General features: G+C 39.9%; 1 protein-coding gene across 4 annotated transcripts; it reads left to right on the top strand.

Annotated features, from left to right (window-relative positions):
- The first annotated feature begins 17,551 nt into the window (after window positions 1-17,551).
- On the top strand, window positions 17,552-49,347 carry LOC140739601 (histamine H2 receptor-like). Of its 4 annotated transcripts, none has more exons than XM_073068007.1 (4): window positions 17,552-17,936; window positions 29,316-29,628; window positions 46,965-47,123; window positions 48,847-49,347. In XM_073068007.1, the coding sequence occupies exons 1-3, from the start codon at window positions 17,570-17,572 to the stop codon at window positions 47,029-47,031; spliced, it is 747 nt and encodes a 248-aa protein (XP_072924108.1). In that variant the 5' UTR covers window positions 17,552-17,569; the 3' UTR covers window positions 47,032-47,123; window positions 48,847-49,347. The 4 variants fall into 4 exon arrangements, with proteins under 4 accessions (XP_072924108.1, XP_072924106.1, XP_072924107.1 ...); XM_073068005.1 differs by having other exon boundaries at window positions 28,273-29,628; XM_073068006.1 differs by lacking the exon at window positions 17,552-17,936 and adding an exon at window positions 17,948-18,223 and having other exon boundaries at window positions 28,273-29,628; window positions 47,060-47,123.
- The last annotated feature ends 22,742 nt before the right edge of the window (window positions 49,348-72,089 follow it).

Raw genomic sequence — 72,089 nt, 5'->3', positions numbered from 1 at the left:
GGTTGCTAGGTGGTGCAGGTCAAAGGGCCTGGAAAATCAACTATTTGCCAATTTATTACAACTTACACCTTCAGTATAACGTTTTTATTCCAAAAGATTTGTACAGTACTGTTGTAAAGATCTGTTGAAAAAAATGGAACTTGATGTGATTATACATTGTAACTAGTTTTCTAGATGGATTTGAATACTATTAGAGGTTACCATCAGTGAATCAATTGAACGTTAATTTTTTTATCTTTCAAAATACAAAATAGAAAAAAATAATCAAATTTGGGACCTATAGGAGCGTATCCGATATCGGAGAAATTAGTAGCAAGCTCCTTTGATGCGTTGCAGTTCTTCTGGTGAAGGTACTCTCACAGGACATGGGGTTTCCTGTAACTGATCAACTTAGACCACTGATGATACGAACAGTGGAACTCAGTGTAGTTTTCTGCTGCTGTAGCCTATCCACTTCAAGGTTTGACGTGTTGTGTGTTCAGAGGCACTTCTGCACAGTTGTAATACATGGTTATTTGAGCCACTGTCTCCTTCCTGTCGGCTTGAACTAATCTGGCCATTCTCCTCTGACCTCTCACATTAACAAGGCATTTTTGCCCACAGAACTGCCACTCACTAGATTTATTTTTGATAGCATAGTGGAAGGAGCTGTTCCTAAACCATTGAGTGTAACTTCTCCCTGATAATAGTAATGAGAAGAGGCCATGTCCCAGATGGTGTTGGTCCTTACTGATGGATTCTTGAGGATTGTATCTGTCATGGAGCTGGCTGAATCTAGAACCTCCTGAATCCTTTTGCAATCCTAAGCTTTGGAGCCTCCATACAAAGCTGTGATGCAACCAGTCAGAATGCTTTCTACTGTACATCTATAGAAATTGTAAGAGTCTTTGGTGACATACCGACGTTCCTCAATCTTCAAATGAAGTAGACCTACTGGCATGTCTCCTTCATGACTGCATCAGCATGCTGGGCCCAGAGCAGGATCACCGAGATATTGCCATCTAGGAATTTGAAGCTGCTCTCCCTTTCTACCGCTGATCCCATGATGAGGATTGGTATATTTTAGACCATAAGACCATAAAACACAGGAGCAGAATTAGGCCTATAGAATTATCTCCATCACTTGATCATAGCCAATTTATTTCCCCTCTCAACGCCATTTTTCTGCCTTTTCTCCATAGCCTTTGACTAATTAAGCAACTTTCAACATCTGGTTTAAATATACCCGATGACTTTGCTTCTATGGCCAACTGTGGCAATGAATTCCAGACACTCACCACACCTGGCTACAGAAATTCTTCCTCATCTCTGTTCTAATAAGACCATAAGACATAAGAGCAGTGTTAAGCCATTTGGCCTATCAAGTCTACTCCACCACTATAGGATGTCCTTGTATTCTAAGTCTGTGCCCTCTGGTCCTAAACTTTATAAATTCCTATTTCTAAAGCCCACAATCAATTCATTAGTCTTGCAACACCACTCAACCAACTGACACGTCTCACAAATGGATGTCTCTTCGTTGCCATATGCAACAGTGGTGTCACTGGCGAATTTACAGATGGTATTTGAGCTGTGCTTAGTCGCACAGACTTCCTAGACTAAAAAGCTTCCCTCTATATTATGAAAAATAAGAAAATAGCCTAGACCGTGTGTGGCTTGGAGGAAAACTTCAGGTGGTGGAGTTTCCATACACTTGCTTTCCTTGTTAATCTCAGTGGTAGAGATCATTTGTTTGGTAGGTGTTATTGGCATCACCTGAGTGAGGAACTGTAGGTCTGTTTGTAGCTGCTACATACCGCAGCCACTGTACGCTAGTGGTGGAGAGAAGGAACTTTAAGGGTGGTTGAAGTACCAGTCAAATGCGTTAATTTGTCTTGGACTGTATTGGGCTTCTTGAGAAGATAAAGATTAAGATTGGCTTTATTTGTTACATGCACATTAAAATATCAAACATATAGTGAAATGAGCCATTAGCATCAAATCAAATCAGTAAGGATTGTGCTGGGCAGTGCACAAATGTCGCCACACTTCTGGTGTCAACATGGCGTGCCCACAACTCATTAATCCTAACAGTTCATCTTTGGGATGTGGGAGAAAACCACAGCACCTGGAGGAAACCCGCATGGTCACAGCAAGAATATGTGGACTCCTTTTAGACAGCAGTGGAATTGAATCTGGGTCAGTGATGCTGTAATAGCAGGACACTTACCATTATGCTATTGTACTGCTATTACAGCGCCAGCATACCTACATGTAGAACTCAACCAGGAAAGCGGTGTATATAATCCCTGCAGTTTGATCGGGGCACGACTGTGCAAGTGGGTGGAGGTCGGCCAGTGACAACAGCGGGATGATTTTAAAAAGAAGACAGATTTACAGAGGAGCGAGCGTCAGAGTAGTGGGAACAGAGTAGGAAGGCTTTGGCTCAACGGGGCTTTGGCGATAAAGGGTCGAGACCAGGAAGGTTATCTGTTTAAAATACAGACAGAAAGCATGTGTGTCAGGCTGGTTTTCTGTGCTCGGTGTCAGATGTGGGAGGTCCCGGCCTCCTGTACGACCACATCTGAACCAGGTGCATCGTGCTGCGGCTCCTTAGAGACCACGTTAGGGAACAGGAGCTACAGCTCGATGACCTTCATCTGGTCAGGGAGAGTGAGGAGGTGATAGAGAGGAGCTATAGGCTGGTAGTCACCCCGGGACTACAGGAGACAGAGAAGTGGGTAACAGTCAGGAGAGGGAAGGGCAAGAAGCAGGTGCTAGGGAGTACCCCAGTGGCTGTCCCCCTTAACAATAAATATTCCTGCTTGAGTACTGTTGGGGGGAAGTGGCCTACCTGGGGGAAGCAACAGTGGTCGTGCCTCTGGCACAGAGTTTGGCCCTGTGGCTCAGAAGTGTACAGAATGGAAGAAGGCAGTAGTAATAGGGGAGTCTATAGTTAGGGGGTCAGACAGGGGATTCTGTGGATGTAGGAAAGAAACTTGGATGGTAGTTTGCCTCCCAGGTACCAGGGTACGGGATGTTCCTGATTGCGTCCACAATATCAAGAAGTGGGAAGGAGAACAGCCAGAGGTCATGATACATATTGGTACCAATGACATAGGTAGGAAAAGGGAGGAGGTCCTGCAAACAGACTACAGGGAGTTAGGAAAAAAGTTGAGAAGCAGGACCTCAAAGGTAATAATCTCGGGATTACTGCCTGTGCCACGTGACAGTGAGTATAGGAATAGAATGAGGTGGAGGATAAATGCTTGGCTGAGGGATTGGAGCAGGTGGCAGGGATTCAGATTTCTGCATCATTGGGACCTCTTTAGGGGCAGGTGTGACCTGTACAAAAAGGACGGGTTGCACTTGAATCCAAGGGGTATCAATATCCTGGTGGGAAGGTTTGCCAAGGCTATTGGGGGGAGTTTAAACTAGAATTGCTGGGGGGTATGAACTGAACTGAAGTGATGGAGGAAAGGGAGGTAGGGTCACAAATAGAGAAAGCTTGGAGACTGTGCAAAAGGGAGGATAGGCAGGTGATAGAGAAGGGATGCAGTCAGTCCAGTGGTTTGAGATATGTCTATTTTAATGTGAGGAGTATCATGAATAAAGCGGATGAGCTTAGAGCGTGGATCAGCACTTGGAGCTATGATGTTGTGGCCATTACAGAGACTTGGATGGTGCAGGGGCAGGAATGGCTACTTCAGTTACCAGGATTTAGATGTTTCAGAAAGGATAGGGAAGGAGGCAAAAGAGGTGGGGGTGTGGCACTGTTGATCAGAGATAGTGTCATGGCTGCAGAAAAGGAGGAAGTCATGGAGGGATTGTCTATGCAGTATCTGTGGGTGAAGTTAGGAATAGGAAGGGGTTAATAACCCTACTGGGTGTTTTTTTATAGACCACCCAATAGTATCAGGAACATTGAGGAGCAGATAGGGAGGCAGATTCTGGAAAGGAGTAATAATAACAGGGATGTTGTGGTGAGAGATTTTAATTTCCCAAATATTGATTGGCATCTCCCTAGAGTGAGGGGTTTAGATGGGGTAGAGTTTGTTAGATGTGTTCAGGAAGGTTTCTTGACACAATATAAGCCTACAAGAGGAGAGGCTGTACTTGATCTGGTATTGGGAAATGTACCTGGTCAGATGTCAGGTCTCTCAGTGGGAGAGCATTTTGGAGATAGTGATGGCAATTCTATCTCCTTTACCGTAGCATTGGAGAAGGATAGGAACAGACAAGTTAGGGAAATGTTTAAATGGAGTAAGGGGAAATATGAGGCTATCAGGCAGGGACTTGAAAGCATAAATTTGAAACAGATGTTCTCAGGGAAACATATGGAAGAAATGTGGCAAATATTCAGGGGATATTTGAGTGGGGTTCTGAGTAGGTACATTCCAATAAGACATGGAAAGGATGGTAGGGTACAAGATCCGTGGTGTACAAAGACTGTTGTAAATCTAGTCCAGAAGAAAATAATAGCTTATGAAAGGTTCAAAAAACTAGGTAATGATATGAATCTAGAAGATTATAAGGCTAGCAGGAATGAGTTTAAGAATGAAATTAGGAGAGCCAGAAGGGGCCATGAGAAGGCCTTGGCGGACAGGATTAAGGAAAACCCCAAGTCATTCTACAAGTATGTGAAGAGCAAGAGGATAAGATGTGAGAGAATAGGACCTATCAAGTGTGACAGTGGGAAAGTGTGTATAGCAGAGGTGCTTAATGAATACTTTGCTTCAGTATTCACTATGGAATAGGATCTTGGTGATTGTAGGGATGACTTGCAGTGGACTGAAATGCTTGAGAATGAACCAGAAAGGGAAGAAATAAAATAAGGGCGGAAAGAGTTAAAACATTCCTGAGAGGTAATTTCTTTGCACAGTCAGAGGTGAGTATGTGGAGAGAGCTGTCAGAGGAAGTAGTCAAGGTGGGCACAAATGCAACATTTTAGAGGCACTGGGATAGGTACACGGAGGGGAGAAGTTTGGAAGGTTATGGGCTGGATGTAGGCAACTGGGACTTGCAGGGAGGATGCTATCTTTGACATTGAAAGGCCTATTTTTGTGCTGTATTAATCTGACTCTAAGTCAAAAACAGTGCAATATCATCTCCAACAAGAGTGAATCTAGCCATCCATGTTTAAGAGTCATTGAATGCCCATTATTAACATCCCGGCCATACCACCGGCCAAAAACTTAAGCGGATCTGTCACATGAAACACATCTGAGGCTAGCTGTCCACCAGTGAGTGATGCACCTCTTGATAGCCAAGAACTTTTTATCACCTCCTAGGCACAAGGCAGGAGTTAGATGATTATAGAAACATAGAAAACATACAGCACAATACAGGCCCTTCGGCCCACAAAGCTGTGCCGAACATGTCCCTACCTAGGCTTTACTCATAGCCCTCTATTTTTCTAAGCTCCATGTGGCCATCCAGGAGTCCCCTAAAAGACCCTATCGTTTCCGACTCCACTGCTGCTGCTGGCAGCCCACTCCTCGCACTCACCACTCTCTGCGTTAAAAACTTACTCCTGACATCTCCTCTGTACTGACTTCCAAGCATTACCCTGGTGCTCCCAGTGCGGCCTCCTCTACAACGGCGAGACGGGATGCAGATTGGGGGACCGCTTCGTCGAGCACCTATGCTCCGTCCGCCACAACAGACAGGATCTCCCAGCTGACACTCACTTCAACTTTCCTTCACATTCCCATTCGGATATGTCCATACACGGCCTCCTCTACTGCCATGATGAAGCCAAACTTCGGTTGGAGGAACAACATCTCATATACCGTCTGGGTAGTCTCCAGCCCCTTGGTATGAATGTTGAATTCTCCAACTTCTGGTAATTCCCTCCCTCTCACTTCCCCATCCCACCTCTACTCTGTCTCCTCTAGCTGCCTATCACCTCTCATGATTCTGCCTTCTTCTACTACCCATAGTGCTTTCCCCTTAGATTCCTTCTGCACTTCTCCTGCCTATTCCCTCCCTGCTTCCCTTCCCCCACCCCTTGATCTTTCCTCTGATTGGTTTTCCACCCTCTCCCCACCTTCTTTATAGGGCCCCTGCCCCCTCCTTCTTTAGTCCTGACGAAGGGTTTCGACCCGAAACATTGACTGCTTCTTTCAACGGATGCTGCCCGACCTGCTGAGTTCATCCAGCTTTTTTGTACATCTTGACTATATTAAAATGTGTTGTTTAGTAGAATAATATAGTTGGCAGGTTGCTACAGTGACATTTTGTGAACAGCAATCTTTGGGGCAAGTTCTCTTGACGGATGAATGTTAGGTTCGAATAGTCACACTATTTTTTTTAAAAAACATCATCAGAAGAAAGTATTCAATAATACTCACTTATGATAGCCAAAAGATCAATGTATAAAACATTTTGACTCGAGGCAACAGTATTACCACTGAATCAAGCTGACACTTAAGTAATTATCGCAATTAATGACCCTTCAGTCAGTACAGGAATGTAGGAGGAATTGTAAAAACAACATGATTTACATATACACTTCACACCAATCAAATATAGACTGATGTTGAAGAGCTGCAGGCAAAATAATTAAGCAGAATTGGTTTTAAATGCAAGAAGAACAACTGTGGATGTTGGAAATCAGCAGGATAGGCAACATCAGAGCGAGAAAGAGATTCAATGTTTTAGGATGAAGGAAAGGCCCTCAACTTGTTAATTTTGTTTTTTCTCTTGCCACAGTTGTTGCATAATTATTAATCATTTTTCATATCTTCTGCTTTTGGTTTTAAATATATTGAATGAATATTTTCTAACAAAGGTAACAAGCCTGACTTGCCAAGTACGCTATTGTGCCTAAAACATGTTGTAGTCTTGTGTAGTTCTAGACCCTTTCTGTTGTGAAAAGTGTGATGAGGTGTAGCCTGAAGAAGCCTATTAAGCTTGGGGCTATCCTGAGAAACTCTTACAGTCTTGATATTCAAACTCCACAACTTCCTTTGTATGAGGTATGACCACCCCACCTCCCCCACCCACACCAGCATCATCTTAATTCCAAGTGACTTTCGTTTTATCGGGTTGCCTTGATGCTAAATTAGGCCAAGTATTAGCTAAAATAAAAATCTCAGCACAACTTTGAAATTCAGATTTTTAAATCATATTTTGAGGCAAGTGGCCCTAGTATCAGTGACCATGTTATCAGTGCTACACATGCAAAATGCTAGAGGAACTCAGCAAGCCAGCCAGCATCTACAGAAAAGAGTATAGTCGACGTTTCAGGCTGAGTCCCTTCTTCAGGAATGGACAAAAAGATGAGGTCAGAGTAAGAAGGTGGGGGGAGGAGAGGAAGAAGTAGAAGGTGGTAGGTGATAGGTGAAGCTGGAAGAGGTGGAGGGGTGAAGTAAAGAGCTGGGAAGTTCATCAGTGAAAGAGATAAAGGACTGGAAAAGGGGGAATCTGATAGGAGAGGGTAGAAGACCATGGAAAAATGGGAAGGGGGAGGAGCACCAGAGAGAGGTGGTGGGCAGGTATGGAGATGAGGTGAGAGAGGGAAATGGGAATGGAGAATGGTGAAGGGGGGGGGGCATTAGCAGAAGTTTGAGAAACCAAAGGTATCTGTGCTGCCTGTTGGAGTGGCGATGGCACTTTATATCAGCACTTTATGCTGATGACTGCAAATAGATTGACTAAATAGTGTCAAACCAAATTGTATTAAATCTTTTATTCTCTGTGGACAGAAAATACCTAGGAACTTTTGCATCTTGCCTGATAAGCAAAGGTAACCTTGACAGGACTCATACATGATCTCCCTCACAAAAGACAGCAGCGGAAGAGCCCAAATGGAGCCCAAGTCCTTCTCTTGTTCATAGAATCATTACCATCTGGTTGACCATCTACATTTTTTCTTTATGTTGCAAATATACAGTATAACAAAAATATTTGTTGCAGTGCAGTTACTTTCTTTTCTTTTATTCCAATGTGAAGGGACATACCTTTTGATTAACTTCTGGGTAATTGAAAAAAGAAGTTTTATAGCCGGCCTGTGCTTGGGGGATATTTTGGGATAAGGTAATCACAGTAAGATTTGGCTCAATATATCAACAGAACAAGTTAAAAGGGTATTTGTGTCCCACAAGGGAAATGGAAAAATAAAAGCAAGTTAAACCGAGATAAAAAGGAACTGAGCCCAGATTAGACGGAGGGAGAAAAACCAGCAAACAAACCCACAGATAAGCAATGGAAAATATTTAAACAACTGAATGCAAACCAAATGCAGGAAATAAAGAAAGTGTAAGAATGTTGGAGTTTGGAAGGTGAAACAGAGATGGTGCTTATGGATCAATTAAAAAACACAAAAGAAAGGACATATAGGGACTTGTAAAATACAGATTTGAAAGATTGAAGGGACATATGACAGCAAAGAAACAAAAGCCTAATTTTAAAAAAAATTAACAGGCACATTAACAATAAGAGGGAGTAAAGAAAATGGTTCAAGCTGATACAGACAAACTAGTAAAGGAAAGAAGTGGCAAAGCAAGGATACTAAAATTGTCTATACTGTGGAAGTGGGTAGAGAGATTGCAAATTAACCTGCTGTGTATTTGGTGGTTGTTATCTAAAGAAAAATGGGTTTAAAATGTTGTTCAAGTCAGAAAGGTTACATCCAGGAATTCAGGCAGGATCTATGAGAGAACTACTGTAGATGCAGTTTTCCAACATTTTTGCAGAGAAAAAGATACAGAAACACATGAAAACCTACACCAGCGTTGCTTCATTTGTGATGCTATTGGTTTGCTGGCTGTGCAGTGCTAAATTCAAACAAAGAGCTTCAGCCCTTTTCAGTATTGATAGCTATGGGTACCCTCACTAAAGGAAAGTTATACTGTAGCATCCTACTCTTCAAAGACTACTTCATTTCCTTGGTTATCCTCTATGGTGAGTTTTGCAGCCAATACCCACTATTTGACTGGAGGGTGTCCATTCCCCCCCCCCTTTCCCCACCAAACACAGGTACTTCCAGCCAACCAAGTAGCTTAAACGTAGAATGTAGAACATAGAAATTTACAGCACATTACAGGCCCTTCGGCCCACAATGTTGTGCCGACCATGTAATCTACTCTAGACTGCCTTGAATTTCCCTAGTGCATAGCCCTCTATTTTTCTAAACTCCATGTACCTATCTAAGAGGCTCTTAAAAGACCCTATTGTCTCCACTAGTTTAACAAAGTTTATTTATTTTTAGTGATACATGCTTAAATCCAGACAAAGTTCTTAAAACACATTTAAGAACTTTGTTGAAGATTTCAATCTTATAAAGCATTTCAAAGTTACAAATGATATCTAAAACACAAAGCATTTCCAAAATGCTTATAATCTAAAAACACATATCGATGAATTGTACATGAATGAATCATCAGTTGCAGAAAGAGAAGACAGAAGAATGGATTCAAAGTTCAAAGCAAGTGTTATTATCAATGTACATATATGTCATCATAAAAAACCCTGAGATTCACTTTCTGGTGGGTATACTCAACAAATCTATAAATAGTAACTATAACAGCATCATTAAAAGACTGTCCAGTTAGGGTATTCAATCGGAGTGCAGACAATAACAAACTGTGCAAATACAAATATAAATAATTATCAATAAATGATGAGCACCTGAGATGAAGAGCCCTTAAAAGTGAGTCCATTGGTTGTAGGAACATTTCAATGATGGGGCGAGTGAAGTTATCCCTTTAGTTCAAGAGCCTGATTGTTGAGGCATAACAACTGTTCTTGAACCTGGTGGTATGAGTCCTGAGGCTCATGTACCTTCTTTCTGACAGCAGCAGTGAGAAGAGAGCATAACCTGAGTGGTGGCGATCTAATTCAACCCATCTTTCTATCATTCTTCTTGATGATCTTTACCATTCCTAACAAAACTGACTACCCTTACATTTTTCCAACAATGAATAGATCAGCTATTTGATGTGCTAAGTGATAGTGTCAATCTGGACTGCATAGTTCCTTGAACTAAATAACTTACAGCCACACACACAAAATACTGAAGGTACTCGGAAGGTCAAGCAGCATCCATGGAAATGAATAAACAGTCAGCATTTCATGCCAAGACTTTCCTTTAGGACTGCAAATGAAGGGGAAAGGTGCCAGAATAAAAAGGTGGGGGGGGGGTGGAAGTGAAGGAAGACCAAGCGGAAGGTGATAAGTGAAGCCAGGCAGGCAGCTGGGGAAGGAATCTGATAGGAGAGGAGAGTGGACCATGGGAGAAATGGAAGAAGGAAGGATGGAAGGGTACTGTGGATGGTTGGCGGGGAGAGGTGAAAGGCTGGTGATAAACAACTTAGCCAGTTTTGCCTGGTTTGATAGAAGCTCAATTAGCACACCCCATTTTCTTACATGGCATCTCTTAAGCAAACAGGTTCATGCTATCGGCCAGCATCTTGTGCTCTATGGAGAGTGCTGTTTGTTTGCAAAACTGCCCTTTTAACTTCACACTGATTATTGTTTGCCATTTACATTAAGAACTGAGGACTGACCCCAATTTATAACAAGAAGCTGAACAAAGAATATTCATTGGAAGTTTAGCTTAGTTAAAAATATCTCTTCATTCTCAAGAAGTTTCAACTGATGTGATTAGAAAGCTGAGCTTGTAAGGAAATCCCCTGGCCCTTGTCAGTGAATAGCCATTACAAATTTCTAGTGATATATGATGTTGCAAGATAAAAAAAAATGCTAAGCCTTTGAATGAACTAAGAAAACTTGTTTTTTAAAAGCAGATCCAGTTTCTCCAGTCAGCTGGGGAAAAGATGAAGAATGGGATGTATGAATTTTCAAAAAAGTATTTTTTAAGAACAACTTAGTTAGGATAAGGAAAATAGGAATTAAAAAGTATAATGTTGGTTTATAAACAGCAAAGGACTAGGGTATAAAATTTCACAAAGCAGAAAGATGTGGTATTTAGCTTTCCAAATTCATCTGTGTTAAGCACTTTGCTTGCCTATAATTATTCAATGTCTAGAAATTATTTGAAATTAGGATTGAAGGTACCCTCGCAACAGTAAATAATAAATTAGCTATGTAAATAACCCCATGCGCTGTTCATTTATCTTCTGACAGGCCAATCTGTAACTTATGCAAGAGTTACTAAAAAACCTGTAAAGGAAAACTGAAATCATTCAGACGCCACATATTAGCATGGATTTATATTTCGAAAGGCTTCAATTTGAGGAATAAATGGATTTGCAGAATAAATATATAAAACACAAAGCACAATTGATATAACCCAAATGATATATTAACTATCTGTATTACAGATGACTGAGGCATAATGAACTTTTAGTGTCTCATAAGAAGAGAAAGAACACAAAGGTGCTAGCTCCATCAGACTGTCATCACATCTGGAGCATTTAAAGAAGTGTTTAAATTATATGATGATGTTGTTCAGTTATTTTGATTGGTGTATTCCTAACCTCACAATTATGCATCAAGAAAGTAGACGTGGAAAATCAGTGAGACATGTTTTAAGGACATTTGCACATGTGTCTTGTGACACTTGAAGTATGAATTCAGGTGAAACTCAAGTTTTAACATGGAAATGAGTATGTAAAATTTGTACAAATATAGAATTTGCTACCTTAGTTATATATAATTTACTTTACAATATTAATTCAAACACAACACAGCAAATATTGTTTTCGGTCATTAAACAATCCCTTTAACTAGAGACCAGCAATTGCACAGCTGGATATATTGCATATATCCTATTTTTGATGATACACACAAACTATTTTTATAACTTTCTTTTCTCTGTGAAGAGCTATGACCTTGAATTTTCCAAATTTATCCAGAAGTTCACCTCAGATTAGAGGGTACCTTTTGCATCCTTACATTCAACTCACAAGACATTTGAACTGAATTGATAAATACATAAGAACAAGGATAATTCTTTGCCTCATAATTAAGGAATGAGAACTGACTTGCAGTTTCCACAGTTTGATTATTAGATTAAATAAGTTCAAGTGCATTGTGTTATTTAATGATTACAGGTGTTTGCTTTATATCATTCACTGCATACTTATTTTTCCATTACACGTATTAAAACAATGGAGAGTGTCCAAATTTGATCTATGCAGACAGGTTCACTGAGTCCTTGTTAAAAACAATATTACCTTGTAACCTTTGAAATGTTCAAAACATCCTTAGAGTTATTGAGTCATAGAACACTACAGCACAGAAACAGGACCTTAGCCTCATGTAGTCCATGCTGAAATATTGTTCTGCCGAGTCCCATCGACCTGCACCAGACCACAGCCCTCTATAAGCCTCCCATCCAAGTTTCCCTAAGTGTGGAAATTGAATCCACAGCCACTGGCAGCTCATTGCACACTCTCACCACCCTCTGAGTGGAGTTACCCAATTTCCCTTGGGATCAATAAAGTATGTCTGTCTGTTCCCCATCATGTAATCCTTAAACATTTGACCTTTCAACTTTAACCCATGAACTCTAGATCTAGTGTCATCCAACTTCAGTGGAAAAAGCCTGCTTGCATTTACCCAACTATACCCCTCATAATTTTGTATACTGTTATCAAATCTCCCCTTATTCTATGATTGAGGGAATAAGGTACTAATCCTTTTAATTTCGCTCTACCAATTTTTATCAATTTGAAAAAAGGATCTTCTAGTTCTATAATACTGATTCCAGGCAGGCCCTAACAAGTATTATCCTTTCTGACTTGACTGAACACCCCTTTCATGTGAAGCTGTGATTTGCCAAAACTTCATTCAATGTGGCATGTATTAATTTGATACTTATCATGAGATTTGCTCTGCAATTGGATGGATGAGTGAAGGTCTGATGATCAATTTGCACCCCACTAAACAGTCCACAGTGTAGGTGATTTGAATGAAGCAGAAAGTAAACATCAGAAACAACAACTTCTTCAGTATTACTGTTTCTTGACAGAAAATAAAAATATACAACTGCATAAGAGCATAAAAATATTGGAAATAGAAGCAGGAGGAGGCCCCTTAGGGAATGATCTTAGTGAATGTTCCCTCATTCACTAAGACATGGCTGACCTTTTACCTCCTAACTATTCTCTTATTTTATCAACCATTATTTCATAATTCCTACCAATCCATCAATCTCCTTTTTGAATGTTCTCAAACAACAGAACATCCACAGCTCTCTGGGTTAGAGAATTCCAAAGGTTTGCTAATCCACCACTGGGATTGTGAAACGGGCCCACCAGAGATTGCACTTTCTGAGAAAACTTAAACAAGCATCACTCCCCACTAACATCTTAACTACATTCTACAGAGGCCTGGTTGAGAGTGTGCTGACCTTTTGCATTTAACCTGGTACTCCAGCTGCAGTGCTGCCGACAAAAAAGCCTTGCAGAGGGTGGTTAGGGGAGCAGAGAAGGTTATTGGGATCTCCCTACCTTCTGTCCAAGATCTTTTTCAGAGTCGATGACTCCAGAAGACATGGTACATCATTAAAGACCCCTCACACCCTCTCCATAAACTGTTTGTTCTTCTGCCATCAGGCAAACATTATGGGAGCATCAAAACAAAAACCACAAGGCTACTAAACAGCTTCATCCCACAGGCAGTCAGACTGCTAAATAGCCGCTCTACCTGACTCTGCTTTGGACACTTTTAACTTGCACTGGACACTTATAACTTGATTTTAACTGACATGTGGCTGTTGTGTTTTACTATTTATTGTTGTGTTTACTATTTATTGTTGTGTTTGTTATGTTATGATTGCACTTGCCCCTGAGAAATGCTGTCTCATTCTGCCCTGAAGAGCTGATGTACGGTTGGAATGACAATAAAGTTTTTGAATCTTGAATCTTGAATCCTTGGGGAAAAGAATATCTGTGCAGACTCACTGTTTAAAATGGTTACTCTTTTCTAGATACCTTGCACTAAGGAAAAAACATTATTGCATCTGCCCTGTGGAGTTCCATCAGAATTTTACACATTTCAATGAGATCACCATTCATTCTTCTAACCTTATCAGAGTGCAGGACTATTCTGCTTAAACCAATAACTCGTATGTCAAACCTGCGTCATTCCAGAGTTCAAAAACAAAGGAACTGGTTGTGGACTGCTGGAGGAATTGAGACAGGCTAGCCCCTGTTCACATTAATGGATCTGGGGTTGAGAGGTGAACAGCTTTAAGTTCCTCGGCATAAACATGACCGAGAATCTCACGTGGTCTGCACATACTGGCTGTGTGGTGAAAAAGGCACAACAGCGTCTCTTTCACCTCAACAGTTGAGGAAATTTGGTATGGGCCTCCAAATCCTAAGAACTTTCTATAGGGGCACAATTGAGAGCATCCTGACTGGCTGCATCATTGCCTGGTATGGAAACTGTACCTCCTTCAACCGCAGGACTCTGCAGAGAGTGGTGCAGACAGCCCAGCACATCTGTAGATGTGAACTTCCCACTATTCATCACGTTTACAAAGACAGGTGTGTAAAAAGGGCCTGAAGGATCATCGGGGATCCAAGTCATCCCAGCCACAAACTTTTCCAGCTGCTACCATCCAGGAAATGGTACTGCAGCATAAAAGCCAGGACCAACAGGTTCCGGAACAGCTCCTTCCACTAGGCCATTAGACTGCTTAATTCTTGCTGACACAACTGTATTTCTATGTTATATTGACTATACTGTTGTACATACTATTTATTATAAATTACTATAAATTGCACGTGTACATTTAGACGGAGACATAATGTAAAGATTTTTACTCCTCATGTATATGAAGGATGTAAGTAATAAAGTCAATGCTATTCAATTCAGCACTGCACTCCCTCCATGGCAAGTATATTCTTTCTAAAGTAGGGAGTTCAAAATTGTATATAATATTCTTGATATGGTCTCGTTAGGACTTAATATGATTAGAATAAGATATCTTTACTCTTTTAATCAAATCTTCTTGTAATGAAAGTTAATGCATACTTAACTTTCCTAATTAACTTCCAGTGATTTGTGTATAAGAGTATGGAGCTCCCAATGAATTGTAAAACTTTTTCCCTTATCACTTAACACCACTTTTCCAGTAGTTTCCATATGAAGTTTCTGGCCTCAATTTTCCCACATTATATTCTAGCTACCATTTCCTTGCTCATTAATTTAATCTGTCTATATTCTGAGGAATCTCCCTGCAGATTTCCTGTAGCCCACTCCAGCATTCAGCTTTGTCTTGTTGACAAACACACAGGTATTTTATCTATTCCCATCATCCACGTATTGATAAAGAAAGTGAGCAACTGGAACTACTACAAAGATCCCTATGGCATTTGTCATAATCTCCGAATCCCAAAAATACCTGGTGAATCATGCTGTCTGTTTTGTGCACTGAAAACATTTATTTATTAAAATCTTTTCTAAAATTTTGACAAACTAAATATTAATGTTTATTAAAATATTTGTAGTCAAATAGCTATAAAGCGATTGTCCAGAATTGCAAAATTTAAGTCACATTAAAAAGCTGCATTATCTCTTTACATCTTCTTTATCTCCTGCCTAAGTAATCAGAACACAATTAGATAAATAGAAATCTATTTTGTTTGAAGTAACAATAGCTTTTTCTGACATCCATTCCAATATCCCATCAATCATTATATTAAAGAAATAGCTTCATTTTTAAATGTAATTGTGAAATGCACTTAAGAAAACTTTATTCCATTAAATTTAACTTTTGTTAATATAATTTATACTAATACAATAAAAAGTAGTGAATGGAAATAATGTTCCAAATTTTCAGATTAAAATGGAAATTAGGGTGCCCTGGTAACATAACAGTTAGCGTGATGCTATTATAGCTTGGGGTGTCGGAGTTCTTAGTTCAATTCCAGCGCCATCTGAAAAGGGTTTGTACGTCCTCCCTGTGACCATGTGGGTTTCCTCCAGGTGCTCTGCTTTCTTCCCACAGTCCAAAGATGTTATGATTAGTTGGTTAATTGGTCATTGTAAATTGTCCAATGGGTTAAGCAGGTGGGTTGCTGAGTGGCGTGGCTCTTTGGGCCAGAACAAACTCTTCCACGCTGTATATCCAAATAAGCAAACAACAAACAAACAAATAAGTAAATAAATAGTTTTTAAACTAATATATTTAAAGATCATAAATATAAGTAATCAGAGTAGGAATAGGCAATTTGGCCTTTTGAGTCTACTCTGTTCCTAACTGACCTTCTATTCAACAATACACTTTACCTCTTGATTTCTCTAACATCAAGAAATCTATAGATCTTTGTTTTGAATGCAATCTATGATTGACACTTCACAATAGTTTAAGGTAGGGAATTCCAAAGATTCACCTCAACATTCTCTCAGAATAGAAATTACTCCTCATTTCAGTCCTAAACAGCCCATCCCTTATTTCAAGACTGTGATCCTAGGTTGTTTCATTAGGGGAAACATGCTACCCATGTTAATCTTACCAGACCACGCAGAATCTTGAATGTTTCTATGTCACTTTTCATGCTTCTCAACTCAAAAGAATGAGAGGCCCACACAATGTCTTCACATCTGACTGACCCACCATCGCATGGGCAAATTTGACAAATCTTTGCACACTCTTGCAATAGCAAGTTTAGGAAAGGGTTTCAGTGTTGTACTCTATTCTCCAGTTATAGGCTTTAACATTAAGAGAGTTTACTATACCTACAAACAATTAAAATGCAAACACAATCAGATCCCTTTGAACACCAACAGACTCATTGGGCTGGTAGGGCCTGTTACCATGCTGGATGTAAATAAAGTATTACTATTTGAAAAACACCAAACTTTTTTTTCTTTTTTTGTGCAGTGACCAGTGGAATACAACAGAGATCAGCAATTATGCCAATCTATCTTTCTATCTATATCTGTCTGTCTGTCTCTCTGCCTGGCTGTGTGGCTGGCTGGCTGTCTAGCTATAAGTTGGCTGTTGGCATACAATATAATATTTCTAAATTTGCTGATTGCACACACCTTAGTACCAAAGTGAACAGGGATAAAGGTGCAAATAGATTTCAAGAAGATACAGAGGGGCTGAGTGAATGGCACAGCTTCTTCAGAGCCACTCTACACCCCTTCCCCCCACACTAGCATTTTGCCATTACACCCTCTCCCTCCATCCTGGAGGTTTTGGCGATATTGCTGGAAAATGAAGGAATACGGAGATAATGCTGGGAGAATGTGGAATTATGGCGGTAGAGTTCGGAAAGAAAGACAAATAGTTATTGCACTGGGAAATGATTCTGAGCTAGAAAATCATTCACATTAACTAAAGGGCCGGGTCTACACCTGGTCCTAAATCTTCTGATCTTATGATCAAATCATGGTGCAATTTCCAAATGAAACGATCCTGTCCAGTCTGAAAAAGTCCTCTCCGCTTTGTTAACGGTCATTTCACGATAAGCATCAACTCTACCTTTGTGTGGGGGATGAAACAGACACCAGTACTGCCGCCAAGTTCATGGCTCGGGCAGACGGGATAATGTGGAAACTTGTGGGAGAAATATGGGGAATTCCAGTCTGTTGACGGCAGTGATAGCGGGAAGGCTGAATGAGCGTCAGTTAAGTCTGAGAACGGATGCTCCAGTGAATTCAAATGAAAATATCTCTGCGTTTCCAGGTTCACTTGTTACGCTCTTATTACCTGGCAACATACAATCCCCTCCTTGCACTTAAATTTCTAATTTACTGCTGTATTTCACTCGTTCGAAGTTTCGGTCCACGTGAGGAAAAGCAAACAGCAGATTTTCCACAACTATCAGCAAAATCAGTAACGCTGGCGCCGAACGACCAGCGAACACGCGTGGAGCTGCGACCAGAGTTTGTCCCGGTAGCAGTGAAATTCAAGGGCGTCCGCGACTCTCCGCTCTGCAGCGAAATTCCACTTCAGCGCCAAGCAACATCTCCTTCAGCCACATTTCATATGCTATTGCCCTTCAAACACATGGGCCAACGAGGGCCAGGTAACCTATCAAACGCCCCTTCTGTTTTGCAGCAGTAAATATTCTTCCTGGTGTGAGCTGCCCTGTGAAATTTTCCAAGCACTGTCTACTGGGAATATTTTCAGTAATGTATTATTGGAAGAGGGCATGGACCCCAATGACTGAGTCAGAGACTTTGGATAGCCAGTGGCCGGTATTCCCCCTCACCGACCGACTTGCACCGGCAGCTACTTGCGTTTAGTTCGTTTGTCTTTCCTCTCCTGACACTCGAAATCTTGTGTGGATTTCCACCGAGAAGAACCATTCGGGTAAGAAGGGGAGCGGAGGAGCTGGGTGGGTCGAGACAGGACAGGAGTAAGGCTGGCAAAACAAATAATCTTCAGGTTTCTCTGTCGCGAAGTTTGGGGTCGAAATGCTTAATAATTAAGCATTTGGGGACTGAGTGCTGCTGACGGACAACTGTGTTCGTTCACTGTAGACTTTAGGATTAAAGGAATCTTAGCGGCACTGCATAAAACCTTTGCTTCTCTTTTCGATTAGGTAGTTGGGGCTCTTAGTTTTAAGGGTGTTTAGTGGAACAGTCCCGCTTCTACTCCACTTGCTCGGTCTCCAACACATTCACGTGTTACTGAGATGCTCGATCGGTGAGCACACGGGTCCAAGCTCAGCACTGTTCCAGCAGGTAGACCCCAACAGATCACCATTATCCACAGCGGGAAGGGAGAAGCAGAGGGAAGAAGTTACACCTAAATGCCGAATCGATGGACCGCTCTATCCTAACCTCCTGATAATAACGTTACCATAATTCCTTCAAACAACTTTCAGCATTCTTAAAAGTAGATACGACTTCTGACGATATCGAATTGTATCAGGGAAGCTCTCAGCTAAAATGTTAAAACGTGCTCAGTTTCAAACTTCTATAATTATTCATTTATATGTCTGGACTCTCTTTATTATACACCCCTCCGATGGCGAAGTCTAATGATTTATTATTATTATTACTACTCGTTTCTCATTATAAATGATAAAATGAGGGAATTCAATGTAAAATCTCCAATGCGCAAAGGAGAGAGATGGTGTAAGTTGTGAGGATGCAGTCCATTATGATTTGGAAAGGCTGAGTGAGTGGGCAAGTGCTTGGCAGATACAGTATACTTTGGATAAATGCTCACATTGGTGTCAATAACAGGAAGGCAGATTATTATCTGTATGGCAATAGATTAGGAAAGAGAGGGGAGGTGCAACTCGAGCTTGATGCACCAGTCACAAAAGACAGTCTGCAGGTGCAGAGACATTTCAGCAGATAAATGGTATGTAGAACTGCTTGGTGAGAGTATTCAAGTACAGGAGCGGAGCTGCCTTACAGAAATGTACAGCGCAGTGTTGAGATCAGACCTTGAGTAGTGTGAGCTGTTAGGGTCTGCTTATCTGAGGAAGGATATTCTTGGAGGGAGTGCAGCAAAGGTTGTCCAGATTAAATATTTGATGGTCAATCTAGAAAGAGAGATTGAACCAATTGACTGGAGTTTAGAAGAATGAGAAAGGACCTCATGATGGATTTCAAATAATTAAATATATTTGAGATTTTCGATTTTAAATATTTTTAAAAAGATGTTTAAATATTTTCAAGATTCTCACTTTTAACATTTAAGAAAAACTTGGACAGGTACATGGATGAGAGGTGTATGGATGGATATGGTCCAGGTGCAGGTCAGTGGGACTAGGCAGAGAAATGGTTCAGCACAGCCAAGAAGGGCCAAAAGGCCTGTTTCTGTGCTGTAATGTTCTATGGTTCTATAGAGAAGGAGATACAGGATTAAGGGAATGAGGGATATGAGGGAAAGAAGGATCTGGCTACTGAATATGGGGAGCGGTCAGCTATGATCACACTGGACACTGGAGTAAGTTCCAGGGTCTGAATATCCTGCTTCTGCTTCCAGTTCTAATTTTTCTGTCTTTTGAAATCATTCTTTATATGTTCTCATTCAACAGTCAATCATCACATTCTCTGTCTGTTCTTGTTGATTGAGACAGATATGCCGTGCTGCCCAGCAATCATTTAAAGCAGTTTACAATGACCAATCTTTGGACCATGGTAGGAAACTGGAGCACCTCGGGGAATCCATGTGTGTGGTCACGGGAGAACATCCAAACTCCGTATAGGGCAGTGGTGGGAATTGAACCCGGGTTGTCTGCACTGTCAGGCATTGTGCTGACCAGTACACTACCGTGCCACCCTATTGCACTGCACCGTCTCTTGAGCCAGTTCTACTCTGGCAGTTTCTCATTGTTCTCATTCTTTTTACCTTGCCCTTTTCATACTCACTGTGTCCTCTGTATAAATGTGTATCTTCATTTTGTTTATATGAATCTCAAGGGTTGTTGCAGCCATACTCAGTTTGCTTGTATCATGCTGATGATCCCTGGCCTGACAGTAGAATGTTAATGTCTTTTCTCATACAAACATCCAGAATTAATTTGTCCTTGTATGCCTTTAGCTAGTTTTGTTCTAAATGCCATTTTTGGGCTTTTTTTGAGTTTATGTCTAAACAATTGATATGTTTCCATGATAGAGCCTGCTTAACCTGGAGAGTTCTTGTGGCATTTCATAATTTCAGATTTCAAGCACCTGAGGTATTTTATTTTAATGTGTGAGTATATTTTTCCCCAAGGTCATTTTATGGTTTGACTGGGCAGCATTCTGGATTTAGAGATAAAATTGAAAGGACCCAAAGGGGCAATTGAAATACTCTCTCCACTACTTGGTAACCTCATAGCCCTTATTTATTCTGCACCCTTCCACTTTTAACCACGTGTCCTGACTTCTGTCACTGGTACTCTTGTCTTCTGCTACCTGGACTCCAAATTCTGTAATTCCCTTCTTATCCACTTTTTAATGGAATGTGCCACACTGGTTTTAATATTTTTTGTACTTAATCATGTTTGAGTTACTAGACCACCACAATTGAATGTCTTGCAAACATGTATCTGGCTAGCAATGGGAAAATGCAGTACATCCCTAGTAATTTAAGCAGCTTGATGCATGTACTTGATACTATGTATTTGAGGTTGCCAACCTTTTTTTTGGTCGATGTTATACTTTGAGTACGTAGCCAATCTACAGTATTATATATAGCATCATCACCATGGGAATCTAATGGTTAGGCTGAAAGAAACAAATTCCACTGGGCTAATAAATCACAGCAACAAAGCATGTGTATTGGAAGAAAAAAATCAGAGCTAAATTAAGCAATGCATTAGTAATCTCAGAAAACATAGCGGTTCTGTCCTGCCCAGTTTTAATTAAATAATAATACACTAAAGTTAATATCACATTCTAAAATCAAAGCAGTTAATAAGGTAATTCATATTCCCATTTGAGGGGAAATTAAGTGGTTGCAATACTGGCTGAAAAAGCAAATGTATCTGTGAAGTAGTAAGAAGTGACAGACGGGGCATAATTGAAGCCATAATGATTGAACTATGAAGAAGAAGAAAGTAAAATCATAATCAGGTTTATTATTCCTGACATACAGTATGTCATGAAATGTGTTGTTTTTAAAGCAGCAGCACAGTGTAAGACATAAAAATTACTATAAATTATAAAATAATTAAATAGTGCAAAAGACAATGAGGTAGTCTTCATGGGCTCATGGACTGTTCAGAAATCTGATGGCAGAGGGGAAGAAGCTAATCTTAACACAGTCAAGCTGTTGATGTTCTAGATGATCTCCTGCCAGTCAGAGGAAGACAGAAAGGTATCCTTGAAGGCTAATGACTAAAGAATGAACATGAAAAAGCAGTAATTGCAGGGGACTTTAATTACCATTTTATTAATTGGGATAAAATTAGAAAGTATTAAAATAACTTTTTACTCTATACGTAAAAAAGCCAATAAAGATCTGAACATACTTTCAGGGAATAAAAGTGAGCAGCTAAGAGGGATATCAGGGGACATCATCTTAATTCATCATAATTCAGTTAGATTTAAGAAATCTGTGGAAAAAAATGCTATTTGAAGAAGTTCCCATCTGGGCCAAGGTGAGTTTGATGTCAGAGCAGTGGAAGTCATGGAGTGGAGGAAATAGAATCTATTAGAGAGCAGATAATGACCTGTTTTTGTTCTTGACAAATGGGTAGTGTGAAAGAGAAGAGGATGAGGTAGATATTTTAATGGGGAGAAATTTGAAATATTGGAATAGATTTAACTCTTAATAAAGGAAATAGGTTAATATTGTAATAAAAAGCGAGGAATGAAATGGTGGTTGCTATGATCATTATTTTCTATCCTCTGTGCTTTGAGCATAGAGCCGATATACTGGAAAACTACTAACCTGGTACCATTGCTTAATAGGGAAGAAAAGCATAAATCGAGTATTTGCAGCCTAGTCAGCATTGTATTACTTACAAGCAAATCACTCAAAAAAACTGAGTAAGAGTATTAATCATTATTTAGATAACTTATGGACAGTCATAAATTTGTTGTGACTGACTTTATTGAATTTTTGAGGAAGTAACAAAGGTCGATCAATGAAACAACGTATTTTCATAATTAGCAAAAAGCTTTTTGGAATATACTCCTTTTTTTTAGACAATAAGGTCAATATTTTTTTTAAATCCCCATATGTACAGTAACTAAAAGTGTATATGTATTATGACTGTGAGGACAAAGCAGTAAACATCAGAAGTGGACTTTGATGTGCAGTTGTGGTGAATGGTTTCAATTTGGAGAAGAGGAAACTAATGCAAATAAGGCAGGGAAACGCGCAATAGATATGGGTGTAGTGGGGTTGTAAAGGGGAGTTAATTCTGAGAAGTTCAGAGGAACAGATGGACTCTGTTCTACACATTTAGAAAGCTAGTAGGATAGCAAGATAAGAAATTAAAAGAAAATATTTTTATCGGCTAAGACTTACAACATAAGAGCAGGAGGATTTAATGAATGAATTGAATTGACTATTACTTACATCCTTCATATACATGAGGAGTAAAAACCTTTACGTTAGGTATTTGTCTAAATGTGCAATGTGCAATTTATAGTAATTTATAATAAATAGTATGCACAACAGTGTGCAAGATAGCATGTTCTGGCAGTTGTCAGAATGCAGAACTACAGTACTTAACCACCCACCATGCTGGTTGTAAAGAGCCACTGCATCAAATCAAAGGTCAGCTACAGGGAAACAATGGCTGACCATTAATGGTATGGCAGATAACTTGTGTTGCAGAGCTGTTCTGTTTAAGAATGGTATGCACACAGCAAAAGCATTTTACTGCACAAATCTGATGGAGCAAAGAAATGGCCAGTTGAAGTAAACATTGAGCTGCCTGGACTAACAGATCATGATATTTTCAACAATGGAATATGATTTAAAATGGCAATCTTCTTGGAGGCAGTGGTGGAGGTACCTTGAAGGTACCCAAGGACACCCTTTAAGTTTTTACATTTTTAGTCTGGTGTCACCTATTGCATGTGACTGAAGTTATTCACCCACAACTTGTACAAGACAGAATAAGAAAAAAGTACATGGGCCAATATTTGTGAACAATTTTGAATAATTATCCCATCAACTTTAACACAAAAGCAAACTGCTGGTGATAAAGGTTTAACAATGTATGTTCGATTCAGGACCAAACAAGACAGTGTTGGGGGGAATTAATATTTAGGTTGATTCATGGGATACTGGTTCCTTATTGGTGTCAGGCTTTGAGCTCTTCCATGTCCTCTCCATAGGCTGACGAATCACTGACGGTGATGAGCCCAATCACTGTCGTGTCACGGGCAAACTTGACTTTGTGATTACTCGGATGTTTGGCCGAGCAGTTACTGTGAGCAGGGTGTACTGCAATGGGCTCAGCACACAGCCCCGGGGAGCACCAGGCTTGAGGATGATGGAGAGGGAGGAGCAGTTGTGCATCTTAATTACCAGAGGCCTGTTAGTTAGGAGGCCAAACACCCATTTGCATAATGGTGTATTTGGGATGTGAGATGGTTACAGAAATGCAAAGGGAGGACTTTAAGCATGTGCTCCTCTGTGTTACTGCCATTTATCCAGAGCAGTTCCCCAGTAATGTGTTGGAGCATGGATCACTGGGCCTCTGTGGCACCCTGAAAGCTCCTTTGCACAATGCATACAGAGCCATGATTATTTGAGCTTGGATGATGCAGGCAATAAGTTTCTATTGCAGCTTTTTGATACTCTGTACTTGTTTGTGTTACATGGATACTTCAACATTCGGTGGAATCACAAGTGTAGTAGTACTGTTCAACATATTGTGCCCTGTTGATTCCTCCCTGCTTCATAATGATGAATGCAGGCAGAGTTAACAAAGTACAGCTTGCCAATCAAGTTATTCATCTCAATCCTTTGCAGTGTGAGAGCTAGAATTATAGAATCATATGGTGCGGCAATAGGCTGTTTGGCTCAATTCACCCATCCTGACCAATGAGGACGCTTTGGTGTTAAATCCGTCTTTAGATGCTTGATCTTATATCTCTTAACCTTAGTGTTTCAACTGTTCGACTGGAAACTTCTTAAATGCTGTCTGTGACCCAGCTTTAACCCTCAGCCAGTACATTTCAGGCACTTACCACTTTCTGGGTAAAAGGGTTCCTCACATCTTCTCTGGAACTCTTCTCTCTTGCCCTAAACCCATGCCTTCTAGTCTTACCTATCTCTAATATGATGGAACATTTTCTGCAGTTTATACAATTCCACCATGTCCCCTCTTAACCTCCTCCATTCCAGGGAGAAAAGACCTAGCTTCTCCAGTCTCTTCTCATAACTGAACTGCTCCATCCCAGACAATGTCTTGGTGAATCTCCTCTGCACCCTTTCTAGTCCTATTATATTCTTCCTATATGTTCGTGATCAGAAGTTCACACAGATCTCAGCTGAGGATTTACAAAGATGCTGCTTAAACATCTTACCTCAGTAGTCAATGTCCTGACTAATAGAGGCAAGTATTCTGCATGGTTTCCTAACCACATGATTTACATAAGTTATAATCTTCAATAATCCATGGATTTGTACAAAGCCCAGGAGTATATTCTAGCTTTTTTCATGCTCCCAAAATACATTTCCGCACACTTGTGAGAGTGGGGCAGATCCAGTGTGGCCTTTTGGCCAAGTTTCATTTTAAAACTAGCTCTAACTTTGTAAGCTGGCAGTGAATATAGGGAGCTAGGAGAGAACCCAAAAAGCAGGATCTCAGTTTTACTCCCAGTGCCCAATACTAGAGGGTAGAAATAGAAAGATATGAATGCATGGCTGAGGAGAAAGTGCAGGGGACCAGGATACAAATTCCTGGATCTGTGGGATCTCTTCTAGGTTAGGAGTAGCCAGTGGAAGAAGGTGGATTGCACCTGAGCTGGAGGGAGACAAATATGATGCCTGGCAGAATTGCAACGGCTAGTCAGGAGGGTTTAAACTAGAGTGAAAGGAGGTGGACCTCTAAACGATATGGTGGCCGATGCGAAATCAGGGGATAAAACTGTAATCAATGGGAGCAAATTGGGTTTACACTGCATTTATTTCAATGTAAGACACTTGACAATAGATTAACTCAGGGCATGGATTATCTCAGGGAAATAGGCTATTATAGCCCAGCAGAAACATGGCTGAGGGAAGGGCAAAATAGGTAATTCGTGATCTAGGATATACATGTTACAGATATGACTGAGGTGCAAGTAAGAGAAGAGGAAAATTTGAAATCTTGATGAAAGAGGTCACAGCAAAAATCATTAGCACGGATATTCTTGGGGGAGCAGATTTGTAGAAAGATTGCTGCTAGTTTCTAGTTGTAAGAGGGAAGTATTAGTGGGAGATTTTAGCTTCCCTAATATTGACAAGGCAAACAATAGTTTGAAGTCTGGATGAAGTGGAATTTGTGAAATGTGTCCTCAGAAAGCTTCCTTTATTTATATATATTGGGGATAATTAGAGATGATGCAACACTGAACTTCCTCTTGGGAAGGAAGTAGGACAAGTGGTGAAGTGTCTGTTAGCAAGCACTTCGGGTCCACTGACCATAATTCTATTCATCTTAAGTTCTGAAGTAAGGAGAGCAAATTTTGAAGCCATTTGACGGGATCTTTCAGTGGTTGGTTGGACAAAAATTTTAACAGGGAAAGGAACGTCTCCAAGTGGGAGACCTTTAAAAGCTTAATACCAAGAGTTTAGGGCCTGCATTTTCCTATTAGTTCAAATGTCAAGGCTGGCAGTTCTCAGGAACTTTGGTCTACAAGAGATTTTGAGGCACTGGTTACAAAAATAAGGGGGCACACCCTGCACATAAGAAATTGAAAACTATGAATCTCTTGACGACAAGTAGTATAGGAGTGCACTTATGAGAGAAGTTAGAGCAAAAAGGGGATATGAAAATGATCTAGCAGGCAAAGTGAGAGAAAATCCCAAGAGATTCTACGGGTATATTAAGATTAAAAGGGTGACGGAGAGAGAATAGGTCCCACTAAAGATCAACATAGCCTTCTGTGTGTAGAACCAAAGGAAATGGGAGGGATTTTAAATGAATATTTATTTCTCCTCAGTTCTTATTGTGAAGAAAACAATGGAAGCCAAGGAAATGGAGGAAATTTGTGGTGTTGTCCAGGATTCATAGGAATTCATAGGGAGGAAGTGTTGGAGAGCTTAATGTGCATTAAAATGGAATAATCCCCAGGTTTGACCTAATGCTTTCTTAGACCTTCTGGGAAGCTAAAGAAAAAAATACGAAGAGATTTTTGCTCCATCTTTAGCCACAGGTGAGGTTCTGGAGGACCGGACTGCGGCTAATGTGGTACCATTATTTAAAAAGAGTAGCAAAGACAAGCCATGGAACTACTGGCCAGTGAGCCTGACTTTGGCAGTAAATAAATTGCTGGAGGGGATTCTGAGGGGCTGGATCTACCAGGATTTGGAGGGACAGGGTGTGATATGGAACAGTTAGTATGTCTTTGTGCATGGATAGTCATGTCTGACAAGTCGTAGGAAGCAAAGAGTAACAACCAAGGAGTGTTCCTCAGATTAAAGGTCTGAGGCTACTGGTGTGCTACAGGGGTGTGGTGAACTACATATACCTTTCTGGACACGCCCCCCACTGATTGCTCCTGTGGCTCCTCCCACTGACCGTGGCTCCTCCCACAGACCCCAGTATAAAGGCGATTGGGGCCTGAGCCTTGCCTCTCAGTCTCCAGGATGTAGCATGGTGGTCAATTGCTGCTTGTTCTTTCTTCCAGTCAATAAAAGCCGATATCTCGCCTCACGTCTCAGAGAGTTATTGATGGTACATCAAGGGGTCAGTGCTGGGACCATTGTAGTCTTTCATTTATATAAACAATTTGATATAAATATACAAAGTATGGTTCGTAGCTTTGCAGATGTGGACTGAGGATTGGCATATGAGGTTTTCTATTTTGGGAGATCAAACTAAGGTAGGATTTATACAGTGAATGGTAGTGCTGGGAGGTGTTATCAATCAGAAAGACCTGGGAGTGCAAGTGTATTGTTTGTTGAAAGCAGTGTCACAGGTAGATAGGGTGGTGAAGGCATTTGACATATTGGCTTTCATCTTTCAAGGAAGCGTTCAAGAGTTGTGAATTTATGTTGCAGTGATATAAGATTTGGCGAGACTATGCCAGGAGCATTGTGCACAGTTTTGGTCACCCTGTTATAGAAAACATTAGAAACTTGAAAGAGTACAAGAGAAGATTTACCAGGACGTTGCTTGGATTTAGAGGCCTGAGTTACAAAGAGAGATTATGCAGACTATGACTTTATTTCCTAGAACATAAGAGATTGAAGAGTGACCTGCTAGATGCAGGGGCTCCTAACCAGGTGTCCACAGAACGCTAGGTTAATAGTAGGGGCAATGGCATAAAAAAGGTTGGGAGCCCCTGTGGATCATGAATACCTTAGACAGGGCAAAAGCACATAGTTTTTTCTCCAGGGAGCTGGGATGCTAAAATCAAGAGGTCATAATTTTAAGGAGAACTTATTTTTAATCTGTAAAACATAGTTTTAAGCATCTGCAGAATCTCTTGGGCATAGTTTTAAGATTAGAAATAAGGGATTTGAAAGGCACATTAGGGGTAGCTTTTTCAATGCAAAGGGAGTTGAGCATTTTGAATGAGCTCCTCAAAATAATGGTTGAGGCAGGTTCAATAGCAACATTTAAAAGGCATCTAGATATGTACATGAATAGGACGAGTTTAGAGGGCTATGGGCCAAATGTTGGCAAATGGGACTAGTTCACTGGGCAACATAGTCACATGGATGAATTGGACCAAAGGACTTGTCTCCATGCTATAAGACTCTATGCTTCTAAACCAATGCTTACCTTGCCACTTTTATTACAGATCTGACATTACCTTCGCTGTTCACCTGACAACATTGAATTTGCTTCAACATACACAGGATATAGGAAATTGTGTTCTCCATATCCCAGTTCCCGCTGCCACTGATAATTTAAACAAATCAGGTAGAGATTATATAAGTCACTTTAAATGGCCTGCTAATGTGTTTTCAGTTGCATTCTCCCTTTGTACAGACTTGTGACTTAAGAAATAAGGAATCTTAAATGTTTGAAGTGACTTCATTGTATTTGTCATTATTATGACTTCTTTTTAATACAAGATTGTGGACATGGAGAGCAATCTGACTATCACCAGTGAATCTGAACATAGATCTGTGTTCTCCACAATCCTGGTTGGGCTTGTGTTCGGCATGATTACACTAATAACAATCTTCGGCAATGTGTTGGTGTGCTTAGTGGTGGGGTTGAACCGTCATCTTCAGAGCCATACCAACTGTCTTATTGTGTCCCTGGCGGCAACTGACCTACTGCTGGGTTTGCTGGTCATGCCTTTCTCAACAACCTTAGAGCTGCTTAATTCAGAATGGCCTTTTGGGTCCACCTTCTGTAATATCTACACCAGCTTGGATGTCATGCTGTCCACCGCTTCTATCCTCAATCTGTTTGTGATCAGCCTCGAGCGCTACCTCGCAGTCACCGCCCCTCTGAGGTACATCACAGTCATTACTCCAAAGCGTGTTGTCATCTCACTCGGACTGATATGGAGCATTTCCATCATGTTCTCATTTTTGCCCATCAACATGGGATGGAATACCAAAGATCTGTTAGTGCAAAGCTCAAATGCAACCAATGACTGCCACTTAGAACTGAACACAACCTATGCCATTGTGGATGCATTCATCACCTTTTATATCCCGTTAGTCATCATGAGTTTAACTTATTACAAAATATTCAAAATTGCAAGGAGACAGGCCAGAAGAATCAACAACGCCAGCAAATGTAGAATTCTGAAGGAGCATAAGGCAACAGTAACTCTAGCAGCAGTGATGGGAGTCTTCATTATTTGCTGGTTCCCTTATTTTACAGTGTTTCTCCATGAAGGGATTTCAGGAATTCGAACCGACAAGACCACTTTTGTTGTGGTGCTATGGTTGGGTTATGTGAACTCAGGTCTGAATCCCATAGTGTACGCTGTACTCAACCGGGAATTCCGCATGGCATACCAGAAGCTACTGTTTTGCAGGAAAAGGAATGCACACAAGAAGGGATCACACATCATCTATCGGTCCTGTCAGTCCAGGAATGAACAGTGTCACCAGTTGGTCCAAATCCTGGATGATAACGAGCATAGCTCTGACATTACTAAAGATACTGGCATCAGCAAAGAAGAGTCTGAAAGGTAATACATTCTCTGTCTTTATCTTTGATGGTTTTCTGTGAAGTTTCTTGTGGTGGGACCCTTGAGTCATGGAATAAAACAGTTGCCAGCAAGAGTAAGTCTAGTTATCAGGATGGCTAGTAAAAGCAGGGAACAGAATCATCAGTTAAGCTGCATTTATATCATTGTTTGAGGTTTAACAGTTAAGGCAGACAAACTAAGCATGAAATGTCTCTGAGGACTGGCCATAGTAGAATATGTGGCAGAGAGAAAGACAAGACTATCTTACAGATGGGCAGGAGGGGATATGGACTTTTTGTTGAGGGAGGTAACAGCAGTACTTAGAGATAACGTTTTTGGGGAAATCATACAGTGAGTCCAAATGGGTAAAACTTCACAATAATAATCAGAGAGTTACCTTATTATAGACCCCCACAGTAGTAAGCGGGAACTTAAAGAGCAGATATGCAGAGAAATTTTTGTAAGAAAAATAGGAAAAGTATAAGACAGGCCCACAGTTAAGTTACTAAACTTGAGCAGAACTAACTTTGGGGGCATTAGACAGGACCAAGCAGATTGTGATTGCGTGGACCTGTTTGAAGGGCAAGACACAAATGGCATGGAAGGCTTTTAAGAGTGTGATAGCAAGTGTCCAGGAGCAGCATATTTCTGTTAGGGTAAAGGGTAAACCTGTCAAGTTTAGGGGACCTTCTCTGATGAAAGATATTGAAGTACTGGGCAATAAAAGAAAATGAAGGAAATAGAGATTGGTTTTACTAGGTCATGGGCTAGTGAATCCCTTGCCCATGATAAAATGATTAAGAATACTCTTAGGAGGGTAAGTAAGAGGGCAAATAAAAGTTATGAGATGGATCTGGCAGGTAAGGTGAGGAAAATCCCAAGAATTTCTATAGCTATATTAAGAGTTAAAAAGGTAGCTAGGGAGAGAGTAGATCCCCATAGAGATCAGCAGGACAACTTACATTTGAACTTTCAGAGACAGGTGGAAGTTTTAACAGATATCTCACTTCAGTATGAACATGGTTACTCAAGAGAAAAGGGGTAAAAGTAGAGATTTTCTGGAGACCATTCATATTACTAGGGAGGAAGTATTTGCAGTCTTATAATGCATTTGGGTGGATAAATCCTCGGGCCCTCATTGAATACATCCTCTGACTTTGAGGAAATTGTAAGGCCCCTGTGGAGATGTTTGCTTCATTGTTAGCTATGAGTGAAGTTCCCAAAGTGACTAATGTTGTTCTGTTAAAGGTAGCAAGGATAAGCCAAAGAATGCAGGATCAGTGTGGGGAAGGTACTGGAAAGGGTACCGAGGGACAGGATCAAATGGAATTTGGATGGACAAAATCTGATTAGGAGGAGTCACCATAGCTTTGTGCATGGGAAGCTGTGCTTGATGAAACTTCTGAGTTTCTTTGAAGAAAAAAGTTAAAAGGTAGATGAAGGCACGATAGTGGATATTTGGACATTAGCAAGACCTTCAGCAAAGTCCCAATTGGTCGGCTAGTCCGAAATGTTTGGTCCAATGAAATCCAGGGAGAGCCAGTTAGGTGGATACTAAATTGAGTTGGGGTAGGAAGCAGAGAATGGATGTCGATGACTAGTGGTGTGCCTCAGGGGTTGGCGTTGGGACCCTTGTTATTCATTATTTATATAAATAATTTGGATGCAAATGAGCAAGATTTGATCAACAAGTTTGCAGATGACATGTATTTATGGGTTGTTGTAAACAATGAAGAATGTTATGGTAGATCACAAGAGAATCTTGATTAGTTGGGAAAATGGGCTGAGGAGTGGCAAATGGATTTCAGTACAGATAAGTATGAGGTGATGCATTTTGAAAAGTCATACTATGAATGGTAGGGTGTTAAGAAGTGTAATGGGACAGAGGGTCTTAGGAGTACAAGTGCATACTGCAGTTTCTTGAAAGTGGCAGCACAGGAAGACAAGGTTATAAAAAAAGACATTTTTCACACTCTCCTTCATCATTCAGGGCAATGAGTAAAGGTGTTGTGATTTTATGTTGCAGTTGTAAACGTCTTCAGTAAGGCTGCTCCTGGAGTACTGTGGGGTTTTGGTTGGCATGTTTCAGGAAAACTGTGGGTAAATTGGAAAAGAGTGCAGAAAAGATTTACATGGGTGTTTCCAGGATTAGAGGGCCTGAGATATAGGGGAGGTTGGGTGGGTTATGTCTTTAATCCACGAAATATACAACAATGGGACTGTCCTTACAGAAATGTTTAAAATTGCGGGAGGCATAGATAAGTAGATGGTAATAGTCTTTTCCCTAGCGTAGTGAACACCAACTAGGGGGTATATATTTAGGGTGAAAGGGGAAAGATTTAAAAGGGACTTGAGAAGCAATTTTTTCACACAGTGTGTGGTGAATATGTGGAATAAGCTACCAGAAGTGGTTGAGGTAGGTACAACTGTACCATTTAAGGAGTACTTGGATAGGTATGTGGAAAGTTGGAGCATAGAAGGATATGGGCCAAATGCAAAATATTGGCACTAGCTAGGTGGGCACCATGATTGGTCTGGCTTCATTGAACTGAAGAACTGACCGCCATTAAATTAAAAGTTTACCTTTACATGCATTAATTTTTTACCATGGAACTGAAATATATGTTCTCAAATTGCAGTTTGCAAACACCAGGAAACATTATTTCACAGAAATAAAATGAGTGCATGTGCAAAATTAAAGAGTTAAAACCTTTGAATAGTTTAGAACCCATCAAGTGGAGTTCCTTCAAGATAAATGGGATGTCTGAACAAAACTGGTATCTTCATTCAATTATCTCAACAAAAAATAGGATCAGGCTATATTTAACTGGATCCAAACAATTTGGAAACCATTGGTTTACCTATTGGAGACAAGTTATGGACATAGAAAAAGTCAAATTCACAACTAACAAGAATTCTAAGTCAATAAACTTTACTTTATTGTCACCAAACAATTGATACTAGAGTGTACAATCATCACAGTGATATTTGTTTCTGTGTTTCACATAGAACTAGGGTAGAGATGTCAAAATTACATCTTTGTAATTATTCATTGTTTAAATAAATACACCTCACTGTGTTCCTAACATTTTTTAACTGTATATAATTATGTCCATGGATTTTGAGCCATTTTTATGTGTGGTTTAGTTATTTTATAAAAAGTTTCACACTGCTGAGACAAATAATAATGTTACACCTTAAGTACATGGGTCAAAATCTTACAGAAGTATTTCAAAGTGCAGTTTACTATGCACTAAGGGGTTGTACAGAGCAACTAAAATGAAATATTCTCATTGGTTGAAGGTGAAAAATTAAAGCTCATAGAAGGAATGTAATTAACAAAAGGACCAAGAGTAATATGAAGAATCTTGAAGTGACTGAACCTTCTTGACCAACCTCCCAGGCTGAACCTTATCAGAAGTCTTGCAAAAGTCCACGTAAACAACATCCACTGCATTGCTTTCACTAGCATACCTGGTAACTTCCTCAATACATTCTATAAGATTCGTTATGCAGTCGGCCCTCTTTATCCGCGGGGGATTGGTTCCAGGATCCCCCACGGATACCAAAAAACACGAATGCTCAAGTCCCTTATATAAAATGGTGTAGTATTTGCATATAACCTAGGCACATTCTCCCATATACTTTAAATCATCTCTAGATTACTTATAATACCTAATACAATGTAAATGCTATGTAAATAGTTGTTATACTGTATTGTTCAGGGAATAATGATAAGAAAAAAAAGTCTGTACATGTTTAGTACAGACGCAACCATCATAGCTCTTTTGGGAATGCTGATGCCGTCTCGGCATCAGCCGAATCCGATTCTCCCATGATCTTTAAGTTCTTGAGGCTGTAGCACTTTACATAGCTAGACAGCCATCCCTTACTAGCCTTAAATTCCTTCCTCTCACTCACAACACAAGATGTGAGGCTAACAATGCTCAAACAAATAGTGCTGGAGAGAGAACTTACGGGTTTTCCTGATCTGCGGTTGGTTGAATCCGTGCATGCGGAGCCCGCGGATAAGGAGCGCCGACTGTACATGACCTAGGACATACAAAGCCATGTTGACTATCTCTGATGCCACATAGAATAGTGGTTAGCACAACACTATTACAGATTGGGCATCAGAGTTCAGAGTTCAATTTTGGTGTCCTTCTTAAGAAGTTTGTATGTATATCTGATTGTCTGGATTTCTTCCGGGTGCTCTGGTTTCCTCTTATTATTAAAGTGTTTCTTAAGCAAAAGAGCAACACAAGCTATCCTCTGGTCATCCAGCACCTAACCTGAGGCTAAAACCCTTTTTAAGTATATCTGCTAGGGCCCCTGCAATTTCTGCACTAGCCTCCCACAAGGTCGAAGGAACACATCAGGCCCTGGAGATTTATCCACCCTAATTTGCCTCAAGATAGCAAACACCTCCTCCTCTATAATCTGTATGTGGTTCATGACCTCACTGCTGATTGGCCTCACTTCTACGGAGAGATGCAAACAATCAATTTAAAAACTCTTTCAGTTCCATGCATAGATGACCACTTTGATCTTTCAGAGGCCCAATTTTGTCCCTTGCTATCCGTTTGATCTTAATGTACAGTTTCCACAGAAGCCATTGGGATTCTTCTTCACCTTGTCTGCTAGAGCAAACTCCTGTTTTCTATTAAGCCTCCTGATTTCATCTTTAACTATTCTCTTGCATTTCTTATAATCATCATGTACCTCTTTAATTCCTTGCTGTCTATACCTGTTATGTACCACCTTCTTTATCTTAACCAGGGCCTCAACTAACGTTGCCTAAACCTGTTATCCTTGCCTTTTATCTGATAAGAACACACAAACTCTGTAATCTCAAAATTTGTCTTTTCCACTTTGCAAATACATCTTTGCCAGAAAATAACCTGTGACAATCCACAATTGCTTCATCCCTTCAGATTTCATCAAAATTGGCATTGCTCCAATTTAGAATCTCAAACTGAGGACCAGATCTATCATACCCCATAATTATCTTGAAATTAATGGTATAATGATCAATAGTTGTAAAGTGTTCCCCTACACAAACTTCTGTCATCTGCCCTGATTCATATATAGGACTCTGGTGGACCCCACTTGGAGTACTGTGCTCAGTTCTGGTCGCCTCACTACAGGAAGGACGTGTAAACCATAGAAAGGGTGCAGAGGAGACTTACAAGGATGTTGCCTGGATTGGGGAGCATCCCTTATGAGAATAGGTTGAGTGAACTTGACCTTTTCTCCTTGGAGTGATGGAGGATGAGAAGTGACCTGATAGAGGTGTATAAGATAATGAGAGGTATTGATCGTGTGGATAGTCAGGGGCTTTTTCCCAGAACTGAAATGGTTGCCACAAGAGAACACAGGTTTAAGGTGCTGGGGAGTAGGTACAGAGGAGACGTCAGGGGTAAGTTTTTTACGTAGAGAGTGGTGAATGCATGGAATGGGCTGCTGGCAACAGTGGTGGAGGCGGATATGATAGGGTCTTTTAAGAGACTTTTAGATAAGTACATGGAGCTTAGAAAAATAGAGGGCTATGGGTAAGCCTAGTAATTTCTATGGTAGGGACATGTTGGGCACAACTTTGTGGGCCAAAGGGCCTGTATTGTGCTGTAGGTTTTCTATTTTCTATGTTTCTATTCTCTAATTGGCGATCTGCTATCACACTCTCTCTAGTTAGGATCTCTATGTACTGATTAAGGAAACTTTCCTGAATACAGTTGACAAACTATTCCATTCAACTATTTTACAGTATTGAAGTCCCAGTCAATATGTGGGAAGTTAAAATCACTTATTGTCACACCTTTATGTTTCTTACAACAGTCTGTAATCTCTCCACAAATTTGTTCCTCTAAATCCCATGTGTTGTTGTATGGTCTATAATAAAATCCCACTAATGTGCTCATCCCTTTCTTAATCCTCAGTTCCACCCATATAGCCTCAGTAGACAAGTTCTCCAGTCTGTACTGTCAGAGCACTGCTGTGATATTTTCCCTGACTAGTCATGCCACCCCTCCCTTTTCAATCCCTCCTGCTCTAGCATGTTTAAAACAACAAAATGATGGAAAATTGAGCAGCCAGTCCTGCCCCTCCTGCAACCAGGTGTCACTAATAGCTACAATGTCATAATTACATGTCCTAAACTCATCCATCTTTTCTAAAATACTCCTTGTATTGAAATATACACAGCCCATAACAGTGGGTCGCACCTAGCTCAACCTTTTGATTCCGAACTTTGTATGTAGACTTAACACATCTTTCTCCACAACCACTCCACAATCTGCACTGGCATTCGGGTTCCCAATTTCCTGCAACACTATTTTAAACCCTCGCCTACTCTCAAACTATTCTCAGAATAAGTTCTGAATAGGGACAGGAGCTCTGGGAATGTCTGCAGATAGTCAAATCCTGAAAACTAATACTTTGTAAATGATAATGATCATGTATTTGAAGTAAAATTTGGTACTTCCAGAAGTGATTTAATAGGAAGCAAAGGAAAATAGCTGACATGAAATTTTAAGTTTGTTTTCCTCATCACAACTGCTTAATTCTTCTGTAAATCATAGTAATAATGAGTGTTAGAATCATAGTAATAATGAGTGTTAGAATCATAGTAATAATGAATGTTAGAATCAGAATCAGGATTATTGTTACTGACGTAAGTCGTAAAATTTGTTGTTTTGTGGTTGCAGTGCAGGCATAAAATATTATAAGTTACATTAAAAATAAATCAACAAAATAGTGGTAGAGAAATAGTGAGGTGTTCATGGGGCCATCGATCATTTAGAAGTCTAATGACAGAGGGGAAGAAACTGTTCCTAAAACATTGAGTTTGGATCTTTAGGCTCTTGTACCTCCTCCCTGATGGTAGTAATGAGATGGTGAGAGTTTTTAAGGATAGATGCCATTTTCTTGAGGCATTGCCTTTTGAAGGTGCCCTCGATATTGGGGGAGGCTTGAGCCAATGATGGAAGTGGAGAGTCATCAACCCAATGAAGCCTCTTATGACCCTGTGCATTGGCGTCTCCACACCAGGTGGTGATCAACTAGTCAGAATGCTCTCCATAGTACATCTGCAGAAATTTGCTAGAGTTTCTGGTGACCTACCAAATCTCCACAAACTCAATATGCTGGGTTCAGGATAGATCATCCGAAATTTTGACTCCTTGCTCTCCTTTTCTACTGCTGTCCCCTAAATGATAATTGATGTGTGCTGTTCTGTCTTCCCCTTCCTGAAGTCTACAATTAAATCCTTGATCTTATTGACATTGAGTACAAGGTTATTGTTGTGACTCCATACGAGCAGCCAATCTATTTCAGTCCTGAACAACACCCTGTCACCATCTGAGTTTCTGCCAATAACTGTGGTATCATCAGTGAATTTATACAACCTTATAGTCAATATTAGTAAGACCAAGGATTTGATGTGGACTTAAGGAAGCAGGAGTTGAGGGAACACACACCAGTCCTCATTGAGGGATCAGAAGTGGAAAGGGTGAGCAGTTTTAAGTTCCTGGTGTCAAAATCTCTGAGGATCTATCCTGGACCCAACATGTAGATGCAATTACAAAGAAGGCACAACAGCAGCTATATTTCATTAGGAGTTTGAGAACAATTGGTATGTCAACAAAGACAATGGCAAGTTTCCACAGATGTACCATGCAGAGCACTCTAACTGGTTGCATCACCATCTGGTATGTAGGAGACACTGCACAGGATTGGAAAAGGCTGCAGAAAGTTGTAAACTATGCTGGCTCCATCATGGGCACTAGCCTCCCCACCAGTGAGGGCATCTTCAAAAAGCAATGCCTTAAAATGACGACTCCATCATGAAGGAGCCCACCTCACCCAGGATATGCTTACTTCTCATTGTTACCATCAAGAAGGAGGTACAGAACCCTGAAGACACATACTCAACATTATAGGAACAGCTTCTTCCCCTCCGCCATTAGTTTTGTGAATGGACAATAAACCCATGAACACTACCTCAGTATTTTTTCCTCTCTTTTTGCCCTACTTATTTAATTTTCTTTTTTATATATACTACTTATTTTAATTTATAGTTTTTGTTGTTATGTATTGCAATGTAGTGCTGCCACATAACAACAAATTTCACAACACCTGCCTGTGATATTTAACTTGATTCTACTTGACTTTTGAGCTGTGTTTCATCACAATGTCATGAGTGTAGAGAGAGTAGAGCAATGGGCTAAGCACCCATCCCATCCATGAGTTACACCTGCGTTGATTGTTAGCAAGAAGGAGATACCAATTCCGATCCACACTGACTGTGGTCTCCTGATGGGAAGTCAAGAATCCAGTTACAGAAAGGCTTAGTTACAAAGGCTCAGATTCTGAAGCTGGTTGATTAGTTCTGAGGGGAGATGGTGTTGAACGCCAAACTGTAATCAATAAACAGCAGCTTGACATAGGTTGTCCAGGTGGTCCAAAGCCCAGTAGAGAGCCAGTGAAATCGTATCTACTTCAGACTTTTTGAGGCAGTAGGCAAATTGCAAAGGTAGAGGTCCTTGCTCAGGTGTAATTAATTCTAGCCACCACGAACCTCTCAGTGCATTTCATCACAATAGGTATGAGCACTACTAAGTGATAGTCATTGAGGCAGCTCACCCTGCTCTTCTTGACCATCGGTACGATGAATGCTCTTTTCAGTCAGGTGGTTACTTCTAACTGCAGCAGTGAGAGGCTGAAGATGTCCTTGAACACTCCAGCCAGTCAGCACAGGTTTTCAGTGCCCTGCTGCCAGAACCTGTCATCTTGCAAGAGTTTGCCCTCTTGAATGTTCTGATATCAGCCTCCGGGACAGAGATCATATGTTTGCCAGATATTTTGAGGATCTACAGAGGTGTAATTTCATTCTCCCATTCACATTGTTCATAAAAGGCGTTGAACTCATCAGGGACAAGTCAGTGTGGATTGTAGCATTTTCATTCAGATCTGAAGCTGAGTCCCTGAACATGATTGTATACACAGATTCAAGCAGTCTGTAGTGCTCTTCTTCCTCCTTTGACCAGATCTTCGCAGTCCTCACCACTGGTGCTGTGGTCTTCAGTCTCTGTCTATATGCCAGGAGTCAAAGCATCACTGCCAATTATGCTATGAAGTTTTGCCTGCTAGGAAGTAATGGCATACAGATCCTGACGTACATCTAACTTCACATGAAATTTGCCTTTTCGCTGTCAAAATAGTGTTCTGTAGGTCATAGTTGGACTTCTTGTAGGGTTTGGGATGTCTTGTCTTAAACACCACAGACCTAGCCCTCAGCAGAATGCATATCTCCTGGTTCATCCACAGCTTCTGGTTTGATTATGTTTAGTATGTTCTTGAAGGCACACACTCGTCCACACAGGTATTGAATTTGGTGACGATTGTGACATTTTCATTCAGATCCAAAGGTAAGTCCCTAAATATGGTCCAGTATACTGATTCAAAGCAGTTCTGTAAAGACTCTTCTTGCTCCCTTGACCATATCTTCATGGTGCTCTCCATTGGTAGTGTGGTCTTCAGTTTCTGCCTGTACACCAGGAATAGAAGTACAGTTAGGTGAGTGGACTTGCCAATGTGCGGGTGTGTCCTGGCACGGTAAGCGTTTTTCAGAGTGGTGTAACAGTTACTAAATTATGTTGACTCCTCTGCTTCCAAAGGGACATGTTAGTGGTAGTTTTTCAGACCTCTTTAAGCTGACCTGGTTGAAGTCTCCCTCAATGACTGGGAAGGCATTGGGGTGTGCTGTCTCGTGACTGGGGATTACTTGTATGTTTTTCATTTATTGCAGGAATCATAATCAAATATGCTATACGTATTAATTCTATCACAGACTTCAGCCTCCAAATTTTAAAAAATGCTAAGTAATGCCATTAAAATCAGGGTTTATTATTGCTGTACTTTGAATATTTTTTTCTTTTTTTACTGCTCTAGAAATAAAACACATTAATATATTTCTGGGAAATGAAATGTACTTGCAGGGCAGATCAAGTACATGTGCTATGGATTAGATGCAGGCTTTGTGCTAAATATTAACAAGATACTTAAACTCTGACTTCAGTAGAGTTACTCTTGCTGCAGCATTGACGTTTCCACTTCTAGCTAATGAATCCGTATAGAACAGTCATTCTGCAGTAAATCATAGGAAAATCTGTGCTAACAGATTTGGAAATTATGTCAAGACTGTAAAGCCAGTTTCATTTGGGACTGATAGTAGATATTTTGTTACAGAGCTGGATTTGAAACCCTAAAGGTTGGTAGATACCCACACTATTTTCAGTGGTACATTGGTTCCATATAGTATCAGAGAATGTGTACAATACACAACCTGAAATTCTTACTCTCCGCAAGCTAATGGAAATACATTTGCATGTCTTCAACAGATGCAAAATTAGCTCGGTGAGTGCTTTGAACAAAGCAGAACATGTTCTTTTAAATTACATATTTGCAATTCAGTGTATATTATTACCTTAATTACACTCAATTGTGCTTCCAAAATGTTTCATGTATATAGAATATAGAACAGGACCGTCTGCGCCAACCAAGATGTTAATCTAAATTAATCTCATCTGGCTACATATGGTCCACACCCTTCTTTACCCTGCCAGTTCTTGTTTCTGGCCAAATGCTTCTTAGGTTTTGCGATCATATTGATTTGATGGGATTGGACTATAGCACTACTCACCCCACCATAATTAGAGGGAACTAGTGAAGCAAATATGTAGGGAAATAACTATAGAAATAATAGGTTTGTAATAGTAGGCAATTTTAACTTCCCTAATATTGACTGGGAGGAAGCAGAATTTGCTAAGTATGTCTTGGAAAGTTTTCTGAAGAAATATGTACTGTAGCCGTTTGTAATAGCGTTTGTCTGGTTGCCCCCTCAGCACTGTACAACCTTACAGGGAAATGAGACGGGAATATCTGCAAGTTAAAATTCTAAATTGGAACAAAGCCATTTTTGATTGCATTAGGCAGCAAAATGCAAGGGTTGATTGGAAATGACTGGTAAAGGGATGCGTAGCAAATGGAAGGCATTTGTAACTGAAATAGGTTGTGTTCTCATTAGAGTAAAGGGCAATGCTGGCAGGATTAGGGAAGTCTAGCTGATGGAGGGGTTTTGAGGCCCTGTTCAGGTGAAAAAAGAGGCATATGAAAATGATAAACAGCTGGGTAGAAGCAAATCCTTGGAGGAGTACAAGGGAGGTATGAGTACATTTATGAGGAAATCATGAGGAGAAGAAAGAAAAAATGAGATATCCTTAGCAGATAATCTAAAGAAGAATATTAAGATTTGATGAATACATTAAAAATAAAAGCATAATTAGGGAAAGAACAGGCCCTTTTAAAATCATTTTGGTTGTCTACATGTGGAGTCATGAGAGACAAATAAATACCTCTTTTGTATTTACCATGGAGAAGGTTATGGAAGCTCAGGGATATCAGGGAGTTTGTTTGGATTTACCATGGAGAAGGTTATGAAAGCTCAGGTTTTCAGGGAGTTTGTTTGTATTTATCATGGAGAAGGTCATAGAAGCTCAGAAATATCATGGAAGAGAATGAGGATATCCTGAAACAACAATATTCTGATAGAGATGTTGGCAGCCTTGAGATGCATGAAGGTAAATAAATTATTGAGACCTAAGTGTATTCTAGGAAGCAAGGGAAGAAACTGTTGGGATCTTGGCAGAGATTTTTATATGCTCCTAACTGTGGATGAGGTACTGAACAAAGTGGTAAATTATACCTTTATTTTAGAAGGCTGTAAGAACAAGCTGCTGGTCTACAGGCAAGTGAGCCTAACGTTAGTTAGGTGGGGGGGGGGGGGTAAAGTTACTGGAGAGGATTCTGAGAGACAGGATGTATCTACATTTGGAAGAGGCTGCACGGACTCTATACATGGGAAATAGTCTCAAAAAATTAAAAATAATTTATGAATAGGATACCAAGAGAACTGAAGAGGTCATGATAAAATACATTGTCCCCAGCTGTTTGCCATATAGCAATTTTGGTAGTAAGTGTGTTGATGCCAGCAAAGTTAGGAGATGGGTCACAGAACAGAAGAGCACAGAAAAAGGCCCTTCTGTGCCAAGTAAAACTACACATTTGCCTGCATTGTCTCTATTCCTTAGCCCTTACTTGTTGATGTGCCTGTCTAACTGCCAGTTAAATGTTGCTATTATATCTACTTCTACCATTACCCTAGCAGCACATTCTGGGCACTTACTTAGGCAAAAAACTCTCCACACAAATCTGCTTTGAAACGCCTCCCTCTCATCTTAAATCTTATTCCACTATTATATGATACTTCTATTCTGGGAAAAAGATTTTATTACCTAGTTCATGCTTTTCATGATTTTATATACTTCATTTAGATCACCCCTCAATCTCTAATGCTCCAGAGAAAACATCTCAATTTTGTCCAAACTTTCCTTTTAGTTAATATTCTCTAATTCAGACAACATCTGAGTGAACCTCTTCTGCACCCTCTCCAAAGCCTTCCTGTTATGACCACAAATTTATACAACTGCAACATGACTTTCTACTTTTATATTCGGCATCCTGACTGACAAAGCCAATATGCAGTATGCCTTCTTTAACCACCCTATCCCTTGTGTTGCCACTTGTGGCAGCTACAGAATGGCAACCCTCTGTATATCGGTACTCCTAAGGTTTCTGCTATTTTCTCCATAATTTATTTTAAAATATGAACTCCAAAAGTCCAACACCTGTCACATGGCCTCCCCTGACTAAACCATGTCTTTCCAAATGCAAGTAAATCCTGTCCCTAACCATCTTTTCCAGTCATTTCTCTATCAGCAATGAAAGGCTTAGTGGCCTATAATTTTCTGGATTATCTGACTGCCCGTCCTAAACAAAGAAACAACACTGGCCACTCGCCAATCTCCATTCTCCAAAACAAATTCATTCACATATTTCAGCCATACAAATTCATACATATAAAGAAGTTGACACTGCTAGCAAAATAACTAAGTATATTTGTTAAAACATGAAGCACTTCATACAGACTGCATGGAGAGGAGGAGCCTGCTGCATGGACAACAGCTTGCTCTCCATATCGTACTGCCCTGGCTTGTGTATTGACTTTGATGCAGACAGCTAGGACACAACGTCCATGGTTGACCCCTGAAAATGGAGGGCCTTCATCAATGTAACAGAACATTTGTTCATATTTAAAAAATGGAAACAAAAATGATTAGTGAATCTATATTTTTAATAGTGATGTAATGACAGCAAGATAATATTATATGTTAAAAATAACCAAAGGCTTATCCGTAGCTTTTAGCATCATACATGCTATCTCAAATCAATGTCCATAACACCATAACACCGTAAGATATAGAAACAGAAGTAGTCCATTTGGCCCATGTGTCTGCTCTGCCATTCAATCATTGGCTGATCTAATTCTTCCAGTCATCCGCACTCCCCTGACATCACCCCATACCCTATGATGCCCTGGCTAATCAAGAACCTATCTATCTCTGCCTTAAATACACCCAATGACTTGGTCTCCACAGCCACTCATGGCAACAAATTCCAGAGATTTACTACACACTGACTAAGGTAATTTCTCCAAATCTCTACTCTAAATGGACGTCCTTCAATCCTGAAGTCATGCCCTCTTATCCTAGAATCCCCTACCATGGGAAATAACTTTGCTATATCTAATCCGTTCAGGCCTTTTAACATTTGGAATTTTTCTATGAGACTCCCCCCTCATTCTCCTGAACTCCAGGGAATACAGCCCAAGACTGCCAGATGTTCCTCATATGGTAACCCTTGCAATCCTGGAATCATTCTTGTGAATCTTCTCTGAACCATTTCCAAGGTCAGTATATCCTTTCTAAAACGAGGAGCCGAAAACCGCACACGATGCTCCAAATATGTTCTCCTGAGTGCCTTATAGAGCCTCAACATCACATCCCTGCTCTTTTATTCTATACCTCTAGAAATGAAGGCCAACATTGCATTCACCTTCTTCACAACCAACTCAACCTGGAGGTTGACCTATAGGGTATCTTGTACAAGGACCCCCAAGTCCCTTTGCATCTCTGTATTTTGAATTCTCTCCCCATCTAAATAATAGTCTGCCCGTTTATTTCTTCCATCAAAGTGCATGACCATACAGTTTCCAACACTGTATTTCATTTGCCACTTCTTTGCCCATTCCCCTAAGCTATCTAAGTCTCTCTGCAGGCTCTCTGTTTCCTTGACACAACCTGCTCCTCTACCTATCTTTGTATCATTGTCGAATTTAGACACAAATCCATAAATACCGTAGTCCAAATCATTGACATACATCGTAAAAAGCAGTGGTCCCAACACTGACCCCTGTGGAACTCCACTGGTAACCAGTAGCCAGCCAGAATAGGATCCTTTTATTCCTACTCTCTGTTTTCTGCCGACTAGCCAATGCTCAACCTATGCTAGTAACTTCCCTGTAATTCCATGGACTCTTATCTTGACAAGCAGCCTCATGTACAGCACCTTGTCAAAGGCCTTCTGAAAATCCAAGTACACCACGTCTACTGCATCTCCTTTGTTTACCCTGCTTGTAATTTCCTCAAAGTATTGCAGTAGGTTTGTCAAGCAGTATTTTCCTTTCAGGAAGTGATGCTGGCTTTGGCTTATCTTGTCATGTGCCTCCAGGTACTCCATAATCTCATACCTAACAATCGATTCCAACAACTTCCCAACCACTGTTGTCAGGTCAACAGGTCTATAGTTTCCTTTCTGCTGCTTCCCACCCTTCTTAAATAGCAGAGTAACATTTGCAATTTTCCAGTCATCCAGTACAATGCCAGAATCTATTGATTCTTGAAAAATCATTGTTACCGCTTCCGCAATATTTCCAGCTACTTCCTTCAGAACCCGAGAGTGCATTCCATCAGGTCCAGGAGACTTATCCACCAAACTTCACTTCCCTGACACCCCTGAACGTGCGGTATACTGCAGCCATCTTCCACTGTGAAGACTGATGCAAAATACGCATTCATTTCCTCTGCCATCTCTGCATCTCTTATTACAATATCTCCAGCGTCATTTTGTATTGGTCCTATATCTACCCTTCACTCTCTTTCACCCTTTATACACTTAAAAAAATTCTAGTATCTTCTTTGATATTAGTTGCCAGCTTCCTTTCATAATTCATCTTTTCCTTACTAATGACCTTCTTAGTTTCCTTCTGCAAGGTTTTAAAAGCTTCCCAAACCTTTATCTTCCCACTAGCTCCGGCTTCCTTGTATGCCTTCTCATTTGCTTTTACTTTGGCTCTGACTTCACTTGTCAGCCATGGTGGTGTTCTTCTTCACTTTGAAAATTTCCTGTTATTTGGAATATATCTATCTTGCACTTCCCTCATTTTTTCACAGCAACTCCAGCTATTGCTGCTCTGCTGTTCTTCCTGCAAAAGTCCCTTTCCAGTCAACTTTGGCCAGTTCCCCTCTCATGCCATTGTAATTTCCTTTATTCCACTGAAATACTAGCACATTGGATTTTACTTTTTCCCTCTCAAATTTCAATGTGAACTCGATCGTATTGTGATCAGTGTTCCCCCAGGGTTCCTTAACCTTAAGCTTCTTATCACCTCTGGATCATTGCACAGCACCCAATCCAGCACAGCTGATCCCCTCGTGGGCTCAGCAACAAGATGTTCTAAAAAGCTTAGACATTCTACAAATTCTCTCTCTTGAGGTCCAGCACTGATCTGGTTTTCCCAATCTGTTTTCACATTAAAGTCCCCAACGATTACCATGAGATTGCCTTTCTGATACGCCTTTTCTATCTCCTACTGTAATTTGTAATCCACATCCTGGCTGCTGTTTGGATGCCTGTATACAACTGTCATTAGGGTCCTTTGATTTTTGCCATTTCTTAACTCAACTCATAGAGACTCTTCCCGTCCTATATCATCTCTTTCTAATGATTTAATATTATTTCTTGTATACAGAGCCATACCACTCCCTCTGCCTACTAACCTATCTTTCCAAAACATCGTATCTCCTTGGACATTCAGCTCCCAATGGCAGCCATCCTTTAGCCAAGTTTCAGAGATGGCCATAATGTCATATTTGCCAATCCATAGCTGAATTTAAAGATTGTCCATTTTATTCATTATGCTGCATGCATTCAAATATAACACTTCCAGTCCAGTATTTGCTGCTTTCTGTTTTAACTGCACCATGCCTCTATTGCCCTGTAACTCATGCCACTGGCTGTGATTAAGCCTGAACTCCTGCCTGTTCTTTCTATAATCTCTGTTGCATGCTATCTTTAATTTATTTCTGTTTTCCCCTTCCTCAATCCTATCACTTCGTGCACCCTGTCATGTTGTGTTCTACAGAAATTCTACCACTCCACAATCTCAGATGAATTAACAGGCATGAATGATTTTGATAGAGTGCCAGATGTAACGTTCACCTGAAATATCACCTGTCAGGAGCTGCATGACCTTCATGCCGGTCTATCATTCATTACACAATCACATCTTGGATTGTGGTTTGAACTCAGAACAGGAGACTGTGCTAACTGAGCCTGGTTACATGGCAGTCAGTAGAACTATTATTCCATATAAATTCCCGGCATCGCATCATTCTCTGAGCCTTGACTCACTTGGCCATGGCAATGAAGAGGAATTCTCAACTCTTCATTCTTTTACTTCTAGATCACCTCAGAAAAATGAGCCTCAAAATAAGATTCAGAATATGTGAGCAATAAAGATTTTTGTTAGGAATTAACTGTTGGATCAAGGGATTACAGTATATAAAAAATGTTAAAATCATCACATGAAGCTCAGAAATATTTTTGGCAATATTATTATTCGTGTGTTTACATTCATTTACATTCATCTGAGTCAATAACCATATAAGCTAAATCTGGTTAAGAAAGCAGAAAGCTAGTTAGGGCCATTCAAATTGTTACCCTACTTTAGTGACAGGCACACTGCTATTCATCTGATTTGTCTTGCAGGTAAGTATAGAACCCAGTAAGTTACCATTGATTGTACAGTATCCATTCACATGTGATGGAGAAGTAATCATGGAGTGAGTGGGTCAGATTCAAAGGAGGAAAAGGGTAAGATATGAATGCTACTTGGAGACAGCAGACTTAAACAGGAAACGTGAACAAAGGATGGCTACATATTAATAAACAAATGTAAAATGTTAACTTGGAACTGATAGATGGTGACAAATAGCTTGGTTGACTGAATGGTTGGTGACTATCGTTTTCATCCAAGTCTGGAGTTGCCTGCCATCCAAGCATGCAATTCATCTGGGTGAATTTTGTTTGTGTTCACCCAGGTCGCTAGATGAAATTGTACCTGGTGGAGAGGTGTTCTGGGAGGGACAAACTGGTACACCACAATAGAATTATGACTTCAGCCATCTAATTACAGAACTGCAGCAAAAGATGGACAAGTTTTTATCTCAGACCAGCTAAGCTGAAGACGATGCATTGTGGTGAGTGCTAACAGGAAAAGTAATGGAATTAATTATACAAAGAGACAATTTGATATCTTCATTTGTCTAGAAAAAGCAAACAAAATTAGTTTATATGTGATCTTTCCTGACCTCGGGATACCTCAAACTGTCTTGCATCAAATTAGCTACTTTTAAAGTGATTAAAACAATTGTAGTTATTGTTGGTCTCTCCTAAAACATGATAAAGTTTGACATTGGAAATCTTTCATAGTCATGTGAAAAAGGTCAAATAATCCGTCTTTGTGGCAGACTGAACGATAACGATTTTTTTTCTTAAGTTCACTGTTTTTCTTTAAAATGAGGCTGTGTATTCACTGTTTAAGTCACTGGAAAAAGCAGGCTTAATGTTTCCTCTGAAAGGAAGTGTAACATTACTTCAATATTACCACAACTGAACAATCTCCAGATTGTGTTGAAGGACTTAAAATAAAAGGTTATTCATCTTTCTGCTAGTTTAATAAATGCATATACTACTATTACTAACGTGCTCTTGACTAACCAACATTTAGAATATTGGAAACAGTATGTAGAAGATGTTAATTAACAGCTTCATTGGTGCAGACCATTTTAACTCTTTTCTAGAGATTCTTATGTCAACAACAACAGATGAAGATTTGCCTAATATAGTTTAACTACTGACTTCAAACTGAAGATGGTGGCCACTTAATAGACTTGCTGACAAGACCATTCATTAGTTGTATCCATGTTGCTTATGCTCTATGAGTAATGCAGATTCAATGTTAAATTATGAAGTGGAGTTGGACAACTTTACAGAGAATGCTTTAGCAAAATAGGTGACTACTTGTCAAATTCTATTTCCAGAAGTGGCATCACACGTTTCCTTTAAGCAAAAAGGTGAATTCAAAATAACTATGTAGAAAAAAAAATTTTAGTCGACTATAATTAACATAACTTTATAGATTTTCTGGAATTTTCACATTATTGATACTGATATACTGAAGCTTCTGATACACTTTAGGCCATGTTTCAGGAAATCCCTTGTCTACATCATGTGTGGAAAATCCTGGCAATTCTGGTAAATGTTTCTCACCCTCTGCATGCCACCTTGGCTGAACAGAGGAGCACTTTTAGTAATAGACTAAGACAACTGCACTGCTCCAAAGAGCGCTATATGAGGTCATTCTTACCCTCAGCCATTAGGCTCTATAGTGAGTCAACCTATAGCCGGGGAAGTGATGGCCCCTCCTGTCAGACTCTCTGTGGTGAACTACATATACCTGTCTGGACACCCCCCCCCCCCCCCCCCCCCAGCTGACTGCTCCTGTGGCTCCTCCCACAGACCCCTGTATAAAGGCGATTGGAGACACTGCTCCTTCCTCAGTCTCCAGGCTGTTGTGTGGTGGTTGCTTGCTGCTTGTGCTTTCTTCCAGCCAATAAAATTGATGCACCATCAATAACTCTTGGAGACGTGACTTAAGGTAGGCTTTTATTGGCTGGAAGAAAGCACAAGCAGCAAGCGACCACCACACAACACTCTCCTTTATTCTTTGTTACTTATCTTCTAATATTTGTATACCTATACATTTGTAATGCTACTGTGACACTGTAATTTCCTTTGGGATCAATGAAATATCTATCTACCTATCTATTAGTTATGTACTCAGTAATATTGTTCTATAATCATTATGTTTACTTAGTGGATCAGATAACTTAGTTTATTTGCTGCTTTTACTCATTAAAGGAAGGTGAATCTGCCCTTTAACCTGACACACAACTTGCTACATTTGGAATCTTGCCACTCCCTGAGGAAAACTAGAAGAGATCATCTCTTGCTGCAGAGACTTACAGTTGATAAATATTGAAGTGATGAAGAAAGAACTTGGGATTCCTGAATCTGATACTGAGGTGAACTCTTTAGTACACCAAAAATTGCTAGGCCTTGAGCATTGAACTCCTATGTCCAGTATTTACATTGTTTTATCAGCAAGAATATGCAATATTTGGTAAATTATTGATGGCTGCTTTCCTTTGTTTGTTATTGTAAGATGTTCATCAGTGTTTTACATTTTGTTTATATATGAACAGAATTTCAAAGTTTATGCTTGTATCAGTAAGGTAACCTTTAAACTTGTTTATTCTGTTCTATGGTTAGATTTATGATATTTTATAGTTATTGGTTAAGATGGATGACATATTTAAACTGTCAGATCAAAAATAAAATTCTCCCCAGAACATAACATGATTAATGTATTGAGTCCGTTTTTTATTGCAATCCTGGAACACAGTAAATAAAAGGTTATTTTTTATCATTCTCGAGGCAAGAACTCAAAATTTCCTACACACTAAGAAATGAGTCTACCAGATTAAACCTGTATAAAATTATTTCATTTCATACTTAGATAAAGGATGAATCATAAGACAGATTATGTCTTAACCACAAAACAGAAACATAGCTGCCGATTCATAACCAAATGTTACTAATTATAGCTATCACTGTGTCCTAGTTCCCAATGACAATTTATTTTGCAAGGTGGCTACCTAGCTGATAATATATGGTACTAACATCTGATACAAGGCACCAGGAGAAGTGGTGATAGAGATGATAAATATGGTAGGAGGTGGTTCACATAATGTCTGTCATGGCAGGAGCCAATGACATGCATTCAGGCAATAAGGCCATGAGAAGTAATTGTGGGCCTACCTAGTATCTGGTCTAGGAGCTTCTAAACTGAGGAGGCTGGTGGATTCTCTGCTTCTGAACATTCTCCATGACTCAGAAGCAATGGGCTTTTTGAAGGCAAACAGGAAAGCAGACAGCAAGTGAGTGCTGCCTAATACATAGAATATAAATAACAAGGGCTGCAAATATTCAGAAAATCAGTCTACTTTCTGTTGAGAGAGAAGAAAGTATTGATTGGTAGCAGGCAGCGAGTGGGAATAAAAGGATCCTTTTCTGGTTGGCAGCCAGTGACTAGTGGTGTTCTGCAGGAATCAGTGTTGGGACTACTTTTTTTATGCTGTATATTAATGATTTAGATAATGGAAGAAATAGCTTTGTTGCCAAGTTTGCAGATAATACAAAGATTGGTGGAGGGGCAGGTATTGTTGAGGAGACAGATAGGATGCAGAAGGACTTAGACAAATTAGGAGAATGGGCAAGAAAGTGGCAAATGAAATAAAATGTTGGAAAATGCATGGGCATGCATTTTGGTAGTAGAAATAAATGTCCAGAATAGTTTCTAAACTGGGAGAATATCCAGGGATCTGAGATGCAGAGGGACTTGGGGGTCCTTGTGCAGAACATCCTAAAGGTTGACTTGCATGTCGAGTCGGTGGTGAGGAAGGCAAATGCCATGTTAGTATTCATTTCAAGAGGTCTAGAATACAAGAGCAAGGATGTGATGTTGAGGCTTTATAAAGCACTGGTGAGGCCTCACCTTGAGTATTGTGATCAGTTTTGGCCCCTCATCTTACAAAAGATGTGTTGGCATTGGAGAGGGTCCAGAGGAGGTTCACAAGGATGATTCCGGGAATGAAAGGGTTATCATACGAGGTATGTTTGATTGCTCTTGGTCTGTACTCGTTGGAATTCAGAAGGATGAGGGGGGATGTCACTGAAACTTTTCAAATGCTAAAAGGCCTAGACAGAGTAGATGTGGAAGGGATGTTTCCCATGGTGGGAGAGTCTAGGACAAGAGGGCACAGCCTCAGGATAGAGGGGCACCCTTTCAAAACAGAGATGCGGAGAAATTTCTTTAGCCAAAGGGTGGTGAATTTGTGGAATTTGTTGCCAGGTGCAGCTGTGGAGGCCAGGTCGTTGGGTGTATATAAGGCAGAAATTGATAGATTCTTGATTAGGCATGGCATCAAAGGTTATGGGAAGAAGGCCGGGAACTGGGGTTAAGGATGAGATAGAAAAAAAGGATCAGCCATGATTAAGTGGCAGAGCAGACTCGATGGGCTATATGGCCTAATTCTGCTCCTATGTCTTATGGCCTTATGGTCTAAAACAAAGTAGACAAGAGCTCCTCTGAACTGTGATCATTGTGGTCCCTCAGTGATTTTAGATGTTGAATGATAGAACATTAAATACTGACGTTAAGAAAGTGTCATAGATGTCTACTTCTCAATGTAACTTTCAGATATGTGTTCTCAAGCCATTTGCCCTTCCTGATGGTAGAGACTGCATCAAAAGCAGATACTGTCTAAGTAACCTTGTGTTGCTGTAGTTCTGTGCATGTTTTAGTTACACTTTCTTTCTGAAGGAATACACGGCATAAATGGTTATTGGCAAATGTATGAATTATTTAAACAAGGTGGCTGGCTTTGTGCATATTGTTCAAATTTCTTCACACATTTCCGATCATTCTTTCAGGTACCTGAGCCCAAAACTCTGGAATTTCATTCCTAAACCTTTTGCCTCCTGTTATTTTTTAAAAGCAGTTTGAGCAAAGTTTTGTTCAGCTGTCCTCAGTGCTACCTTAATGCAAACTGTTTTTATATGGTTCTCCATTGTGCTGACAATAGAAAATTATTATTAGAAATTTTACAGCATGTAAAGAGGCATTTCTGCCTTCTGAAGCCATGCTAACTTTATGCAAAGCAACTAACATACATTTTAAGTTCAAATTCAGCTTATTGTCATTCAACTGTACAGATGTATACAGCCAAACTAAATAACATCCCCCAGAACAAGTGCACAACTGAGCACATATAACCCATACACATAACACATCAATTAATATTGCTGCAAATAAATTAATAGATAATGAGGTGCATCTCTAATACAAGTTAAAAAGTAAAGAGTTTAACGTTACTGTCACTTCATGCATGATGAGCCTGCATGATGAGATTCATATGTGCTAGCAGGGAGTTCAGCAGTCTTATGGCCTGGGGGAAGAAGCTATTTCCCCTGATGGTGCAGTGGGAGGGGGGATGTCAAAGAGATTGTTAGATGGATGTGAGTGATCACTGATAATGCTAAGGGCGCTGCATAAATATCTGTAATTAAGCCCCCTTTTGAATTCCACATATGACTCTCTTCCATTACCCCTCCCATCCTTCCCCCACTCTTAAGAAAAAAAGTATATTCTAACCACCCACTATGTAAAAAACCAGCTTTTCTTTATTTTGTCAGTCACTTCCATTCTATTTCCCTTCACTTTTGACCCTTTGGTAATGGGAACAGTTTTTCTCCATGTACTTGGTTCCTACATGGTTTTAAATATTTCTATCAAACTCCTCTGTTCCAAAGTGAATAACAGCAGCTTTTAAAAAATAACAGAAGTGGTGTTTCTTCTTCCTAAAATTGATCCTCTTTGCACTTTCTATAAGGCCTTCATGTTCTTCTTAAAGTGTAGTATCCAGCAATGATATTAATTTCTTGTCAAATTAGTTTTTCTTATGATTAAATCAGTGCCCATTTAGTCTATGTTTTTATAAATAAAGCACAAGATTCCTTCTGCTTTTTAAATGGCTTCTCATCCTGTCATAGGCACTTTCAATAATTTATATACTGTATACATATGCCTCAGCCCTCGATTTCTTTTACCCCTTATAGAGAAGTGCCCTCTATTTACACAATCTCTCCTCATTCTTAGTACCAAATGTGAAATGATGTATTTTCAGTTGTACTGACATTCAACAGTTGGTATAATTTATTTTGTTAGTCTGTTAGAGGAAAAAAAAAGATGAAATGACCACATAGATCCCTGGCTAAGCTACTGCCACACTGCATAAAATAATACAGATATTTAATCAGGATATGTAGATATTCTTAAGTCTGATCTACTGCAGCTGCTTCGTGAGAAAAGATCCCATAAATGGGGATTGCAAAGGCTTTGTGTAAGGTCAAGTTTTCTTTGCAAATGCATCTTATATACAACATATTTGTGCACAGTGTGCAGCCACTGCATAGATATTAGTGTTAAATCCAATGAAGTCAGAAGAAATACAGTGTATAATTTATTCAGATCATTATGTGGCTTTTCTGCTTGACTATAATCATTTTTTTGTTTCTGTCAGTGCTCATTGCAGGGCATATCTGAATGTTTATTACGCTGAATTCCCTTTAAAAAAACAATGAGTTCATAAACTTGCAATAATTGAATGGGGTTTAGGAAAGTAAAATAGTGCAGTTTCAATTATGTCAGACCTTTCTTATTCTACATTCTGTCTGCCCCACCTTAACATGTTAGCTACCAAAAGGCATGACAGAAGTGTGAATTGACTAAAACCCCAGTTAACTATCAATACTGATGTGTAGATAGCAGTGATGATATTTTCCATAGCATTTAAAAGATAAAAAAAAAAAATTCTTATGTTTACTTTCTTATCTGCATTGGGCTTTACAATATTAGACTAAGTGAAATTCTCTCATCTCACTTACTTAACTGGCACAGTTGCAAACGGACTTGAGTAACTTAACCTGTATTATTATCGCAACCATAATATTTCCATAACTTAATGAGAAAAATACCTACTTTTATCCAACTTCTTCATAACAGAGATAAAGCTGAGAATTTGCCAGAATTATAGTACTTGATCTGGAAATTCTATAAGGTCGTGTAAAGGTGCAGTAAAGTTGCACAGGGTCAGTTTGTGTGAACAGGTAGCAGCAACCAAATGTTGTGTTTTAACTAGCCTCTGCTCTCTGAAGAAGTCTTGCTTCATAGTGGGCTGTCGCTGACATTTGCAAGAATGTAAGAGGAATTTTGTTGTCAAAATGTGTATTACGCTGCATTTGACTTTCCAATACGATGTAAGTGCAGCATATCCACAGGGGATTCAGTCTGAATGCTCAGAATTGATCGTCTTAATATAAAGGACACATTAAAATTCCAATAATCTGGTATGCTCGGGACTTTGTTGTGTCAGACTAGATTTTCTGGAATATTATGTATTATGCCTATTAATACTTAAACACATTTTTTCATTCACTTTCGCTATCATACTCAAATACGTCTAAAATTATTCCGTTCAGAAGCATTCAGCGAACTTAAACAAGAGCTGATAAATGGATGATTATTTTCTAGTACATAAGTACGAAGTAATGACCATGTACATTAGTAGATAGTATAACCATCAACTTTTGATATTTAACAGAATCATTAGCAGGTTTCTCTTCATCAATTCAGAATTGGTATATATTGATATACTGTATATTGGTCTATTCCACAATTTCCAGGGCACACCATTTAGCATGACGCTTAGGCAAACCATTCACATAAATAAGGTATTCATGGGAGCAGGTCAGAAGCCAAGTATTCAAAAGCAAATGACTCACTTCCTGAGAAACTGATGCCTATCCACTATCATCTAGGAGCATTTTCATCAGGGGTTCCCAACTTGAGGTCTATGGGCCCTTTGGTTAATGTTAGGGGTTCATGGCATAAAAAAAGGTTGGGAACTCCTGAACATCCACTGTGATGAAGGGCTTTGAGAGGTTGGCGATGTAACATATCAATTCTTCCTCGAAAATCAACTTGGATCCACTCCAGTTTCCTACTAAAAACAACAGGGCAACAGCAGATGTCATTTCATTGGCTCTTCCCTCGACCCTAGAACATCTGGAGAGTGAAGATGCATACATCAGGATGCTCTTTATTGACTACAGTTCAGCATTTAAGACTATCATTTGCTCAAAACTAATCAATAAGTTTCAAGACCTAGCTCTCAATACCTCGTTCTGCAACTGAATCCTCGATTTCCTCACTTGCAGACCCCAGTCAGTTTGGATGGGCAACAACATCTCCTCTACAATCTGCACCAGCACAGGTGCACTACAAAGGATGTGTGCTTAATCCCCTGCTCTATTCAGTTTACACTTATGACCGTAGGCTAAGCACATCCCTAAAGCCATATCTAAGTTTGTTGATGACACCACTGTCATTAGCCCAATCAAAAGTAGTGACAAATTAGAATGTTGGAGGGAGATTGAAAATCTGTCTGAGTGGTTCCACAATAACAACTTGTCATTCAATCCCAACAATACCTAGGAGCTGATTATTGCTTTTAGGAGGAGGAGACCAGAGGTCAGTGAGGCAGTCTTCATTGGCGGATCAGAGGGGGAGAGGTTCAGCAATTTTAAAGTCCTGGGTGTTATCATTTTAAAGGATGTGTTCTGGGTCCAGCACATAAGTGCCATTGTGAAGAAAGAATGGCAGTTCCTCTACTTTCTTAGAAGTTTGCAAAGATTAGGCATGTTATCCAAAACTTTGACAAACTTCTATAGATGTGAGATGAAGAGTATGTTGACTGGTTGCATCATGGCTTAGTATGGAAACACCAATGCCCTTGAAGGGAAATACCTGTAAAAAGTAGAGGATATAGCCCAATCCATCAAAGGTAAAGCCCTCCCTACTATTCAGCACATCTACACATAGTGCCACCACAGGAAAGGAGCATCCATCATCAAAGACCCTCTCGCACCATCCATGCCATGCTCTCTTCTCGCTGCTGCCATCAGGAAGAAGGTATAGGAACCATAGGACCCACATCAATAGGTTCAGGATCAGTTATTACCACCCCTCTCCCACCCCAGCTATCAGGCTCTTGAACCAGAGGGATAGTTTCACTCTTCTTCACTCGTCCCATCACTGAACTGTTCCGACAGCCTATAGACTCACTTTCAATGATCCTTCATCTCATGTTCTTGATATTTAATGTATTTTTTAATTATCATTAGGATTATTTCTTTTTTTCTTTTTTGTACTTGCATAGTCTGTTGTCTGTTGCAGATTGTTTGTTGGTCTGTCATGTTGCGTGCAGCCTTTCATTGATTCTATCATGTTTCTTAAATGTGTTTGCCCATAAGAAAATGGACCACATGTTTGTATATGGTGACATATATATAATTTGAACTTTGTTTTTTGAACTTTGAACAAGGCACAAGTTTGGAGTACAATGGAAAACTCATTGCTTGCATGTGTGCAGTTTCAACAGAGCTCAAGAAGTAATCAGTCTGATTAGTACTCTATCACTATTCTAAACACTGACTCCTTTCACTAAGTATCCATCAAAGCTGCAGTGCACATCATCTATAAAATACATTGCAGTTACTCCCTAAACTACCAAAGCATTTTCCAACCATTAACACTATCACCTGTAGGCATTGTTCCACATTACACTCCATTCTAGCTTACAAAATATACTGTAATGCTGGGTCTAATATTCACTATTCAAAAGCATCACGGATGCATCTTCAGCAAGACATTGGCTGGTCTACCATTTTCTTCTCAAGTGCATTTAGATACAGGGAATAAATAATAGTCTTGCCAGAGATTTCCACATTCTATAAAATGTAATAAATAAGAAAATTCAGGAAATTGATGTTTTATATCCCTCTCTTTTCCTTTCGTACTCTAGTCCTAATGTAATCATGAACTGAATTCTTATTAATTTACTACTGCAGCCTTAATTAAAAATGTTCTCAATAATTTTATTCCATATATTTAAATAATGGAACAAGACCCTCTCTAAATAAACTCCAAGCTTCATGTCCAACAAAAAACAGCAGCATAAAAAGAACAATGACAATTTGGTCCGATTTGAAGATCCTTTTAATTCTAATATCTTTCCTAACTTTGGTGCAATACATATGGAAATCCTCGAATAAGCCGTAGTGACATTTACTTCTCTCACTCTAAGCAGGGATTCCCAACCTGGGGTCCACTGACCCTTCAGTTAATGGTAGAGGTACATGACATTAAAGACATTGGGAACCCCTGCTCTAATGTATGGACTTCTGCTGAAGTTGTAGCAAACACATTCTCACTTCAAATGTCAATAACCTACAGCAAATTGTCCCTGTAAAATGACAAAGTGTTACAGTACACTAAAGGATGGAACTTTCATGTTCATGTTCATGATCAAAATAAGTTTATTTCTCTTTTATTTTATCAGATATAAAATTACTTTGAAGATCCTGGGAACTTTAGCAAGAACATTTGATCTTTAACTCTCAATTTTAATAGCTATTGGAACGATGGAAAGATATGAATCAGGTTTTCACTGTTAACCACAGTGGCTTCATGTGCTGCAACTGTAGTTAGAAACGTAATGAAATTTCAAATTACTGGGCATACCTCCAATAATAACATAGGCAGAACAACATGGTTAATATAGACATTTTGGATGGTTGGCTTGGAATTTCATCAACCAAAATATTTCATATTCAAATCTACTTCTTACTTCAGTAAGAACTTGTGTCGCATTTGTGAATTAACATATTTTGGGCTTTTCCACAGTTTTTAAATGCTCATTCACCACAATCAATATTCAGTGTGAAAAAGAGTTTCAGAGATGTATGGGATCTCTTAGAGTGAACATTAATCAGAATCAGGTTTATTATCACTGGCATGTGACGTGAAATTTGTTAACTTAGCAGCAGTGATTCAATGCAATACATAATCTAGCAGAGAGAGAGAAAAAATAATAAATAAAATAAAACATAACAAATAAACAAGTAAATCAATTATGTATATTGAATAGATTATTAAAAATATGTGCAAAACAGAAATACTGTATATTAAAAAAGTGAGGTAGTGTCCAAAACTTCAAAGTCCATTTAAGAATCAGATGGCAGAGGGGAACAAGCTGTTCCTGAATCGCAGAGTGTGTGCCTTCAGGCTTCTTTATCTCCTTCCTGATGGTAACAATGAGAAACGGGCATTCCCTGGGTGCTGGAGGTCTTTAATAATGGACGCTGCTTTTCTGAGACACCGCTTCCTAAAGATGTCCTGGGTACTTTGTAGGCTAGTGCCAAGATGGAGATGACTAGAGTTACAACCTTCTGCAGCTTCTTTCGGTACTGTGCAGTAGCCCCTCCATACCAGACAGTGATGCAGCCTGTCGGAATGCTCTCCATGGTACAACTATAGAAGTTTTTGAGCGTATTTGTTGACATGCCAAATCGCTTCAAACTCCTAATTAAGTATAGCCGCTGTCTTGCCTTCTTTATGGCCACATCAAAATTTTGGGACCAGGTTAGATCCTCAGAGATCTTGACATCCAGGAACTGGAAGCTGCTCACTCTCTCCACTTCTGATCCCTCTTTGAGGATTGGTATGTGTTCCTTCGTCTTACCTTTCTTGAAGTCCACAATCAGCTCTTTTGTCTTACTGACGTTGAGTGCCAGGTTGTTGCTGCAGCACCATTCCACTAGTTGTCACATGTCTCTTTTTCTCTTAAAAAATATAAATATGAGCAGGAAACTTTTACTTTAATTTTGCTTCTTATTTTTTTAAAGGAAAAGGCCAGGCTGTTTGTTGAGACCTTCTGATTTGAACCTGCAATGTTTGGATTCAACAGTTAGAAGGCCAACTTTAAAATATCATTAACAAATGAAAAGATTAGGAAAATCTCTATAGATATTAACTCAATATAAATATGCTAGGACCTGCTAGTTAATGAATAAAATAAAGCTTAAAGGTTTTCAAAAAACAATGAACCACTATTAAATGACAGAGGAAGAATCAAAAATGGGAAATGCTGGGGGTGATCCTCCATCATTTGAAATCACTGGCACTCTGCTCATGGGCCATATTATTTTTCTCATTATAACATGGGAGTAGTCTTCTGGTCAGAGCTAGTTCCCAACATTTTCCAGCATTAGGGATTTCAGTGCAGGGGTTCTCACCAAGCAGACAGCCAGCTGCACACACAAATGAACTTAACTGGTGGACAAAGCCAAGTTATTGAATGTTTGTGAGTCTTGCTGGCATTGTCACAATGCATGCTAACTATATCAGAGCCAAGTGCGGAGAAAGACGTACTCCGATGTAGATTTAGCAATGATAGTATATTCATAATAATTCCAAAAGAATATTGGTGGCTTGGCCGAGTGATACTGCGAGAAGTAATGTTCCCAAAACTAGCACCCCATGATTAGTGCTAAATTGGCATCTGCTTAACTAACATAATATTCAAGATTCAAGTACATTTATTATCAAAGAATATATAACTTATACAATCTTGAGATTTGCTTGCTCACTGGTAGACACAAAGCAAGAAACCTGAAAGAACCTAATTTGAAGAAACAAAAGAATAAGAATAAAAATAAAAGACCAACACTCGATTTGCAAGAGAAAGAAAAATATACAAGCCGTGCAAACAATTGAAGTGAACAACAGCGTTGTTTGGTAGCGCCATCTTAGCTGGAAGCTACCTTCAGTAAAGATGGTACTATTGAACATGTGTGACAGCTTCCTGGTAGTCAAAGAGGTAAGAAATCTGACTAAATACATCACTAATACAAGTAATACACTATCCCCAAGCCTATCAAAATAAACTTAGGTTACTTAGGCTGATAATACAGAATCTGAGGCCACAAACCAGGCACGCCCAGGATCCTCTTCAGTTTGCATATAAGGAGAAGGTAGGAGTGGAGGATGCTATCACGTATTTGCTGCACAAATCACTCTCTCACCTAGAGGGGGTCAGTTGTGCTGTGAGGATTATATTCCTTGACTTCTCTAGTGCCTTTAACACCATCCAGCCCAAGATCTTAAGGCACAAACTAACGGAGATGGGAGTAGACTCTCACATGGTGGATTGGATAGTGGACTACTTGACAGATAGACCTCAGTATGTGCAGTTGGGAGACTGTAGGTCTGACACGGTGGTCAGCAGCACAGGGGCGCCGCAGGGAACCGTACTCTCTCCGGTCCTGTTCACCCTGTACACATCAGACTTCCAATATAACTCAGAGTCCTGCCATGTGCAGAAGTTCGCTGATGACACGGCCATAGTGGGGTGTGTCAGGAATGGACAGGAGGAGGAGTATAGGAAACTGATACAGGACTTTGTGATATGGTGCAACTCAAACTACCTGCGTCTCAATATCACCAAGACCAAGGAGATGGTGGTGGACTTTAGGAGATCTAGGCCCCATATGGAGCCAGTGATCATTAATGGAGAACATGTGGAGCAGGTTAAGACCTACAAGTATCTGGGAGTACAGTTAGACGAGAAGCTTGACTGGACTGCCAACACAGATGCCTTGTGCAGGAAGGCACAGAGTCGAATGTACTTCCTAAGAAGGTTGGCGTCATTCAATGTCTGCAGTGAGATGCTGAAGATGTTCTATAGGTCAGTTGTGGAGAGCGCCCTCTTCTTTGTGGTGGCGTGTTGGGGAGGAAGCATTAAGAGGAGGGACGCCTCACGTCTTAATAAGCTGGTAAGGAAGGCGGGCTCTGTCGTGGGCAAAGTACTGGAGAGTTTAACATCGGTAGCTGAGCGAAGGGCGCTGAGTAGGCTACGGTCAATTATGGATAACTCTGAACATCCTCTACATAGCACCATCCAGAGACAGAGAAGCAGTTTCAGTGACAGGTTACTATCGATGCAATGCTCCTCAGACAGGATGAAGAGGTCAATACTCCCCAATGCCATTAGGCTTTACAATTCTACCTCCAGGACTTAAGAACTTTTTAAAAGCTATTAATGCTTTTTGAGACGGTGATTTAGATGCATATCATATTTTTTTACTGAGTTAAGTATTGTATGTAATTAGTTTTGCTACAGCAAGTGTATGGGACATTGGAAAAAAAGTTGAATTTCCCCATGGGGATGAATAAAGTATCTATCTATCTATCTATCTATCTATCTATCCACACTACGCCGGATAAATCCATAACCGAAGCTTTTTCTTTTCGTTTTTACCCTCCGTCCACACTAAGACGGCGTTTTCATCCCCCAAAACCGGAGCTTTTCAGAAACGCTTTCCAGGGTGTGTTATTTTTGAAAACAATGCTCGGGCAGATCAGTGTGGACAGCGTAACCGGAGACTTCTGAAATGCTATCAGACGGCAGCGTGCTATTTTATTGTTTTCTTGAATGCAACCTAACAATTTCAGAACAGACAGCAAAGAGACTGAAGCCAGAAGAGTTAGAAATGTACTCACCAAATACTTTGACCCATAACTTACTGAATAAATAAGTATACTGTACTCACTTTGCCCTGTTTTCTGTCCTTGCTTGTATGAAGGTGGTTTACCTATTTATGCAAGTACTTCTCTGACAATAGATGTGTAACAGCCTAATGTAACATTGTATGGAAATACAAGATAACACTGATACAGACATGTTTTATACATTTAACAAGGTGCTTTATTAATGCAACAGAGTTAGTCAGTTTTTCAATGCTCGTCGTCAGCCGGGTCAATCTGTCATTGAACTCCGTCGGTTGCCGCCGTACGCTCCAGTATTTGTTTTTTTTAGTTTTACGTTCTCCTGCACGAGAGCCAACAGCTGTCTGTCGTTTTAAGTTTCTCTGGTCTGTAACTACACAAACGTGCACTTTTATGGCAAGATTCGACACCAAACATGTTGCTTGTTTTCAGTAGATGTGTCCTGCGCATGCGCAGGAGGAGGAGATACGCCAAAATCTCCGTTTCAGTGTGGATAGAAATATTTCCAAAAACGCATAGTGTGGACACCTATTGTTTTTACTCGAAACCGGCATTTTCAAAATTATCCGGTCTAGTGTGGATGTAGCCTTAATAAGCTTAAACAGAAAGCACCAGGAAACTGCATTACAAAGAGCTAGTCACTTGAGAAAAACACAAGGAACTCCAAACAATTAATGACTCTCATTAAATAACAATTACGGTAACCAATTCAGATGCTCTAAAAGCCTCTGGTGCTCCACACAAGCCTAAAGAGATTATTACAGCATCCGCCTCCCTATGTCTGGCACCGGACAGCTCAGGGAGACCTGAAAACTCAAGATCCAGGGACAACTTAAGAGACCTTGGAAACTTGAGAGAAGGCATGTAGAACTTGAGTGGGAAGCATGGAAAACTTGAGAGGGAGGACTGGGAAACTCGAGAGGGACATTGAGAGAGAGATTTCTGAAAAAAAACTTGAGAGGAAGTGACTTGGGAATCTCAAGAGAGTCTTGGGAACCTGGAGAGACTGAGAGGCCAGGGAGCATCGAGCAAGACCAGGGAACTGTGAGCAGGCCTGGAAACATCAAGGGAAATCTTGAGTGGGGCCTGGGAACTTCAAGATGCAAGGAGACTTGGAGATCTTGAGAGAGACATGGGAACTTTGAGAGACTGTAAGACAGGAAACCCTGAGACACTGAGTGACCAGGAAACTCCAAGAGACTGAGAAACCAGGGATCCTTGAGGGAAACCTCTAGTGAGACCGGGGAACCCTGAGTGGGGCCTGCGAACCTCAAGAGGAAATTCGAGTGGAACCTGGGAACCTCAAGAAGAAATTCGAGTAGGACCTGGGAACCTCAAGGGGAACCTCTAGTGGGGCCCCAAGAGGGAATCCTGGAATTCCTCAAAACAGAGAGAATGATGAAAAATCCTTGGAAACATCAAAAAGTCCTTGTAAACCTTAAAATCCATTGGAATTCAAGAGTGCCATGGGGGACCTAGAGTGCCATGGGGGACCTGGAGAACTGTGATGACCTTGAAAACTCTAACAACCTTGTGAAACTTGAATGCCTATGCCAGTACACTTAGGCCAGGATGCTTAGACCCAGAAAAAACATTGAGACCCAGAAGATAGAGTCATTGAAAACATGAAACTCAAAAAGTAGGAAGAATCCCAGTCAGATCTTGCTAACAGTGTTTTATTCTTTTTTTTTTCCAGAGCTAATTTGGATATAAAATTCTGTACTCTCAGTTTTACAGATTGACACAGCATAGACAGGCTCTTTTAATCACTAATTCAAGTACATTTCAGGTACTGAGATCTCTGTAGATCTGTTTCATTTGTTGCAAAAAAAAGTTAATTTTTCACAATCTGTACCATGATTTTCATCAATGGTTCAAATTTAAGGTAGCCTACTCTTGATAGGATCACTTTACTTGTGTGTTTGCACACTCCAGCCAGGGATCAGTTTTTGGAGCAGGACTAGTCAGGGTTGCAAACTCAAATTACTGTTTCAGGAGACACTTATGCACTGTAATGTTTGCTACCATTAGCATCACTCATCAGAATAGACAGATGGGAACTATAATTTGTAAAAGGTTAGTTCATGCCACTGCAGTTGTTGGCATATAAGCTTATGTCAATGATTCATGATAGTGCCCTTCCAAACATTGATTTGACATTAACAAAGGCGTACCATTACTTGAAAGGAAGAACATCAGGAAAGGGCAAGTTGTTCCAAAATTGACACTATTGACTTGAATACTGTTTTGTTGAATCAAACAAACTTTATCAGTGAGCTTGCTTGAAGTGCTCAATTGTTTTGCAGATCTGAGTAACAGGACCCCAAAGCTGGGAACCGGAGTCCTTTTGACTTGAAAAGCTCGGAACAGTGACCTGAGAAATTTAGAATATAGACTAGAGAAGCTCAGAGCATAGGCTTGGAATGTGAACTTGAGAAAGTCAGCACATGGACCTTAGAATAGATGGCATTCTCACCTAAAGCTGACCAATATCAAAATGCTGCTGGGTGGGGTCCTTCTGTCACATGTGTGCTTGCAGTATCAGAACCCAAGTGCAAAGAGTAACATTCTCAAAACTAGGACTCCACGATTAGGACTAGTTGGGTGTCTTCTTAAATAATACAAGAAAAACAGAATTCCTGAGCCCATTAAAATAAACTTTTCAAGATTAAACAGAAAGCACTAGGAGACTGCATTACAAAGAGTGAGTCGCTGGAGAAAAACACAATGAAATCTAAACAATAAAAACTCATGTTAAACAACAATTAACCAGTTCATTTCTAAAAACTATGGATCCCAATGCTCTCTGGTAGCCTGCACAGACCCGTAAAGCTCATTAAAGATAGTCACAAACTTACCCTCAAACATGTGACTCAACAAAAAATGGATCTCTTCTTACATTTAATACACTAAAAATTGTACATCAAGTATAAGATTGTTAAACTATTGTAACTTCCTTAGATAACAGAATTAGCTCCACTCACCATACTTCAGAAACCAATTCTTCAGATTCATTTGAATGGAGCCATTGTACCAACACCATGTCAAGCAGGTTTTCCATTCGCTGAGCTGGGAAACCTATAAGAAATACATGCTGCTCAATTGGACATTATGAGGATGCTACCAGTATGGTATGAGGACAGCTAGCACCACAGTCCGCAAGGTGGTGGTATCACCACTGCCTTAAGACTATGCCAATAAACTGGGACATGCAGGCAAGTTCTGCTTCATGAAGTAATTCAAAAATTCAAGGAGAGAAAAGGAGAATAAAATCCCTGAGGAGGAGAAAGGGGTGCTTCCTCATATCTATAATCTTGCTGCTGCTCTTAGTTTTTATGTTCATATTAAAGGACAGCTAAGTAAAAATCAAAAAATGATATAAATATATAAAATAACATTCTTTCCACAAAATAAAAACCAGGATGACTTCTGTAGAGTACTCCATGCAGCTTTCAATTTACATGTATTTATAAACTTGAATTATTAAAGTAGCTTTAATATAGCAAAATTTCCCAAATGAATTCATAAGAGTGAACATAGCCAAGGCAAAATGAAATAAGCCAAAATGCAAATAAAGTCAAAAGGGAACTGAAATGTGTTGACCAACTGGATCAATAGTTACCTTGTTGATAGGAAGCAGAGGTCAGTGATGGATACCTATCCTTCTGAAAGTCTGTAACAAGTGGTGTACCATTGGCAATGGTGCTGGAAATATTGTAGTTGGTAAAGTAGTTGAATGACTTAGATGGGAAGGTAGAATGTATGATTAGTAAGTTTAAAGACAATATTGAAACTAGTGGAATCATAGATGCTAAAGAAGGCTGGGTATGCAGCAAGACATAGATCAGCTGGAAAGTTGGATGGAGTGGGGCAGGTGGAGTTTAATCTAGAGAAGTGTAAGGTAATGCAATTTGGGAAGTCAAATTCTGGTACAATATATACTTTATATATACTTTAGAAGCATTGAGTACAAAACGTGAGACATTATGTTGAAGGTATATAAAACATTGCTAGACTGTAGAGACGACAGGAATGCCAGCAAGAGAGGTAGTGCAGAGGACAGTCACCTGGATGTTGCCTGGAATGGAGCACCATATAAGGAAAGATTGGATCGGTTAGTTTATTCCTAATGGAATGTAAAAGTCTGAGGGGTGTCTTTATACAAGTTTATAAAACTATAAGGGACTTAGATTGAATAGATAATGACAGTCTACTTCCCAAGACAGGGCAGTCTAGAACTAGAGAGAATAAATTTAAGGTGCGAGTGGAGCTTTTCACGCAGAGGATAGTGATTGTTTGGAACAAGGTCGTTAAGGCAGGTACAATGATAATTCTAAAAAGCGTTTGTTCAGACACCTAGATTCGACAAAAGAGTGGGACCTTGGGGAAAAGAGAACTAACTGCCTTTCTCTTGGCTTCTGAGTCAGGCATGTACTTAAACTTGTGCAGCAGAGCATATTCAAAATGCCATAAAACCACCAGGAGGCTTATGGTAAACAGTATGGTGTCTTGTAATGAAATTAGATGTTCATCTGTCCTGCGATTCATTTAGAATTATCTCCTGATCTTTTCACAATCATTATGCATTTAATTGCGGCAAAATTAGACAACATAAAATGAGAGAAAATAGAAAAGTCTTTTAACCAATAACAACTGAATTATTGGTGTCATAATTAATTTGTTTTAACTTATTGCAAGTGAGTAACCAATCTCTTTAAAATCACAATTGCACAGATTATTAGATAATTGTTGTTGCATTTTTTTCTGTTACTGACTTAGTTAGGTATAGATGTGATTATTTCACTTACTATCATGCATATTTTGCAACTAGAACCCATCCAAAGTTACAGTGTATATTCTAACTCATATTAATTCCAATTAATCCTTCATATCTGTGTTTGCCAACCTACAGCGCTTGGCATTCCAGCAGAATCTCAATAATAATGTTCATTTGCCAGTTTATAAATCCTTGCTTAGCCTTGCTATTCCCTCTCTTGACAACCTCCTCAGCCCTGCAAAGCTACAAGATCCCTGTGTTCCTCTCAAACCCCCCTCACTTTGACCAACACAAACCCCACAGCCCTCAAGCACTCCATGACCCCAGTCTTTGAAGCCAATATCAGAGTGTCCTTCAGGAGTGTGAATCACTGGAAAGAGTCTGGCCCTGATGGTGTATCGGGTCGAGTACTGAAGACCTGAGTTAACCAACTGGGTAGAGTGTTTATGGTTATCTTCAAACCCTCACTTCGGCAGTCTGAGATACACACTTGCTTCAATCATATTAGTCCTCAGGAAGAATGTGATAACTTGCCTCAATGTTCATCATCCAATTGCACTTACACCCACTGTGATGAAGGCCTTCGAGAGGCTGGTCATGAAGCATATCAACTCCTCCCTGAGGAGTGATCTGGATCCACTCCACTTTGTTTACTGACAGATCAGGTTAGCAGCAGATGTCATTTCATTAGCTCCTCACTCAGCTCTGGAATACCTGGACAATGAAGGTTCATTTGTCAGGGTGCTCTCCATTAACTATAGCACAGCATTCAACACTATCATGCCCACAAACTCATTACTAAGCTCTATGACCTGGGCCTCAGTACCTCCTTGTGAAACTGGATCGTTGGTTTTCTCACTGGCAGCTCCCATTTTTACGAATTGGCAACAGCATCCCTAAGATACTCACCATTTGTGAAGCACAGATGTACCACAGGGCTGTGTGCTTAGCCATCTGCTTTACTCACTGTAACAGTATACTTATGATTGTAACACATACAACACGCTGGAGGAACCCAGCAGGTCAGGCAGCATCCGACCTGCTGAGTTCCTCCATCGTGTTGCTTGTGTTGCTCTGACTACAGCATCTGCAGTGTATTTTGTGTTTACTTATGATCGTGTAGCTAAGTACAGGTCCAAAGCCATATTTAAGCTTTTCGATGTCACCACTTTTGTTGGCCAAATCAAAAGTGGTGATGAATTGGCATATAAGAGGGAGATTGAAAATCTGGATAAGTGGTACCACAGCAACAATCTTTAATTCAATATTAACAAAACCAGAGAGCTGATTATCGACTACAAGAGGTAGAAGCCAGTCATCCAGCGGGGACAGGAGATGGAGAGAGTCAGCATGTAACAGTCATCAAAAAGATTACTCCTAATTTCTTAGGTTTGCGTAGATTTGGCACGTCACAAAAATTTTGACAAACTTCTATTGATGCACAGTGGAGAGTATCCTGATGGTTGCAGCACTGCCTGGTATGGAACCACCAATGCCCAGAAATGCAGTAGTGGATATTGCGCAGTCCATCACAGCTGAAGCCTTCTCCATCACTAGGGTGATGTAGTAGCATAGTGGTTGGTGTAACTCTTTCTCTGTGCCAGTGACATTGGTTCAATTCCCACTGCAGTCTGAACGAAGTTGTGCAACCTCACCTTGACCATGCGGGTTTCCTCCAGGCTCTCTGGTTTCTTCCTACATTCTAAAGATGCACTGGTTAGTAGAATAATTGGTCACATAGGTATAATTGGTGGCACAGGCTCATTGGCCTGGAAAAGCTTGTTTCCGAGAAGTATCTCTAAATCTGAAGCTAAAATTGAATACATTTACAAGGAGCACTGCTGCAAGAAAGTACCATGTATCGTCAAAGACCCTACATCCAGACCGTGCCCATTTCTGTGGTGCAGGAGGTACAGAAGCTTTAGATGCCATATCACAAACAAGAGAAAATCTGCAGATGCTGGAAGTCCAAGGAAGACAGACAAAATGCTTGAGGAACTCAGCAGGCCAGACTGCATCTATGGAAAAGAGCATAGCCAACGTTTCGGGCTGAGGTCCTTCATCAGACCGTGTCACCAGGTTCAGGATAAATAATGACCCTATGAACAGCAGGCTTCTGAGCCGTGTGGACAATTTCAATCACCACTGCTCTGAAATGACTCTGTGATCTACAGACTCACTTTCAAGCACTCTTTACCACTCATGATCTCAGTATTATTTTTTTATTTGTACAGTTTGTTTTCTTTTGCACATTGGTAGTTTGTCAATCGCTGTCTATTTATGTGCAGTTTCTTGCGAATTCACTTGTATTTCTTTTTTGTCCTACAGTGCCTACAGAACAATGAAATTTAAGATAGTATAGTTAAATATATGTACTTTGATAAGAAATTTACTTTGTCTTGTATTTCCCTGATTATCTTTGCCTTATCACAGAATGCTTCTCTTGACGTCTTTACCATCAGCGATTTAGATCCAAAGCTCTACAAATCCAACAGAGAACCTATTGGGTCCTCTGGTAAAGATGCACCAGAGAAATACCTCAAATATTCAATCAAAGAAAAGGTTTTAACATATGAAGGTAGATGGGAGGAGAACCTGATAGGTTCTACTCTCCTATAAGATGCATGTCAAAACCTTTTCTTTGATTGAGTGTCTGAGGTATTGCTCTGGTATAGCTTTATTAATGTGGTATATATTTAATAGTGTAGTTCCATTGCACCATTTGTTCTATTAAAGATGCTAAAACATCTAATTGATATCTTTCAGGAAGACAAGTAAACTGATTTCAACAGTGCTATATACAGCAAACAGCTAAAACTTGGCATAACAGCACCTTACAGAAAATTTGATGTCCTAACCATCAAGTGAAATTTGTAAGATCTAAAGCTTTAGAATTATCTTCTGATCTTTTCACAATATTTATTCACTCATGTGCAGCAAATTTAGCTGCAGACTAACTTGAGACAGTATAAAATGACAGGGTAATTTACATTTAAAGTAGATTTGCTAATTGCTAACTGCTAACTTTTTGAAATGGAAGTTGTCAGCATGAGGGGTTCAACTTATTCCAGCTGTAACCAAATGAGTTGAACTTGATCTCAACTACGAAGTATGTAGGCATCACAATTTTACCTGTGCAATTTTCATTAGCAATCTCAGGTTAAATACTTAGAGAATCCACCAAACAGAGAGGTCAGAATTCGGAGCAGGGCACAAATTAACACAAAAACAACCAAATCAATAGTCAAAAAGAGATTCTAAATAGCTGTCAACATAAAGGAGAAATAGTGTTCATTAAATCACCCAGATATTGCCCTTAAAAACATTTCCATACAATATTTTGTTTCATGAATTGCTTAGGTGTATCATGCTAATTATGAAGTTTGCTGCATGACATGGGAAGTCACATAACACAGTATAGAGTTATAGAGTCACAGAAAAGTACAGCACAGAAACATGCCGATGGTCCTTCTAGTCCATGCCAAACCATTTAAAATGTCTACTATCATCGACCTGCACTAGAACCATAGCCCACCAAACCCCAACCATCCAAATCCCTATCCAACCTTTTCTTAAACATTAAAATCAAGCTTGCAGGCACCATTTGTGCTGGCAGCTAACTCTATATTCTCACAACCCTCTGAGTGAAAAAGCTTCCCCTCATGTTCCCTTTAAACTTCTCACCTTTCACCCTTAACCTATGATCACTAGTTGTCGTCTCACCCATCCTCAGTGGAAATAGCTTGCTTACATTTACCCTATCTATACCCCTCATAACTTTGTATACCTCTATCAAATCTGCTCTCAATCTTCTACTTTCTAAGGAATAAAGTCCAAACATATTCAAACTTTCCATATAACTTAAGTCCTCCAGATCCAGCAACATTTTTGTAAATTTTCTCTGTACTCTTACAACTTTATTTACATCTTTCCTGTAGGTAGGTGACCAAAACTGCACATAGTACCCCATAGGTCTCACCAATGTCTTATACAACTTCAACTTCACATTCCATCTCCTGTACTTTGAGTTATGATGACCAATGTGCCAAAAGCTTTTTTAATGACCTTATCTACTGTAATGTTTGTATTTTAACAAACACAAACTTGTATGGGTAAAAACAGTCGAACATATTTTTTTTTTAGAGAATGCTACAGTCACAGCTGCAGCTCACCAACATTTTACTCTGGACCTCCAGCCCACCAGAACTGCGTCTGCATGTGTCTCCCATTCACCAACATCACTTCTGGTTCCAGTTGAACTACCTGCATTGCACAGTGGGAACTGACGTTCTTTATTATGTACACATATAATAACACGTCTACCCCGATGCCATTTTCAATGAACAATGGGCCTGTATTTCCAGATTTTGTTCTATCACACTCTCAGTGCCCTACAGTCCACCATGTAAGACCTACCCTGGTTGGTTTTACTGCAGTGCAACATCTCGCTCTTGTCTGCATTAAATTCCATCTGCCATTTCTCGGCCCAGTTTTCCAGGTGGTCCAAATCCTGCTGCAAGACATGATAGCCTTCTTTGCTGTCCACTATACCCCAAGCTTGGTGTCATCTGCAAATTATCATCCACATTATAACAATCTGAATGATAACCACATTATCATCCAGATTGTTGATATAGTTGACAAACAACAATGGACCCAGTGCTGAATTCTGTGGCAATCCACTAGCCACAGGCTTTCAGTCAGAGAGGCCACCCTCTACTACCGCTCTCTGGCTTCTCCCACAAAAACAATACCTAATCCATTTTACTACCTCATCTTGAATGCCGAGCGACTGAACCTTCTTGATCAACCTCCCATGTGGGACCTAGTCAAGTTCCTTGCTAAAGTCCATGTCGAGAACATCCTCTGCCTTGCCTTCATCCACTTTTCTGGCAACTTCCTGAAAAAAATCTGAGGGGCTAAAGGGGCCTGAGAGATCAGGGAAAACAAAAGGGCTGAAGAAACAGATGGAAGTGGTTACCGGAAGCTCAAGAAACTTGATGTTGTCAGATTGAGACAGAATATGAGGTGTTGCCCTCTTTAATAATGTATCTTCCCCACTTTTGGTTACGTAAAGTACTATGTGGCACATCTTTAGCAACATGCTTCCATTTTTTACTTGGCCGGATGTTTCACAATCTATTAGGCACTCCTGGGAACATTAAACAAAAATACCAACTCTGCTAATTATCATTCTGTGTTCAAAATAACTACTGAAATGGCATGGGAAGGGTACAAAATGTCCAGTCACAGAGTTCCATGAATATTTCCTTCAACAGTAAGATTTTGGTATTAAAATTATTAAAACTTCCATGTCTAACACTAATACTAAAGAGCATGATAAATGTAGTGAATCCCTTATTCTATTGCCAGGGTATTTTCCATTAGTCTTTCTAATACACCATATTTAACCGAAATACCAAATTAAACCTATAACGTTTGTTTCATGGCTCAGAAGGAAATGCACAGCCAAGCCTAACATACAGATATACAGTTGATGGACTTGTAGATTAAATTCTTGCCAGTGAGAATTAGGCTACATGACACCATGGCACTTATTGCCTCCACAGCTGGATCAGTCGAAAAAAAACTTACTTTCATCTTAGATAAAAGGAATATAAAATGGACAGATTCCCACACTTTCATCGCAATTTGCATTTTCAGCATTCAGGGAACGCTGTACAAGTCAGAGAGTCATAGTGATGTAGAATGAAAACAGGTCCTTCAGCCAGCAAAGTCTGAGCCGATCATCACCACCCATTTTAACTCATCATTATGAATACCATTTTGTTCTCCTCACATTCTCATCAATTACCCCCAGGTTTTACCACCCATTTACACAATATGGACAGTTTTCCCTGGTGATTTGACCTACCAATTGCCACACCTTTGTGATGTTGGAGAGAAATGGAGCACCTGCAGAACATACAAGTTCCACTCCTAGAGCATCCAAGGTTTATAGCTATAGCATCTAAGGTCAGTAATGAGCCCATGTCTCTGGCATTGTTGGCAGTGAAGATACTGGCCAAGGGCCCAACACTTCCTCCTCCTTGACCTCTAAACACCCTACCGTATTTATACACACAAATCTCCTAGTCTTCCATATCGTTTTCTTTGATAAATACTGAAACAAAGTACTCAAGTACCTCTCACTCACGTTTTCTGCATCCAGGCAAATGTTTCCCCCTTTATCCTTGAGTGGTCTTATCCTCTCTCTAATTATCCTCTTACTCTTGAATGCCTTGGGAATCACCTTAATCCTACCTGCCAAGGACTTTTAGTGGCACTTCCTGGCTT

Source organism: Hemitrygon akajei, chromosome 15, assembly GCF_048418815.1.
Source record: "Hemitrygon akajei chromosome 15, sHemAka1.3, whole genome shotgun sequence".
Lineage (NCBI taxonomy): Eukaryota > Metazoa > Chordata > Chondrichthyes > Myliobatiformes > Dasyatidae > Hemitrygon > Hemitrygon akajei.
The sequence above is the reverse complement of the archived record's forward strand: the minus strand, read 5'-3'. Positions and strand labels throughout refer to the sequence as shown.

Coding starts and splice junctions, on each gene's coding strand:
- LOC140739601 (XM_073068005.1), top strand. CDS start 28,559: ATGGAGAGCAATCTGACTATCACCAGTGAATCTGAACATAGATCTGTG. Junction 29,629..46,964: donor AGCAAAGAAGAGTCTGAAAG/GTAATACATTCT, acceptor GTGTTCACCCAG/GTCGCTAGATGAAATTGTAC.